The 72,089-nt window shown below is 38.2% G+C and overlaps 1 pseudogene across 1 annotated transcript; it reads left to right on the top strand.

Annotated features, from left to right (window-relative positions):
* Positions 1 to 47,175: 47,175 nt before the first annotated feature.
* Positions 47,176 to 70,151, top strand: LOC309656081 (large ribosomal subunit protein uL15m pseudogene; annotated as a pseudogene). The gene has a single exon. The product of its transcript is annotated as a large ribosomal subunit protein uL15m pseudogene (transcript).
* The last annotated feature ends 1,938 nt before the right edge of the window (positions 70,152 to 72,089 follow it).

Genomic DNA, 72,089 nt, shown 5'->3' with positions numbered 1-72,089 from the left:
GTTTTCCAAAAATTCTTTAGGTTTAAAGTACTTCCTAAAAACCCTGCCAATCTTACTGTACAGATAGTACATTTGATTTGCTAAGCATTGTTTCTTACGTAAGTGGTCTCTCCATGTTTTCTGAAATACGCAGTCCTGCCCCACTACCTTTGCAGTGTATGTCAGTGTACGGTAGTGGGTTGGTGTGTCTTGGACTCAAATATCTGGCCTGATTCTGGCTTTTGTGAAACCCGCTTTGGAACATTATTGCTATTCTGACTATTGACAGTTCTTTATTATTTTAATAGTAGAAGTATAGAAATGAGCTTTTGAAATTATTATTATTGTACTTTGAAATAAGTGCTTGTACTTATATGGTTATACCTAATATTTTCTTCAAGCCATTCTGAAAGACCTGCCTTAGGAGACTCTGAAAATTCTCTCTTGCATTTTTTTCACACTGCTTGCTTCTTTCTAACTTCTTGCTGCCTCCATCCTGAAGAAGTGGCTCTGTGCTCTTCGAAACCTTCTTTGAAGCAAGGATAACTTTCCTGTTTTCAAAATTTTCTTTAAGGGTCATAGAAGACAAATAGTGTCTAAATCTTCAACAAAATAAGTAATTGGGTATAAAACATATGTAAAGAAAATGAGACTTGCCTTGAACCTGTCTCTACAGGGGGCAAACTGGGTTCTTAAAAAGTTGCTGAAGACCTATCTATCATGGTAGACTTCAAATAAAATTTTAAGTCGGTCTCCTACAAAAAAACTGAATATCATGCATGTGTGCATGTGTGTAAGGGTTTGATCTATTTATAGGATTTAGTCACTTCACTAAGAGTGGTTCAGTTTCTCAGGGACAGAGTCATGTTAACCAAACTCTTGAAAGTTGTATAGATAGAATATTTTATTAATCTGCACTAAGCAATATAAGGGATGGGGCACTATCCCTGTAGAACTACCTCAAAAGGTTTAGAGTCAGAAGGTGACCTGATGAGCTTGGAATCAGGTCAAGGGGGGTTAATTATAAACTCCATATGTTTAAGGCATCAGGATGTTAGCTTATGAGAGGCTGAAGAAACTATGGCCATAATAAGGACATTCCTCTCCTAGGACTGATCAGGTCCCTAAGTGAGGCCATACTTTTCCTTGGACAAATGTGTGGATAAACATTCATTTCCCTAAATTCCATCCCAACCGATCTTCCTCTAACCAACAAATTCTCTCTTTAAGGATGTTATACCATTGATTAGCCTAAAGTCAGGTTCTAACTTTTTTCTATTTCTGGTTCAGGAAATGTTTCATCTCGATGAAATATATTAGGTATATCTGATTCTTAGGTACTGATTTTTAGCTAATTTTCAAGAATCTTAATTATCACCTAAAGTATAGCGTACAGTGTAAGAAGATTATTACACTATGCTTTGCAATAATATATAAAACAACATACCTTATTTTATTTGATCCAAAATGCTAGATGGAAAATTATGTAAAAACTCATATATATACATACATATTTCTTTGCCCATTGAGATAAGTGCTTTTAAACTTCCCTGATTTGGGATGTTTTACAGTCTGTTTTTGACAAGTTTAGTTGAGGAAAAGACCCCACAAGCCACTTGTTGTTGAGAGCATTAACAGGTAATTATACACTGGGCTAATGTTCAAATAAGACTTGATGTATAAGTTGTAACACTCTGCAGTATGATAAAGGCTCTAGCACATTATGACATCATTTCATGACCTCCACTGATTATTTCATCACTTAAAATGGCAAGGTAATTCACAAATAATTGATTGGATGTTTTCTAATTATATAATAAGAAAAAAGTACCATTTGTATTTTAGAAGTTGAAGGTAAGGGGGTTTAAGATTATAAAAATAGTATTAAATTACAACTATGATACAACTCCACTAACAGAGACTCATTTCACATGACAAAGGATACTGGGGCTCTCCCCGTAGAGTGTTGTTCTCACACCCCCGCAATGCAAACATTATCTGCAACTGAATTGCCGTCAGCTCTAATGGTATAGTATCTGAAAATGTAAAAACCCTTCTAGCTACGGTGATTTTAATTAATGCAAAAATTATTGTAGAGCTTAGTTCAAAACCTGTACATCTGAGATGGTCAATGAAAATTTGTTGATGGATTAGACAGATCATTGCATTTCATCTGTGCAGTGTCAAACGGCCCAGGTAGTTTGAAAATACAATCTTAAATTATAAGAACAACTAGTTCCATAGGAGGCAAAAAATGTATATCTGAACATTCCATGTCTCTGTGGGAAAACCATTAGGAAGAAAGATTAACTTTTAGATATTATGTTCCTTTGGTGAAGGAAATATCTTGCCCCATGCTATTTTTCTATTGTATTTCATTAATATGTAATCAAAGTCATCGAGTGTTCACTCATTGAAATGTGTGGTCACTGCCAGCACTTTTATTTTTTATTGTATAAAAGATTTTTTAAATAATTTAAAAAATAACCATTATATTTATGAAAATTTAAGAAGTGCTAAATTACACACTTTAATCAAACTTTTAATTTGGGGGTATGTTCATCTCACCTCCCCTTTTTGGCTTGTTTTATAATTAAAATTTAACATTTGCACTCTTCATCATTAATGGTCTGCCTCTAGATTAGAGTAGTGGATTGGGCCTTGAAAAAGGAAGGCCTCAGTGGGTGCCCAAGGTTTGGAAACCTCCTTGCTTTTATTGTGTCCATTGTTGACCACCAAGTACGTGCCACTACTTGTCACTAGCCCTTCTAGCTTGAAAAGCATTGGCTATTTTCTTGGTTCCTAAACTTTGGTTGTTGCTATGGGGGTGTGATCTATGACCTCAAAATTAGGGGTCACACCTGTCTGGCACACACCAGGAGCTCCCACACCTGTGTAACTCTCCTCACTAGCAGCTCCTGCTGGTCATTTCCTATTCCTTCCAGTAAGTGATGGGTGGCTATATTATAAGCATTTTCTGTATCACTGAATAATGATGATAAGTCATGGAGCCAAACCTAGGTCTCTTTTTTCAAAAGGGCAGTCCAGAAAGGAATTTCAGATTGATTTACATCTCTCTCAGACAGGGTGAATGTCCTTAGAGACCAGCAAATCCTGCTAAATAAAGCCTGGTGTTTGCTCCTCTTTCTAAAAAAAGTTTTCCCTTGTGATGAGAACTGTTAGAATTTACTCTCTTGACAGCTTTCATTTATATTCTACAGCAGTGTTCGTTATCTCTTTCACATGGTACATTGCATCCCTAGTATTTATTTATCTTATAACTGGAAGTTTGTACCTTTTGACCCCCTTCATCTAATTACCCGCCCCGCTAGCCACAAATCTGATCTACAACACTGTGCTAGTTCCTGGTACACAACATAGTGATTTGACATTTCTACACATTTTAAAACGATCGCCATGTTAAGTCTAGTTGTCTCAGATGAGTAATTTTTATCTTATTTCTTATCACATCTACTCAGGCTTCAAAATGGTTGCCGCTGTTGTTTTTAAACAGATGCGTACTATGTCAGAAGAGCATTCTTTTCTTAATGTTTTCTCCTGTGGTTGGCATTTGAAATGCTTTTACTTTTGTAGAAAGTGCTGTAGTGAGTATATTTGTGCTTATGGGTTTTTTTCTTTTGTTGAATCAAACAAAATAATATATGTAAAGTATCAGGCACAGTAAATAGTTTTATTTTATTTCCTAGAATAAATTTCTTATTTATTATTAAAATGTATAAACAATTTACTGGCTCTTTATTTGTGGGGTCATACTGCTTTCCAAAAGGTCTAAACAACCGTTTTGGCCACATTTAAAAACATTTTGCCAATCTAAACAGCGTCAGTGCCTCAGGTTTGTTATGAATACCAGCAAGAGTGAGCTTTGCTCCTTTATATGTATTTACCCTCTTTCTATCAATTGTCTGTTTATACCCTTGGCCTTGATATTTTTCTTGAAAATAGCAATGCTACTGTCACTTATATTATTTTCTTTTTTATTAGACAAAATAAAACAATTTTTCATATTTGAATGTCAGTTTTACCTTTGTGACTTCTATACTTCAAGGATAAGAAAGTTAACATTTCTCCATTGGGCTAATTTTTCAAGAATTTGATTTCCTATGTTAATCTCTCTAATTTATCTGGAGTTAATTTTCTTAAATGATGTATAGTGCAGATCCATGTTTTTAACTTATTCTTGACTTAATCATCCCTAAACTATTTGTTAGATAATCCTTCTTACTCTCTATTTAATAATGTTATTTTATGATATACTCATGTTTAAGCTGTATAGTTGGTATAGTTTTGATCTCTTCATTCTGTTATACTGATCTGAATGTGCACATTTACTCTTGTTTTAAATCTTTTTGCTTTCTAATTAGCTACTACAGAGGTTGGTTATGTGCCTTTCTTATTCTGTTGTCCATTCAAACAAAGGCTGGACAAATTGTTCATGGTTAGTGCCATAATGCACTACTGTGTTGAATTGTGATAATAATAAAGTTGTTTGGATTTTTGTTTGTAACCAGACCTAGTGATAAATGTAACTATTATATTTAATTTCAAGAATCTCACATGGCAGTTTTTTGAGGTGTTCTTAAATACCAAACTATCTCTAATCTTAAAAAGTCTCAATTTCACTAGAGCTTATGGTTTGAACTATACAAAATTTCAGACGCAACTGTGGCTTTCTGGTATTTGCAATCTAATGGCCCTTTTGTACTTTTAAAGAATTCCAGATTGTCACTCCACCCTTATATGGATATTTTAGAGAGAACCATGTGTGTGTGTTTAAAAATTTCGCTCAGAAAAAAGGTTTATGTATTTTGTTCCCAGTTTTAGATATTTAGATATTTAGTGATGTCTTTAGTAAAAGGTAGAGAACTGAGCACATACTTTACCTCTGCTCTTTTCCAAGATGCCACTAAAATTACAGAACAAAGAATAAATTCATAATTGTACTGGGAGACACAAAAAGTAACATAGTGTCCAGTGTGGATGAATGTAGGGAAGTGTTTGCTTTCATACACAGTGAGAGTTTAATTGCCTTAGTCAGTTTTTGGAAGGAAAATTTGGCTGAAGATACCAAAATAAAAATGTACATATCCTTTGAGCTAGCAATGACATTCCTAGGAATATATGCTCCAAAAATATTTAAACGTATGCCCAAAGATGTATCTGTTGGGATATTCAACAACCTGGATGTCAAAAGAAAAATCAGTAAATTAATGCATACATGTGTACATCCATTTAGATATTATTTGTGTGATTATATTTATAAACGTTACATATACATAGCAGTGTGTATGGTATTAGAATGTTTTGAAACCTTTACATCTTATTTCTGAGCAGTGGCTACCATGAGAGCATAGTGAGATTTAGTTGAAGGGTTGTGAGGGAATAAGATAAACTTTTACTTTTTTACTGTATACTTCTGCATTGTTTGAAAAATTATCAAATGAGTATCAAAGATTGAATGATGTGCGTGAGGTTTCCTAGCTAGTGTTTCACCTAGATTTTGTTTTTCCATGAATTCACTTTCCCTGAATGATCTCTCACATTTCTCTTTGCTTCTTCTGATTATAGATGATTCTATCTCATGATTTTTCTGTCAATGTAAAAAATTAGTATAACTACAATTTTACAAGTAAATGGTTTGGATGACATTTCTCTCTTGATATTATGGTTTCTGAAAGAGTGTAGACTGTTAAACACATAGTATGATTTATTTGTTCTGTATTGTCTTGTGAGAAAATGTTGAGCTTGAAACTAGGTTCAGTTTTTAAATAGCACAGTTGTTGTTTTCATATTTAAGTGTCTGCAATACCCTTGCTGCATTATCATATGTAGAATAGGCATGTTGTGCCTTCATTATTTCTACAGTACAAACTGAAAAAACACACAGAATGGAGAACCAAAGGACGAGCAGGCATATTTTATTTATTATGATAATCCTCCTCAAGTCCCTTCTTCCTGCTTTTGATCTAGGTGAAAGCAAGCTGGGAACCTAATTAAACCAGTGCTGAGTGAGACCACGAGATATGATGCCAAAAAAAAAAAAAAAGAAAAGATTCTGACCAACCAGATTTTGAAGCTGAAGTTAATTGAGAGCAATATACAAATAATCCCTGCAAATGGTGACATTTAAAAATGCATTTTGATATTCTGAAGCAGTTATGTAAATCACCAAGAGTGAGACTCCAGGGGAAATGGAAAACGTGCAGCCTCACGTTTTAATACCTTTTGGTGATGGTGTTATTTGACTTAATGTTTGCCAGGGGACTGGGTATTTGGAGGTAATCTGATGACAGAAATGTTATAGCCCCATGAGATATGGAGCCATAGAGGAGGGAGCTGCCAAGAGGGAGACCTGTAGGTAAAGGTCAATGATAACAATACCAATAAGGACACCAGGGACATTCTCTGGTTCTGTGAAGGTTCTGACCCTGCCTACAATGTAAGAAGCAGAAACTAACAAGATGCTAAGGAATCAGGTTTAAAAAAGGACATGGCCTCAGTGCTCATGAAGGTTCACACCTGGGATGGGCTCTGGGAACAAGGATAACAAAAACTAGAACCATGAAGCTACATCATTTATGTAACAAGTTACATATGACTTTCAAGGAATTTTAGTTCATGGATTTCAATAGGACTAGTAAATGGCATGTGATAATTGCTGTTATTATATAGCTGGCAAAACAAAGGCAGAAGATATTTCTAAGATCACACAGTTGGCCAGTGGTGGAATTAGGGAACTGACTTCAGGCATTCTCATTCTTAGTTCTGTAAAATATCTGCCGATCTGGGGGGGCAACAACTTCTGGCACAGCTGCTCTAGAAGCAGTTCTGATTACACATGATACAATTCCCTCATGAATATCTCTGAGCTCCCTTCCCCAAATATGCTGGTCTCCCCATCCTTCCCTCTTCCTTCCATCTTTTTCCTCTTTCTTTTTTGTCATTGGCATCGGCTGACTCCTCATTAAGACCTTATAACTTTTTTCTCCTTCCTGATGTTTTTAAAACATCTATTTAAAAAAGTAGTTTTTGTGTATATATCCAGAGACCACTCTAGAAATCATTAACTCTCTTGTATGCTGTCAGTTCTATCCTTGTTCAGTATTGCTTTTTTGAGTGGGGGGAGGGGGAACTGTGATGAGCTATTTTATGTAGTTCAGAATTGGATTTCTAGAGTCACCGAGACTTAGGAAACTGAAAATGTGCTCCACATTCTGCCTATCAACAAAGCCTAATCAAGAATGCATTCTTTGCCAGCAACATTCTAAAGAGACATGATTCCAAGCTGTGGCTTGGAAATAAACTCCTTTTATTGCATTTCAATTTATAGTGTTCTTTGCTTCCGTTTTGCACAAATATTCAGGGAATTTTCCCATTTAGAAGAACCTGATGCACAAATTAAGATATTTTAAGTAATGCTATTCATGATATGCCTGGAGATTATTATGAATTGATATATGATACTATTCTGAATTTCTGACAACAGTCTACTGAGAATATGCTCCTACATACACATCTCACAGGAATATTAATTGTTTTTGGATTACAACATTGATTTAATGGGACTGGTTTATTATTCAGACCTCAATTTGCAAACTTGCGTTTGTTTGTTTTAGGCTTTTCTTGATTTTTCTCCTCACAAGCTCTCTTACAGGATATGGGTAGTAGAATTGCTCAAAGTTAATTTTAGACCCTAAGATAACTGTAGGTTATCTGACTAATTTGTAATAGCAGAATTCAGTAATGTTTAAGAGCAGGATAAATAATTTAAAAAATACTTATGGGGATGGAACTCTTACTCAATTTAAACAGTTCAAAAGTTTGGAAACTAGTATTTGCAAATTTATCCTGTGGATCTGCTTGCTGGAATAATGTTTCTAACTGAACAGAGGAAAAAAAATAAGTGGAGGAAATGTTTAAATTCACAGAGCCAGGAGAAATAAAATAAATCTCAAATACTCACATTAAATTAACCTTGGATTTATCTTGCTAACATGGCAAGTCATTATATACTTAACACAATTGAGATATACGGTTTTGATGAGCAGACCATTTCTTGAGACAGTATTTTCACAGTACATGAAATGTAAGAGCTTAGGGTAACACCAAATTAACCCTGAGGGAGACAGTCATTGAAATGCTCATGATTTTATCTGGGAAGCTCAGCAGAGTAAAGCTGAAGAATCTAATATATAGACAAACAAGCTCCCAAGCTGTGAACAGATGTGTTCTCAAAGTCTATTTAAAAGTCAGTAGTTTCTAATTCAGAAGATTTTCCCACAATACTAATAGTGAATTCTCAATAATGTTAGCTATGCGCTAGGCTCTAAGTGCTTTATGTGAATGATCTCATTTCATTCTTTCAAAAATCCTCTGACTTAGGTTAAAATTAACCTAATTTTGTAGAATCTGAGGCACAGAGAGATTAAATTGTCTGAGGTCACACAGCTGGATCCAGGAGTTTGATCCAGAACCTGTACTCCTAATCATGTCACACAGGGAGGTGATGGTATTAATGGTGATTAAGTTCTGTTCTGATAGTGTATTACTACGTAGCCATGAACCCCTACCAAAACCCGATTTTACCTGGCTCACAATCTCGTGGGTCAGGAATTCAGGAAGGGCTCCTCTGGGCAGCTCACATTTGCTCCACGTGGTGGCAGCTGAGGTACCCAGAGTGAGGCCAGGGGATTCACTTTCAACATGGCTCACTTAGGTGGCTGGCAACTTGGTATTTGTGTCAGCTGGGAGCGTGACTGGGGCTTTTGGTCAGGGTTCTTGGTTCTTCTCCACGAGGGGTTTCCTTGGTTTCCTTCCAGGATAGTGGCTGTGCTGCAGGAATGAGTGTTCTAAGAGACTGCCAGTTCCTTTTGGTCTAGGCCTGGAAAACTAGCACAGCATCATTTCTGCTCTATTCTATTGGTCAAAAATTGTGACTGCCCAGATTCAAGGAGGAGGGGTCTACCTCTTGATAGAAAAAGTGGCAAAGAATTTGCAGCCATCTTTAATCTACCATAGGCATCAAGAATAGACCATGGAAGCCTATTTATTTAACATGCAACCTAGATTAATGTTTCTCAGACTTAGCTTTAACCTCTCTTCCTCTAACAGGTTAGTTTAAGTCTTACTTTTTAAAAATATAAATTTTCTTTCAGCTCTTAAGGTTTATGATTCTTTGAGAGAAGGGTGCATTATTTTTAAATGTAAAATACTTGGAGCATAGTTGGGATTCTATATATGCTTATCATTTATTAATTTTCTTTTTAATACTTGAAGGCAACTATAAGATTTAACAAACAATTAAGAGTTAACAACTCAGAGGAACAAAATGGATTGTTTGAAAGTGCAATATTCTACTTTATCTTTTACAGCATAAATACTTCATTTCCCAAGATGCGTAGTTATATTTTTCTGGTCTGTCACCAAACTCATTGCCTGTGAGTGCTTTTGGAGCAGGGGCTATGTCTAATTCATCTCTTATACGGTATCCCCAGAATAAATACAATATCCTGGGAAATAGTAGGTACTCAGTAAATATTTGGGGAATGAAACTTAACAGACAACAAAACAATTTGAATGTATCTAAGATAAAACATCAAAAACTCTAATTTCTCTTATTGAGAATCTAATGTGTTGACTCCTAATGAGGTAAAAATGCATCTGGTGATATGACAGTTTAGTAAATGTGTTTGTCATTTTAAATGTTTGCATACATTTGCAAACCAGGGACACATATCATTCTATTTCTGATAAAGAAATTCAACCTGTGTAAAGAAGTTAATATTAATGAACAATTGTGTATCTACCAAGTTAATATTAATGCACAATTGTGTATCTACCTCTTTATCTCTACCTCAAAAGGTAAGACCTCTTTGTATTTCTAGTGAAAATATATTTTAATATAATTGCATGCCATTAGGCATTTTCTATTTAGTTAAAATTAATACTAATATCAGGCACTTAGACTGAAGCATCACCTACTCATTTTGATTTTGAGTTTCCCTCTTCATTTGGTCTTCCTTTTTTTTTTTTTTTTTTTCTTTTCAGAAATGATAAAGGATAAACAAGACTGTACCACTTACTTTGAACATTGGCTTTCTCAGTGCCAGGCATAAGTTTGGGTTTCTTTCTGCAACCCAGGGCCAGTGGAACCGCTACTGTTAAGCCACCCCATAACACAGTCAGGATCTCCGGAATTCTGGTTTGAGAGTTCTGAGATTATTCACTCTTGCTCTAAGTTCAGAATGCAGCTTATGCACCTATAGAGAAGAAGGATTATAGAAGCTGTTTTCTTTGGGGGTAGATTCAAATATTTGGTAAAACAAATAGCTCCATGAAGATAATTCAAGAAAAAGATGGGTAGGCCATACTAATAATCCACTAAGAAAAGATGTGTTCTTAATCTTTGTATTAATCAGGGTTCTCCTGAGAAACAGAACCAATAGGATATATTTGTATATAGATAAATAGAAAGAGATTTATTATGAGGAATTGGCTTACATGATTATGGAGGCTGAGAGTTCCCATGATCTACCCTTTATAATCTGGAGGCCCAGGAAATCTGGTGGTGTAGTTTCAGTCCAAACCCAAAGGCCTGAGAACCAGGGGAGCCAATGGTGTAAGTCCCAGTCTGAGTCTGAAGGCCTGAGCACTGGGGCCTGAGGGTGTACAGTCGTGGTCCAAGTTCGAAGGTCTGAGAAGCAGGAGTGTTGATGTTGGCAGGCAGGAGAAAATGGCTGTTGCAACTCAAGCAGAGAGCAAATTCATGCTTCCTTTGTCTTTTTGTTCTATTCAGGCCCTCAATGGATTGGATGATGTCCACCTGCAGTGGTGTGGGCAGTCTTCTTTACTCAGTCAAACGATTCAAATGCTAATCTCTTCCAGAAACATCCTCACAGATGCTTCCAGAAATTATGTTTTACCAGCTATCTGGGCATCCCTTAGCCCAGTCAAGTTGACACATAAAATTAACCATCATAATTTTCAATTAAAACATTCTTATCTGAATAGCTAATCTTCAGGACAGTGGCTCTCACATTTCTTGATTGTGAATCATCCAAATTCATTATTTCTCTTCCTTTTAAAAATTTTTCCATGTAAATTATGTGCTCCAATACCTGTCTTGCCCTGGGTAGCAATTATGATTTAGCAAAGCAGTGTGTATAAAGGGAGTGCAAAAGGAGACTCTCACATAAACTCATTTGGCTACTTATTTTGTGTTCTAGTAACAGCTCCATGGACTATAAAATTAGCATTACTGGGTAAAATTAAGCATGGATATTTATTGCCTGCAGATTATATTAATGATTGTGGTCTTTTCAATGACTATCTGAGCAGTAAAGAATTAACTGTTTATAAGTATGAAGACCTATGTGTAAGAGGTGCTAACAATGAGAGACATGGGATGATGAGATAGAAAAGATTTTTAAAAAGTAGGAATTATTAAATCTCATAAAAATTTATGGAAGGTAGTCCAAAAATCAGTAAAGATCAGGTACTTGATGATGATGATTACACATAAAGGTAATAATAATAAAAACCAAAACCCACATTCTGGAGCACACTTTTGGAAGTGAGAATAAAATCAGGTGGAGGAATTCAGAAGGGTGACTAGTTCAAGTAAACTTCTCTTTTACATACTTTTCCAATTCCAGTCAAAACCCTCTAGTACTGAAATGCGAACTGATGAACTAGGGCATTAAAAAAAAATCTCACTTCCAACTTCATCAAGGCCAATGGCAAATGACTTATCTCAGAGAAATGAAGAGGACCTTCATCCCAGCAGTTTCAATGGGGGTGGGTTGTGTTTCATAAGCACACACACAGAATTATGAAAATGAGCATGTGTGAGGTTTAATAGCTAATTTTCCAAGTTGATTATCTTGGCCAGTTTGTTGGGATGCTCTTCTTAGCTAATTTAATTTGTTTCATCCTTTTTATTGTCTCGCTTAAATAGCAATTAGGGGAGATAGTGCTCCATTTCACCTTCTACTTGCCCCTTTGCTAAATCATGATTTCACCCTGTGCCGGATAGTTATGGGTGTGTGAAGAGAAGGCACCAGTGAAAGGCAGAGTGGGTGAACATACTTGACTCAAGCCTGAGTAATCCAGGGAAGAGTTGCCAATGGTCAAAGAGTGTGTGTGTGTGTGTGTATGTGTGTGTGTGTGTGTGTGTGTGTGTATAGTGAATACCATAGAGCAACTCCTTTATTCATATATTCAGAAATGTGACACATTCCTACTTGGAAATTCAGATTCATCCATATGATACCAATGAGCATGCTGCAGCTATTTAAAAGTCACTTTTCAACCTGGGTAAAATATCAGAACCCTTGTATTTTGTACTTCCTGTTTTTTAATTGTTTTTTTTAAATATTAATTAATTAATTTATTTTGTCTGTGTTGGGTCTTCGTTTCTATGCGAGGGCTTTCTCTAGTTGCGGCAAGTGGGGGCCACTCTTCATCGCGGTGCACGGGCCTCTCACTATCGCGACCTCTCTTGTTGCAGAGCACAGGCTCCAGACGCGCAGGGTCAGTAATTGTGGCTCATGGGCCCAGCCGCTCCGCGGCATGTGGGATCTTCCCAGACCAGGGCTCGAACCCGTGTCCCCTGCATTGGCAGGCAGATTCTCAACCACTGCGCCACCAGGGAAGCCCTGTACTTCCTGTTTTAAAACTATGTATTGTATATGCAACAAACAGCTGTTAAATGCTGTAATATTTTTTAGTATATTGTCATTAAAAAGAGTTTATGAAGTGCTTGTTTATGTACCCCTATCTTAGGCAAGTCCAAAGGGGGCTTCCTGGATATTAGTTAGTTGTTAGTTCCTCCACTAACAGATTTTGTACTCTGCTTTTGAAATGCTATATATTCTGATGAAAACAGTATGCAGGGCCTCACTCAACATGTGTTGATTTTGTGCCTTTTTTCTCAGACAGCTTTACTTGGGTGTGAAAAGGCAAACAAATATGAAATTGAATGTGATAAACAAATTGCTTAGCTGTACTGGAGACTTTTTAGTGTAGATTGGTCAGTGAGGTTAGGTTAGAAGATTCCTTCAAGTGGCAAAATATTGGTGAGAGAGAGCAACTGACATGGCCTGGGTGTGAACCAGTGGGGTTCTCAACAGACAGGTGACTCTTGCCGCTTTGCAGAATCCACAAAGAGCCACAGTAATAGTTGCGCATATTTCCATCCTGTCCATTAGTCCTTAGGTTCATACAGTCCAAAGAAATGAGGGAAAATGTGTAAACACCAGCTTCACTGGGACTTAGATTATTAAAGAGAAAGCAGAAATTTATACATCTGCAAAATAGTATTTGCTCTCAGGTATCTACTTCTAAATCATGATAGAATTCTACAAGCCTTTAGCATTACTAATTTTCTTTGTTTACCTTTCATTTTCTTGAATTCGTGAAAGTAGAATGTTTCCCTCCAAATTGTGATATGACAATGAAACAGAAAAAGTCTCACTCCCCTGGGAAGGCAAATGAAACGCAGAAATACAACTGAAAAATCTGTCTTCAACTCAGCAGTTTTTGCCTTATTGTAACAGTTGTCCAGAAAGAACAAATTGTCTTAATAGCAGAGGGACTGTCGCATGATTCTCTAGTTATTCCTGTAACTAGATTTTATTAACCTTTTAAGGTGTTTGTATACTGGGTAAAGGGCCTTAGTGTGTGTCTGAAACATTGGAGGTGCTCAGTATTTATTGAATGAATAAGTGAACAAATGCATAAGTGAGGAATCTGAAAGGCCATTGGAAGCATCAAGATGGCAAGCCTTCCTTCCCTGGCTTTGTGGTGTGTTGACATTGGGAAAATGAGCAGCCTTCACTTTAATCGGGGAGGTAGCGTCTTCAGTGGAAATTCTAGCATACAGGCGGAGAGAGCATTCTGGGAAAAGGTTGAGGGTTTAGGGGAGTTTATTTACTTTGAAGTTGGAATGAAGGCACTGGAGAAGGAATTATCCAGGAGTGCAGCCATCAGAAGATGATTTGCTCAGGAAGAAATATAGAACTAAATCAGGAAAGGAGTGTGGGAGAGAGGCAGTGACTTGACAGAGGGGGTTTATACTTTGGCAGTTTAGGAAGACCTGGATGAAATATAAGTGGGATAAAATGGCCTCAAGCTTCCATTGTGAAATTGTTTCCATCCTGCAGTGTATCAGGATGTGTGTGATCTTGTCATATGCCTTCTGTCCTATAAACTCCCAGAAATGCATGTCCTCCATGGAGCCTGGCACATAGTAGGTGTTTAGCACAAGTTTATTGATAGCACGAGTTGATTAAGACGTATAGTGGCAGGAAATGCAGGATATAGGCTTGAAATGTAAAGATTGTCTTTGCTTCTAACTACTAGGCCTGACTTGTGTTGCAAAATTACTTTTGGCAAATTCGTTCTGATAACTTGCAGCACTTCCCTATGGAAGATGGATTTGAACTGTTCTAAAGAACCTCAAAGTGCAGAACTAAGGACACGAGGTAGAAGTGAGAGGGAAGCAGATTTCAGCAGAGAATTTTCTAATGACTGAGGTTATTCGGAATTTAAGAAGTGCTGCCTTAAAAGTGTAGAGAGCTTCTTAACTCAGAAAGTATGCAGATAAAAACTGAATGACTGTGTCTCAGGGATGTTTTAGAGAGGGTCCATGCATTGGGAAAGAGCTTGGTTCTTTCTACTACTAAAGGTTTAGAATTATTTTTGTGTGTGGTATTGTGTGATAGTCCAGTACGATAAAATAAAAGCAATATATTTAGGAAAGGATACTTAGATACTATTTCTGAAAAGGGAAATAGAGAAAAAAATTGCATCCATATTATCATTATATCATTTGCCAGTATATGTAGTGCAGAAAACTATTTAAACTTAAGAAACTATTTAAGATGTGCTATGCAGAATGTAGGAACCAACCTGAATTAAGCAGGAAGAGATTGAAGAGGATTCGAGTCATTGGGAAAGCCTTCATGAAACGGTTGGTTGTTTAACTGGGCCTCAGGAAAAGGTTGGAATGAGGACCTGTGAAGGGGGACGTCCCTCTGGTGAGGGCTGAGGCTTGAGGACCAGCCGGAGGAGGTTGCCAGAGCCTGGCCTGTGGTGGGTACGGGGAGGAAGCTGAGTGATTGGGCTCACCATTTCCTCTGTGTGCGCTACATAATGATCAAGGGATCAATCCAAGAAGAGATATAAAAATTATAAATATATATGCACCCAACATAGGAGCACCTCAATACATAAGGCAACTGCTAACAGCTATAAAAGAGGAAATTGACAGTAACACAATAATAACGGGGGACTTTAACACCTCACTTACACCAACGGACAGATCATCCAAACAGAAAATTAATAAGGAAACACAAGCTTTAAATGACACAATAGACCAGATAGATTTAATTGATATTTATAGGACATTCCATCCAAAAACAGCTGATTACACTTTCTTCTCAAGTGCACGCAGAACATTCTCCAGGATTAGATCACATCTTGGGTCACAAATCAAGCCTCAGTAAATTTAAGAAAACTGAAATCTTGTCAAGCATCTTTTCTGACCACAACGCTATGAGATTAGAAATCAGTTGCAGGGAAAAGAAACGTAAAAAACTCAAACGCATGGAGATGAAACAATACATTACTAAATAACCAAGAGATCACTGAAGAAATCAAAGAGGAAATCAAAAAATACCTGGAAACAAATGACAATGAAAACACGACAATCCGAAACCTATGGGATGCAGCATAAGCAGTTCTAAGAGGGAAGTTTATTCCAATACAATCCTACCTCAAGAAACAACAAACATCTCAAATAAACAGTCGAACCTTACACCTAAAAGAACTAGAGAAAGAAGAACAAACAAAACCCAAAGTTAGTAGAAGGAAAGAAATCATAAAGATCAGAGCAGAAATAAATGAAATAGAAACAAAGAAAACAATAGCAAAGATCAATAAAACTAAAAGCTGGTTCTTTGAGAAGATAAAAAAAATTGATAAATCATTAGCCAGATTCATCAAGAAAAAGAGGGAGAGGACTCAAATCATTAAAATTAGAAATGAAAAAGGAGAAGTTACAACAGAAACCGCAGAAATGCAAAGCATCCTAAGAGACTACTACAAGCAACTCTATGCCAATAAAATGGGCAACCTGGAAGAAATGGACAAATTCTTAGAGAGGTATAACCTTCCAAGACTGAACCAGGAAGAAAGAGAAAATATGAACAGACCAATCACAAGTAATGAAATTGAAACTGTGATTAAAAATCTTCCAACAGACAAAAGCCAGGGACCAGATGTATTTACAGGTGAATTCTATCAAACATTTAGAGACGAGCTAACACCCATCCTTCTCAAACTCTTCCAAAAAATTGCAGAGGAAGGAGCACTCCCAAAGTCATTTTATGAGGCCACCATCACCCTGATATCAAAACCAGAAAAAAAAGAAAATTACAGACCAATATCACTGATGAACATAGATGCAAAAATCCTCAACAAAATACTAGCAAACAGAATCCAACAACACATTAAAAGGATCATACACCATGATCAAGTGGGATTTATCCCAGGGATGCAAGGATTCTTCCATATACGCAAATCAATCAATGTGATACACCACATTAACAAACTGAAGAAGGAAAACCATATGATCATCTCAATAGATGCAGAAAAAACTTTTGACAAAACTCAACACCCATTTCTGATAAAAACTCTCCAGAAAGTGGGCATAGAGGGAACCTACCTCAACGTAATAAAGGCCATATATGACAAACCAACAGCAAACATCGTTCTCAATGGTGAAAAACTGAAAGCATTTCCTCTAAGATCAGGAACAAGACAAGGATGTCCACTCTCACCACTATTATTCAACAGTTTTGGAAGTCCTAGCCACAGCAATCAGAGAAGAAAGAAATAAAAGGAATACAAATTGGAGAAGAAGAAGTAAAACTGTCACTGTTTGCAGATGACATGATACTATACATAGAGAATCCTAAAGATGCCACCAGAAAACTACTGGAGCTAATCAGTGAATTTGGTAAAGTTACAGGATACAAAATTAATGCACAGAAATCTCTTGCATTCCTATACACTAATGAAAAATCTGAAAGAGAAATTAAGGAAACACTCCCATTTACCACTGCAACATAAAGAATAAAATACCTAGGAATAAACCTACCTAGGGAGACAAAAGACCTGTATGCAGAAAACTATAAGACACTGATGAAAGAAATTAAAGATGATACAGAGAGATGGAGAGATATACCATGTTCTTGGATTGGAAGAATTAATATTGTGAAAATGACTCTACTACCCAAAGCAATCTACAGATTCAATGCAATCCCTATCAAATTACCAATGGCATTTTTTACAGAACTAGGACAAAAAATCTTAAAATTTGTATGGAGACACAAAAGACCCCAAACAGCCAAAGCAGTCTTGAGGGAAAAAAATGGAGCTGGAGGCATCAGGCTCCCAGACTTCAGACTATACTACAAAGCTACAGTAATCAAGACAATATGGTACTGGCACAAAAACAGAAATATAGATCAATGGAACAGGATAGAAAGCCCAGAGATAAACAAACACACCTATGGTCAACTAATCTATGACAAAGGAGGCAAGGATATACAATGGAGAAAAGTCTCTTCAATAAGTGGTGCTGGGAAAACTGGACAGCTACATGTAAAAGAATGAAATTAGAACACTGCCTAACACCATACACAAAAATAAACTCAAAATGGATTAGAGACCTAAATGTAAGACAGGACACTATAAAACTCTTATAAGAAAACATAGGAAGAGCACTCTTTGACATAAATCACAGCAAGATCTTTTTTGATCCACCTCCTAGAGTAATGGAAATAAAAACAAAAATAAACAAATGGGACCTAATGAAACTTAAAAGTTTTTGCACAACAAAGGAAACTACAAACAAGACGAAAAGACAGCCCTCAGAATGGGAGAAAATATTTGCAAATGAATCAACGGACAAATCTCCAAAATATATAAACAGCTCATGAAGCTCAATATTAAAAAAACAAACAACCCATTCCAAAAATGGGCAGAAAACCTAAATAGACATTTCCCCAGATAAGACATACAGATGGCCAAGAAGCACATGAAAAGCTGCTCAACATCACTAATTATTAGAGAAATGCAAATCAAAACTACAATGAGGTATCACCTCACACCAGTTAGAATGGGCATCATCAGAAAATCTACAAACAACAAATGCTGGAGAGGGTGTGGAGGAAAGGGAACCCTCTTGCACTGTTGGTGGGAATGTAAATCGATAGAGCCATTATGGAGAACAGTATGGAGGTTCCTTAAAAAACTAAGAATAGAACTACCATACGACCCAGCAATCCCACTACTGGGCATATACCCAGAGAAATCCATAATTCAAAAAGACACATGCACCCCAATATTCATTGCAGCACTATTTACAATGGCCAGGACATGGAAGCAACCTAAATGCCCAATGACAGATGAATGGATAAAGAAGATGTGGTACATATATACAATGGAATATTACTCAGCCATAAAAAGGAACGAAATTGGGTCATTTGTAGAGACGTGGATGGATCTAGAGACTGTCATACAGAGTGAAGTAAGTCAAAGAGAAAAACAAATATCATATATTAACGCATATATGAGGAACCTAGAAAAATGGTACAGGTGAACTGGTTTGCAGGGCAGAAATTGAGACACAGATGCAGAGAACAAACATATGGCACCAAGGGGGGAAAGTGGCGGGGGGTGGGTGTGGTGGTGGTGGTGGGATGAATTGGGAGATTGGGATTGATGTGTATACACTAATATGTATAAAATGGATAACTAATAAGAACCTGCTGTGTACAAAAATAAATAAAACAAAGTTCAAAAAATGAATAAATAAATACAAATAAAGAACAATTGCATATTTCAAAAAAAAGACTCCTGCTTCTTTGAGGATAAAAGATAATTATGGGCTGCTTAAATACCTTGTTGTTGTGTTGCTTTAGGGAAAAACAATTAGATAGTCTTGCCGTGTGCAGAGTAGATGGAATGGAGGTTTTTCATTCCATTAACACTCATTCCATGAGTCATTCTAAATTCTTGAAAGTATGCCAATGAACCCCAGTTAATGTACCACAACTGCCACTGGTAGCATTTTGCCTCTGCAAGTAATCAACAATACTGTAATCACTTATTTCACAAAGAAATTGAGGTTGCATTGTTTATTTTATTTTATTTTTTTTACTATTCTGTTTTAATATTGTTATCATTCCTTTTTATGATAAGGCATATTGGTCTCTGTCCTAAAGAATTGAGGGCCTTCCTTGGTGGCAAAGTGGTTAAGAATCTGCCTGCCAATGCCAGGGACACAGGTTCAAGCCCTGGTCTGGGAAGATCCCACATGCCACAGAGCCAACTAACCCCGTGCGCCACAACCACTGAGCCTGTGCTCTAGAGCCCGCGTGCCGCAACTACTGAAGCTTGCGCGCCTAGAGCCCATGCTCCATAACAAGAGAAGCCACTGCAATGAGAAGCCCACGCACCACAACAAAGAGTGGCCCCACTCATCACAACTAGAGAAAGCCCCCGCACAGCAACGAAGACCCAATGCAGCCAAAAATAAATAAATAATAAATAAATTTTAAAAATTAAAAAAAAAAAAGATTTGAGAAAGAGGAGACTTTAGAGTTCCCAAACTGAATGTGCGAATATTGATATTGAAAATAGTATTGTTGCTTTTTTGAATTGACAGTGGTAATCTAGAAGTGTTCTAAAGAGGTTGTATTAATTGCATATATACATATTTGAGTATTCGAGATTTTTATCAGACTTAAGAGGGCTTCCAACAAAAGGTCTATAAAAATAATCCTTCCAGTCCTATGACCCCATGAAATCTAAGAGTAATTTACATCCAGAATAATTTACACTGGGAAAATGAGGTTGACCAGAGGATTCCTGAGGTTTACTGCTTGCCGCCTAATATAAGGCAAAGCTGATGAAAAAGAAGGGGAAATATCAAATACAAACGTCTTTCAATCAAAATAATCTAATAGCCCAGTGATTAAAATCTATCACACAAATTTGGTATGAAACGTCTGCCTATTAGAGAAATCCATTACAGCAGTTGATCTAATAGAATATCAATGGAATGCTGAATTTGTTCTGTAAAGAAATAGGCTGGCTGTACCAAGCCATATTTAAGGATTACTCCATAATTTATTTGGGATGGGAAAAACTTATTTGAGTCAATGGACTTTAGTCAGCTGTCTGAGATCCATATTTAACTAGTTTACAAAAAAGTGGTATTTAATGGAAAGATCTCAGGGTAGCTGACATAACTGAAAAAAGAGTAGGACAACCACATCACAAGGAGGGCAGGGAGGAATGCAGGGAGGCCAGGAATCCCTGAAAAAGAAACTCCAACTTTCCAGGACTTCATCTATCTCTTTTGGTTTCTACTTTGGTTTCTACTTCTCTTGGTACTGGTTATTTATCTGTTTATTTATTTGGTTGTGCTAGGTCTTAGTTGTGGCAGGCAGGCTCCTTAGTTGTGGCTCACTGGCTCCTTAGTTGCAGTTTGCCAGCTCCTTAGTTGTGGCAGGTGGGCTTCTTAGTTGCGACAGGTGGGCTCTTTAGTTGTGGCTTGCCAGCTCCTTAGTTGCAGCATGTGGGCTCCTTAGTTGTGGCTCCTGGGCACCTTAGTTGTGGCTTTCCAGATCCTTGGTTGTGGCACCTGGGCTCCTTAGTTGTGGCATGTGAACTCTTAATTGTGGCATGCATGTGGGATCTAGTTTCCTGACCAGGGATCGAACCCAGGCCCCCTGCATTGGGAGCATGGAGTCTTAACCACTGCGCCACCAGGGAAGTCCCTCTTGGTGCTGGTTTTATTTTCTTCCACTACATACCAGCTTTCTCCACTTGGCAGTTAATGGAGCTGTTGACACCTTGCTTAGGAGGTTCCCATTTTACAGCTTCTTTCATCAGGGAGACAAAACTGACTCTTTTTCCCAGATCCATTTCAAAAAATACTGGGGAAGACGGTGATTGACTGTTTCAGGTGGTTGCTCAGCCTTGGTCCAATCAGCTGTGACAAGGAGGGTGGGATGATGTAAGAACAGGTCAGCTCCCATCATAACCACATGGTTAGATCTGGGAGGAGAGCAGTAATTTCCAGAATAAGGGAGGGAATGCATTTGCCAGAAGATGGAGGTAAATGGCTGGGTGAGGGCTCCTAATATGATGGTCATCTTATCCTTGTTTGTTTAATACTCTTTGTGCCCACTTCTGGTTTTAAATCCAAGGTAGGGAATTCTGTGCTAGATGTTCTATAGTCATCATCACATAAGCTGCAGGGACCTTGCATTCTCTACATCTTAGAAAGTAAAATTGCCTGAGTGTTTCCTGGGTCCCACACTTGGCTAGATGGTGGGGCTATTTTGCTTCTGTCATTGATTAGCTTGAATTGCAAAAGGAAAGGGAAAAGATAGGCTGACAGGTGGTATTTGCAATAGGTGCAGAAGAGGATTTGAGAGTCTCCTAGTACAAGTCTTCTTCCTACTCCTCCTCCCTCCACTCTGCTCCTACCAGCCAAGGAACCTGTGTGGTCCTCACAAGTAGACTGCAAACCTCCCAGCAGGCAGGAACAATAGCATGTGTGTCTTTAAATCCTGGGAAGCTCTACATACAGTCCTTACACAGGGCAAAAGTGTAACAAATATCTGTGGATTTGATGTTTGAACCAAGTTTAATCTGTATAAAAAAGTCAGAGGTGTAGTTGGAGCTATATGGTGATTTGTAAATATCCTCAAATGTGAGCAGTTTACATCTAATATGCATATTGCTATTGTGTCCAAATGAAAAGAACAGGGCAGAATCCTATCTGTAATTCTGTTTGTCAACTACATAATGTATTTTAAAGAAGAATATTATATATCTATAGCAATTTTAATTATTCACCAGTAACGAATAAATCTGAGTCCCTGCTTAAGATCTTAAGTCCCATGCAAGATTTGTATGATTCAAGCATATTATCTCTTACAGGCAGACACTAATGAGTCCTATGAAGGTAAAAGACTCCAGAAATAGAAGCAGAATCCAAACAAATGTGTTTATTAGTCTCACTTGTCTTCTGAGGATAGATAAGTTGAATCTTGAGCTGGACACATGTCCCGATTTGAAGTTTTTTAAAACATAGAGATTATATTTTAACAGAAATCTTGACAATAAATAGATTGTTACCATTTGTTGTAGAAAAGAATGTGTTCCTGATGCTTACTGTGAAGATTCTCAAAGATACATTGCAGTTTTTCCTAAATGGAAATTTTAAAATTATTTTCTCATGATTTTACAAGTAACATTCTCATTGTAGAAAATTTAAACAATTCAGAAATGAATATTAATATAAACAATTTAAATTCAGCATAATTCTATTTCCTAGAAATAATAGCTATTAACAATTTGATATATATTTATTCATTTTGCTTAGCAAAACTGTGTAGCAATTAGTATATGACAAGCACTTACCTAAGCACTTTGTAATTGTTCCTCATTTAATCCTCATGACAACCCTATAAGATAGGTATTATTTCCCTATTTACAGAGGAGGGAAAGGAGTCTCAGAGGCATTAGTAACTTGCAAAAAGATACATAGCTATAAGTGGCAGAGTCCAGATTCAAACACAGTCTGACTCCAGAGTCCATGCTCATAATTATATATCAGGCCTTTCTATACCCTTCCGGATAGCTGTTTATGCATATAATAAAAATATATGCAATGTGTTTCCAAGGTCATTCATCTCCTGCAGTCAACCTTTTCTTTAATACCTACTTAAAATGGCTCAAGATTCCATTCCACATGAAGCGGGAAGTCCAGTGTGCGCCGTTTCTGGGACTGCCCGGAGGTATTCATGCTCCAGGACGTGGTCTTCTGAATCCTACTCCTTTGCAGCATCCTGTCTATGCATTTGCTTTCCTCTGTCTTCGTCTCTGGTCACCGCCCTCTTTCTCCTTTTCCCCAAAGTACCGCTAACATAAACAAGACAGTTATGTGTAGAGAACTTTTCCTGAAAACTTGGGGGTAAAAGAGAGAATTATGAATTAGAAAAAAAATTAACACAAGGCTTACAATGATTGTTCTCAAAGCCCGAGGGAAAATAGAAATGTGAAAAATTTCAAAGTAACCCCTCTTTGGGCGCACTCCAGCTCCTGATAGTACTGTCTGGTCTTGTGAACTACATACTTTCTTTCAGATGCTTTTGCTTGATTACTTTCTTCTCTCTCTGAAATCCTTGCCCCCTTATTATCCAGGCTGTCACCCCCAAACACCAGATCGTTCTTCCCTTATAATGCAGAGCGATTTAGTTCTACTTCTAAATTTATCTTTCCTTTTCATGCCCAGCAAGCTCTATTTTGCACAGCAAAAATATTTTATGGTGGAAGCCTGTTGTTTTCCCAGCAGTTCTCAGTGGTGCTGGTGACTGGGGTGGGGGGAATTTCATCCTCCAGAATACTTCCTTGTGTGACAACAAAGAATTACCCAGCTCCAAATGTCAATAGTGCTGAGGCTGAGAAACCCTGGTGTACAAAAGTGTCTACCTTCCTTTTGGGGATTGTTTTCCTTCACTTGGATGATGCAGTTTTGGTGGCACCGTGGTACCTATTCTCTGACTAATGTCGAGTCCCTTGCCAGGCTGAATCTCATTTTGGAGCCCTAACTCCATGGCCATATGACCAGGAATGGGCATTTGGATCAATCTGGACCAATCCTTGCCTAGGAATGTATCCTACAGCTGCACTCCTGCATGTGTGCACGGGGATTGACCAGGATGTTCATGCAGCATTGTTTATAATAACAAAGGTCTGTAAACATCCAAGTGTTCAGCAGTAGGTGACTGATTAAAGTATGGTCAAGTCATACAAAAAAAGTGCCATATGGTAGTTTGTACTGGGTTAACCAAGTAAAGTTAGATCTATATTTCCCAGAATCCCCTTTCCTTAAGATTCTGAGTTAGAAATGGCCACAAGAGGCGTTGGTAGGAGACTTGGAGGTGGCAATGAACAGCACCATTAGTCTCTTACGGTCCTGGGGGCAAGATGTGGTGACAGACAGGCTCAGCGGTGCCTGTGGCTTCCAACCAGCCCTCATTCTTTGCTCCATGTTCAGCTTTTCCTCCTGACTGGTGCTTTGCTGCAGACCCTCAGAGGGACTAGCTTACCATGTCCTTTTCCCCCACTTCCCTTTGTGGTCCTGCTTTGGCAGTGGGACCTGCCTAGCTTCTTAGATTGACTGGTTGGTGACCCCTCTGCATTGTGAAGTCCCTCTTTCAGATCTTTACTTCCCCAGCTCCTCCCACACTTGTATAAGGTCTGATTCCTCTAATACATCTCTAATACCGTAACTCTAAATGGTTTTGCTTCCTTGATTGAACACTGACTGACACACTATATAACCTTTAAAAGCAACGAGGCAGCACTATATACTGACATGAATTGATCTCCCAGATATATTAAGTGAAAAGGACAAGGTGCTAAACTGATGAAAAATATTACAGATAAAGCTAGAGTCCTCTTTGACCAATAACTCTAATTCTGGTTCTCATTTCTTTTCCCTAGAGGTAAATACTGTTATTAGCTCCAAATCAATTCTTTATGGTCTGGGGAAAAGTTCTCAGCAAATTATAACTCATATAGGATTATTTTGTTGACATGTAAGTAACATACAATAAAACACAGATTTTCAGTGCTCACACTGATGAATTTTGATAACTGTATACATCCAAACAAGGTATAGAACATTTATAACCCCCTTCCCTTGTGCTCTTTTCTAGTCAGTTATTCTACCCACTTTGCAACCACTATCTCATTTCTGTCTCTATAGATTGGTTTTACCTGTATTTGGCTTTCATATAATTTGAATTACATAGTATGTATTCGTTTGAGTCTGGCTTCTTTTAATTAGCATAATGTTTTTGAGATTTGTCCATGTTGTTTTGTGTATCAGTAGTTCATTCTTTTTATTTTATTTTATTTTTTAAATTTTGGCTGTGTTGGGTCTTCGTTTCTGTGCGAGGGCTTTCTCTAGTTGCGGCAAGCGGGGGCCACTCTTCATCGCGGTGCGTGCGCCTTTCACTATCGCGGCCTCTCTTGTTGCGGAGCACAGGCTCCAGATGCGCAGGCTCAGTAGTTGTGGCTCACGGGCCTAGTTGCTCCGTGGCATGTGGGATCTTCCCAGACCAGGATTCGAACCCGTGTCCCCTGCATTGGCAGGCAGATTCTCAACTACTGCGCCACCAGGGAAGCCCAGTAGTTCATTCTTTAATGGTTGAGTACTATTTCATTGTATGTATATGCTACAGTTTGTTTATCTACTTTCCTGTTCATGGACGTTTGGGTCATTTCCAGTTTGGGCCTGTATAACTTCTTATAGGGTTTTAAATGTAACTGAAAAAAGATTGCTGAGGCCATTATTAGTGGTATTTTTAAAATTATGCAAAATTCAACCTTAATTTTTCCAGAGAACTTTACTTCCTTCTACAAAGAATCATAAATGAGGTAAGAAGTTATGACTTCTATATTTTCCCAGAGCCTTACATAATTCTGGGCAAGAAGATAGATGAATTTATTTTTACTTTATAAATGAAAGAATCATGTTAAGTTTTTTTTTTAACATCTTTATTGGAGTATAATTGCTTTACAATGGTGTGTTAATTTCTGCTTTATAACAAAGTGAATCAGCTCTACATATACATATATCCCCATATCTCCTCCCTCTTGTGTCTCCCTCCCACACTCCCTCTCATGTTAAGTTTTTAAATGACTTCCAGAGTCATAGAGGGGGTCACTCAGTGAATCCATGAGCAGAAGCCAGGCGTGGTGACTCCAGAGTGCCAGCTAGAAGACCATAATATATTTATCCAGACCCATGGTCCTCTGAAAAGCGTAGAATGCTGGATCCCAGGCAGCAGATCATAAAGACAAGTCTTGAATGCAGTTTTTAAAAGTATGGAAAGAACAATAAGACAGTTCTAAGCTTGCACCAGAACATAATTTTTCTGTGACATGGTGATGAAAATCTTTCCTAGAATTATGACAGCTGAACTAAAAGTTTCTAGATAATCAAAGCATAGTAATAAACCTAGAGCCAAAGTTGGCAACCCCCTGCCCCCGTTTTCTTTCCTGTGGTTGGATTTAAATGGAATTTTTACTTTTAACTAAAACTAGATCATTAAGACCATTGGAACTCTGTGACTTAGAGTGTTTGGTGTTTGTTGGGAATTTGAAATAAAAAGGTTTTTGCTATTCCGTAAACTTTAAAGATAAATGGATTGTTTTCCTTATAACATCTAGTGTTAATTAAGTGGCGCTGATGCAATTAATAGCATCAAGAACATAATTATGTTTCTTATAATGATGTAATTACATAATTGTTTTAATAGGTTAAGTGATCTGCCTAATCTTTTATCTGTTTTTTTGCATCGGCTTTATCTTGATTTCTTCTTTGTGAGATACTTTTAGTGCTTTAAAAATTTGATATATACTTTTGTTAAGTTCATTTGCTAATGAAAAAGTATACTTTTCAATAACTGGAGATTTTCATAAAGATCATAAAAGACATAATATTAAAAGATGTGCTCTTATGATAGCTGTTGTTAAATCAAATGTGTTGATGAATTTTGAATTTGACTGTTAAATGTCCATGCTAATGAGGGGCTTAGAAAACAATAAGCATTTGCTGAATCTATTTTTAAGGAAGTCTCAATTAATATAACTGATTCTTTTAAATCTCCTGAAAGAAGGCATTTCATTGCAATATGATCTGGGCTCAAAGTTTAAGATCTGCAATAATTTATTATGCTTTTAGAGTCTAGTCTTGAACAATTTAATATCATTGTGACAGGTATTTATTTACCATTGAAGTAGGAATCATTATTTGCTGACACTTTATGATTTTTCTTCAAGTAGTCCTATTAGATATGATAGGAATAAATCAACTTAATTTCATAATGATGCTCATACTTTATTCTCCCCACAGAGGCAGCAAAGCAGCGTTGTTCCTTGTTACATATCTTAGCTTTTTTCCCCCCAATGCTGTTTTTTAGTTTGTGACTCATTGGTAAAAATATGAATGGATCCTAATTTAAAACACACTCAGAATATTCTTTAAAGGAGCTACATTTGAGTAGGTCAGTGCTCTTGAAGGATTGCTTTCACCCAAATGCAGTATCTGCTTGGTGTTTTTGTGCCACAGAATAATAGATTTAATGCATTTTCAGTGTTGTTATTCACCTGTAAGGCCTTTGCCTTTATTTTCTGTTCTTTCTGCAAATTAACTGACCAGCACAAGGTCAGAACCAGATTTGGAGCTTTGAATCTGACAGCCATGAGGGTAATTTATTCCCTGAGCCAAGCCAGGCTTCTTTTTTAGTGAAGGAGTCAGTTGAGGGCTCAGCTTTCCCTCTTCGAGATAACTGTTCTCTGAGGCAGTAAGTCACATCCCTTGGAAGGGGGTGGAGGAGGGCAAAATGGATAAAGGGGGGTCAACTGTAGGGTGACAGATGGAAACAAAACTTTCAGTGCTGAGCACACTGTAGTGTATACAGAAGTCGAAATATACTATTGTACCCATGAAATTGTGTAATGTTATAAACCAATGTTACCTCAAAAAATGTTCATCTTTATTATCGTTTCATGTATCCTAACAGTGCAGACTGATAGCATCTTTGTGAGGGAGGTCTACCGAAATCAGGCTGCTCTATAAAGCCAGGCATCTGATTTTATAGAGCCAGGCTCCCTCCGTATTAATCATGTAGTTATAGAGGGACTGAAAGTCACAGATGACAATGCATGTGTGAAAAGAACACACAAGTTCTGAGATTTGGCTGAATGAGAAAGTGCTCTGTCCAGTGTCATGATGTCTTCTCTGACCCCACCTGGATTCCTCCAGCACTCACAGTCTAAATCAGCACATATTTCAGGACTTATACAGAGTACCATCTGGTAACATCACTTACTACTAGGCTATTCATCTTGTCTCCTTCAGTAAATATTGACCTGTTTGTAAGTGGGGAGCAAGTCATGTCGTTAGTATCCCTCAATGGCTGCTTTAACACTGGCTGCAGAAACTTTTCCTAAGGATTTGGTGTGTAATCATAGACATATCCTTTCTTGCCCAGCGGTACCTACTGTGTGATTTATGCAGCATCACAGCATGGCTATTAAGAGCTTGGGTTCTAGAATCAGACTGCATTGGTTCTTCTGATTGTGACCTGTGGGATCTGAGACAAATTCCTTAACCTCCTTGGGCCTCATCTGTAAATGAGAGATGAGTTTCCTCATCTGTAAATGAGAATAATAATGGCTACTACCTTGTAGGGTTGATAAGAGCTTTAGATGAGTTAACATGTGTGAACCACAGAAAACAGTGCCTGGAGAAGAAAAAGGGTTCACTATTGCTATTTCCAAGAAATACCTAAGCCTCTAGGGTCTTGACCTTTACGTTGGTCATAATTTATGAGTTTGGGAAACCTGAAGATTCTATTCACAGCTGGCCTGGGACCTCTGTGAGCAATTTTGGGTCATAATGGAGTGATATGGTTCTGGAAAGTTCCCAATTGGTCAGATGAATATAAATGATGAATGGAGTTGAGCTATGACTACAACCCTTTGTTTGGAAGAATTTTGGCTCAAGATTAAGGTGAAGTAAATTTGACTCAGCAGTCATTGCAACAGGTTGGCACTATGTACTCAAAGTTCTGTTATCTCAGCAAGAAATAATTAAGGAAAATCCATCAGAGGATCCCAAAGATCAATAAAATCTTGGATTTAAAATCTCCTTTAGCCAAGTTCTTTTAAAGTTGTTGTAGGTTCCTTAGTTGAAATCCAGTCACCTCCAGTTTTGGTTAAATAATCACGTGGTTCTGAACTACAAATGGTAATGGAGAATGTGGTGGCTTGTCTCCAAAGATGGCCCCCATGAAGTCTGCTTTCCAGTACTCACACTTGTTCAGTCTTCTCCCCAGGCCTCTAGAATGGCTGTGAGACTTGCTTTTGACCCATAGAATGGAGTGGATGGGACACTCCGAGTCTAGGTCATAAGAAGGCTCAGAGTTTTCACCTGTCCTCCTGGAATGCCATCTCTAAAGGAAGCCAGACAAGAACTCCAGCTGTCCAGAGACAGCCATGTTGGAAAGCAGTGGTGTACCGAGACAATGGGAGTGGTCCACCTAGAGTATAGAAAAAAGAGGGCGCATTGTCTGTTGAGAATTTAGAAACAATATTAAAACCAACAAAAAGTCAGTCTGCTTTTTATTATTACCATGCATGGGCAATTCTGAAAAACTGTCAGTGATAAAATATTCCTTCCCATGAGTGGCTCACTCCCACTTTCTCTCTCACCCATCCTATCGCTACAAGCCAGTGCCGTGAAGCCAAGCTAGCTGTGTGGAAAGAGAGAAGTTGGGTCAGCCTCCAGCTCTCCAGCCATCCCAGCCCAAGCACCAGGCACATGAGAAAAGAAGCCATTGTGGATGTCCAGCCCAGTCTGGCTTTCAGAAGACTCCAGCCCCTTGCTGTCATCTGACTGAAATTGCATGAAAGATCAAAAGCCACAACCATCAGGTTGAACCTAGTCAAACCATGGAACTCTAAGAGAGTTGTTTTTGGCTACTAAATTTTGGATTGGTTTGTTATGCAGCAATTGATAATACAGAACAGAGAAGATACATGTAAGAAGGAAAAATCTTCTCAGAGAGGCTCTTTTTTTTTTCTTTCTCCTTCTAAGGATAAAATAGAGCCCAAGTATCCTTTGCTGTGTAGCATATTGAGAGATCAACATATCTTGATATTAACAGAGGCCAAAAATATTGATTTCACCACTAGATGGAAATTATATCTATGTAAATGTTGCTAAGCAACAACAGATCAAAACCCCATAAAGGAGTGACCATAAAATACAAAACATTTGGTCAGCCTAATAAGCTCCTGCTGCACTTCTTTTTTGAAAACCTGGTTAAAGGAAGAAGGGATGTCCACAGTGTGTGTGGGGAGAAAGGTCTCTAGGGACTTGAAAAGGACATCATTACCATTTGCCTGAAATGATGAGCAAAATCATGAGTGAAATGAAGTGCCAACACATGACCTTAAAAAACGGTCATTGTTAGTGATTTAAAAGCATGATAATCTTTAGGAATAAATAGTAGCAGTACTGGGAACTTTGTAAGGGTTAAAATCTTTTCCCTTGAAATACCTCAAAGCTTTAAAAATCTATTAAAACACCCAAACTAATATGCAATAATGCCTTTCTGAGCTTTACAAGCACATTCTTAGATGATGAGCAAATTCAGTATATTTTTTGGGAGGGACAATCAAAAGGTCAGTGGAGGCTATAAACTTTTCTTTTGGTTGATCAGAGAGGCAGGCTGAGAAAGTGAATCTTACTGAGGGCTTTGGGAATAGCCTAGTAACAGGTGCACAGGGAAACATTCATAGTCAGAATAAAGTCTCTGCCCCTTAACCGTTCTTTACCAGCAGTTATTTTCATTATTTCCTCTGGGTGACCTTTCATCCCTCCATGTTTTCTGATAATTAGGTTTTCAAAATTAAAAACATAGGAAAAAGAAAGGAAAGCTCAATAGAAGACAAATAGGAATTGAATGTATGTATTTTCAATATATTTTAGCAAAACCTGCGTGTACCCCCAAACACATAAGTACATTATTAAGGAACCCACAAATATCCAGAGTCTTTGCTGAGACATGGGCAGTGGGTAGGTAACCCTGCCCAGTGAGTAAGAAACGTGCTCTCTGCCTGCCAGCGTTGCCGTAGGGAGTGCGCTCTCAGTCGCGCACGGCTAGAGCAGACCCACCAAATCCCACGTAAGTGGTCAGAGCACAAATGAGGCTGTCGGTGGGTAGTCCTACCCTATTCATGAGCTTTTTCAGAACAATTTTCATTACTTTTTTTAAATACTGTTTTTGGCAAACACTTGATACTTGAAATAAAAAATGCATGAGTCACCTACTGGGATAGGCACAGTGTGTGGTTCATTGAATTTAGCTAAATTGTGAGTCATCCATCAATAGTCCTCTTGGTGAACATACTTGTAATAATTTCACACGTTACAAACAAAAATAGGTATGATTTTCAAGATTCTTGAAGCTATTCCCCTTGGGGATTTTTTGGATTGTGTTTAGCGTTTTTTGTTTTGCTAGGTGGCGAGAAAATCGTCAGCCTTGTTTACAGATGGATACAAGTCTCGTCTGTGTCATGTTGTAAAAGAACTTTGATTTGGGAGGCTTGGGGCAGAATATGGAACTGGAGTCATGAGCTGGGGGAAATAAGAAAACTTAATGATTAATATTTGTCCTTGTCAGATCATTGGCTTTTAAGATTAATTTCGGCATCTGATAAATGATTGGCTCCACTCTCAGAAGAAAAATCTCAGAGCTGCAAGAATATATACACGTGCCCCTTTTTCTCCCTGAATAGGGAGAGCAGAGCAGGGTGGTTACGAGTATCTGTGCACTACTGCCCTCTATCGGATGGCACTAGCGTTTCTCCGTACCTGTGCCCAAATTGGGTGTGTGCTCCTGGTCGGGTGGCAGGTGACCCAGGCAAATAAGTAGTGTTGAACTAAGGCTGATTTTTTAAAAATAGTTGGCCTGTATAAGCTAAAAGAGATCTCCCTCTGGCCAGATCAGTAAGAGTTTAGTGTTTCTGTCCTGAATGTCCTTGCTTCCGTTCTGGTGTCTGCCCAGTGAGAGACTGGCATCTGCTGTTGAATGGCATGACAGATGTTGTCATTAAACTTCTTTGCCTTTTCAAGAAGTGAAAATAATCATAAAAAAAGTGTTCTTTTTTTCTGTTTTTGATAAGTGCAATAAAGCCATTAAAAGGGCTTTTGCTTTTGGCTACAACCAGAGGTGAAAGTTTTTTTATAAAAAGTGAAAAGTGGATATAAGATGAGAAGTTATGGTTCTTTGCAAAGGATGCTTAAAGTGCCCATGTCAGTAAGATGTGTGCAGGAGTCTCAGGAAACTGGTTGGGAAGTTTGCTCTGTTTTGGCCCTCCTTCACTTTCCGCAGGGTAGCAGGACTAAGTGTCCAGGCCCGAGCCTTGGGGTCATGTCCTGCTGCTACTGGCTAGGTACCTTGGGAAAGTTGTGTGGCTTCTGAAACCTCATTTTTCTCATGTGTAAAATGAGACCTTTGGAATAGATGAGTTCTTAGGGCCATTTCATTTCTGAGATGCAGTAAATGATCTTTTTCTCCCTAGATGATAATGTAAGCACAAAGAATAACTATTTTAATATCATACACACACACTTAAACAAATCACTTTCCTTTCAAAAAGCAAACACAGTGTGTTCACTGTGATAATTTAACACCAGGTTATGTGGTGGTGGAAACAGCTTTGGCCTCTGCGATTCTCTAGTTGGCTCATGGACCAGCTGCGCTGGACAAACATCCTTGCCCCTCGGCCAAGTTGGAGTCTCTAGGGCCAGCAGATGGCGCAGTTGCACAGGCCACACATTTTCCAGGCTCCCAAGGTAAATGGTACTGATTAGCATCTGGAAATAATAGCTACTGTTTGAACAAATTGCGGTAGTTCCCAGGTTACTAAAACCATGGCACTGTGTGAGCTGGCACATTTGCTATTATTTAAAATGGTTAGGAAGGTTGTTAATCTGTAGAACACTTTCCAGTCTACAGCATCTTTCACATGAGCATCAAAAAGCCTTTAATAAATTGGCTTTTTTTTTTTCTGGTAGAGAAATTAGGTCAGAGCATAAGTTGGCTAAGATCACAGCAGAGCTAGTCCAAATAATTCAGACCATACACCTTAGTGATCTTTTAAAATTGTTCTTATCCTTCCTTTAACACCCACTTCTCTTGGTTGTGGAGGGGAGTGTGTGTGTGGGTGTGTGTGTGTGGTAGGTTGGTTGTATTGGCTAGGGATGTGGGAGGAGGAATTGCACCTTGGGGTGTTGTTGCCTGCCACAGTCATTGTAACTCCGTACCTCCTCAACTTATATGTGGAAGACTCTTGTGGTGATAATAGCTGGCATTTATTGATTACTTGCTTTAAGCCAGGGATTATCTGAGCAGTTCTCATATATTAATCATTTAATCCTTCCAACAGCCTCATAAGGGAAGCAGAGTGGGTAACCTTCCTACAGGAACAAATCTGTACTTTCTAGGCTCTGAATTAAAGTGATAAGGACAACAAACTATTTTTTGGTGATAACAACTTTTGACCACAAATATTTTCTAGCTAATAGATCACGGACTGATTTTTAGTTTTTAAGTTACGGGAACTTTATAGGAGCTTTGGTTATATCATGTCAGCCTTGGTGATACCAGCTTGTGGGGCTATTGTTGGTTTAGAAGAGTTCCTTCCCCAACCTCATGCTTAGAAGGAATGGTTCACCAGAAATGGGAAGGAAGATGTGAATGAAATGAGGAAGTTTGTCTGGCAATTTAATCACTCAAGTGATAAATATTTTCCAAGTGCTCACTTTATACATTAGCCACCAAGCAGCACTAGGGATGTGTAATAAATAAACAACATTTATTTGTTACAAAAGCATACAGCGTGCTACTGTATGCCGGGTACAAGCATTACTTCATGTAATCCTCGCCACAACTATGCTGAGCCCCATTTTACAGATGAGGAAACCAAGGCTAAGAGAGTTTAAGTGACACAGCTAGTAAGTGGCAGAGTTAGAATTCAAACCAGCTCCTGGCTTCTGGTCCATGCTGATAACCGCTAGGCTACCTCTAGTGGGAGGAAGCAGATATGTAGGTGGGAAGTAGAACAGTTTAACCAGAGTCAGTGACAGAAACAAACACTTATAAAGTTGACTTCCTCTCACCTAACAAAAATCCTGATATAGCAAATAACTTCTAAAATAAAAGCAAGAGTAAAAATAGTTAAATTATCTATTAGCCTTGATAAAGGAGAATAAGAACTATAAAGAACAGGAAACTTCAGGGAAACCTACAAATATTTTTTAAATGAGTATTAAAGTTCGTGATATTTAGAGCAAAGGCTAGTCCTTCGTTCTCCCTGAAGACTAAACAGAGAAACTGCGGTCCATCTCACTTGTGTTTGAGTGAACGTCTCGTTGTTCTCCCCGCTCCTGTAATGAAGTCATTCCCCCACGGCACCCTTCCTAGGAGAAAAGCCTCTCCAATATTTATGTGCATGTGAATCACCTGAGGATCTTGATAAAAAATCCAGATTCTGATTCGGTAGGTCTGGAGTGGGGCTTGAGAGCCTCGGTTTCTAACCAGCTGCTGGTGCTGCGGGACTGCACAGAGCTGAGCGGCACTACTCCTCCCCTCCCCGTGTGGTCTGGGAGGGGGGCTGCCACCCCGAGCAGCTGGCACATCACGCTCCCTCCACTCTGCACTCTGCACGAGGCATGAAGTCCAGACTGGGCCAGATAAAGTTCCTACCTGGAATTGTGTTCTCCTGTCCCCAACTCACATGCCTCAGAGAAGCCTGGCCTCAGGTGGAGGCAATGAGGCCCATTAATTGAGAGATTCTGAGAGGAAGAGAAAAGCAGAGGGGAGAGAGAACAGGAGAGAGGCCAGATGACATGCCTTGAGTCCTGGATGCCCTATCCCGGAACATCTCAGTCACACAGCCAATGAATTCCCTTTTTTGCTTAAGCTAATTTGAGTAATTTCTGTTATTTGCAATTAAAAGGGTTCTGCACAATACAGGAGCGATTTAGACTTGATATAAAGGAGAATTCTTTACCGTGGCAGGAGGGTGGCTGCAACTCTTACTGAAGATCCTTAGGAAGGACTGGCCTCATCAGAGGCTGCTGTTAGTTCACGGGAGAATGAGCCAGAGATCCGTGCTGAGAAAAGGTGACGTGTTGTTGCAGGAAGATGACCTAACAGCCGGCCAGATCATGAGGTCACCCTGCTAATGCGCTGAAGGCCCAGAAAGCAGGTGTAGGTCATGACCTGCAGGCTGGGTCCCTGTATCAAGCATCTCTACCTGGACCTGTGACAGTGCCCTGAATCCACCATGATTGCATCTTTCCTTTGGACCACTAAGACTTTCGTGATTGCACCTAGTGTTGACTAGGAGGGTTAGGGAATGGAGCCTGAGGCAGAGAGTGGAGGTTATTTTGGAGGGACTTGCAGGAGTAATGTTGAAGTACTTGTATGGCATGGACCAGTGAAAACAAATACCAGTCACGGTGACATTCCAGGGAGCGTTAGTTGAACACCAGCCATGGTCTCCTGGATGCCCTTTGTAGTAGGTACAGGATCTGCAGTATTTTTGTATTAGTACTGGATTCTCTAGGCATATAGTTTTTCGAAAGAGATTTTTAATAATGTTTATAAATACAATGTTCTTTTACTGTTTGTAAATTAAAAACATCTATTTCCCTCAATATTTTTATACAGGGTGTATTCACTGTCATGCCAGGTGATCACCTTTAGGTTTTCTAGAATAATCTTCAGACTTTTCTCCTATAAAACTAATGGGTCATTGATTAAAGGTTTCCAGTTTTATAATATTGTTAATCTTTTGGATTTTTAGAATGTTAGATAAGTCAAGAGTGATATTATAATTTGGTTTTATTAAACATGATAAAAATCTACCAAAAGAAGCCCAAGGAGAGTCAGTTTTCAGGAGTTACAACCATGGTGGACTCTTATCTTTAGATGTGCTGTTAATTTCACCAGGAATAGAAGAAATTCGTGTCCATTAGTGATGGTGATGGGAAAATTGTGGAGACTTTTTAACTTACTCAAGGCTAGTCACTTTTTTTTTTTTTTAAACATCTTTATTGAAGTATAATTGCTTTACAATGGTGTGTTAGTTTCTGCTTTATAACAAAGTGAATCAGTTATACATATACATATGTTCCCATATCTCTTCCCTCTTGCGTCTCCCTCCCTCCCACCCTCCCCATCCCACCCCTCTAGGTGGTCACAAAGCACCAAGCTGATCTCCCTGTGCTATGCGGCTGCTTCCTACTAGTTATCTGTTTTACATTTGGTAGTGTATATATGTCCATGACACTCTCTTACCCTGTCACATCTCACCCCACCCCCTCCCCATATCCTCAAGTCCATTCTCTAGTAGGTCTGTGTCTTTATTCCCGTCTTGCCACTAGGTTCTTCATGGCCTTTTTTTTTTTTTTCCCTTAGAGTCCGTATATATGTGTTACATACTGTATTTGTTTTTCTCTTTCTGACTTACTTCACTCTGTATGACAGACTCTAACTCCATCCACCTCATTACAAATACCTCCATTTCATTTCTTTTTATGGCTGAGTAATATTCCATTGTATATATGTGCCACATCTTCTTTATCCATTCATCTGTCGATGGACATTTAGGTTGCTTCCATGTCCTGGCTATTGTAAATAGAGCTGCAATGAACATTTTGGTACATGACTCTTTTTGACCTATGGTTTTCTCAGGGTATATGCCCAGTATTGGGATTGCTGGGTCGTATGGTAGTTCTATTTGTAGTTTTTTAAGGAACCTCCATACTGTTCTCCATAGTGGCTGTGTCAATTTACATTCCCACCAACAGTGCAAGAGTGTTCCCTTTCCTCTACACCCTCTCCAGCATTTATTGTTTCTAGATTTTTTGATGATGGCCATCCTGACCGGTGTGAGATGATATCTCATTGTAGTTTTGATTTGCATTTCTCTAATGATTAATGATGTTGAGCATTCTTTCATGTGTCTGTAGGCCATCTGTATATCTTCTTTGGAGAAATGTCTATTTAGGTCTTCTGCCCATTTTTGGATTGGGTTGTTCGTTTTTTTGTTATTGAGCTGCATGAGCTGCTTGTAAATTTTGGAGATTAATCCTCTGTCAGTTGCTTCATTTGCAAATATTTTCTCCCATTCTGAGGGTTGTCTTTTGGTCTTATTTATGGTTTCCTTTGCTGTGCAAAAGCTTTTAAGTTTCATTAGGTCCCATTTGTTTATTTGTGTTCTTATTTCCATTTCTCTGGGAGCTGGGTCAAAAAGAATCTTGCTGTGATGTATGTCATAGAGTGTTCTGCCTATGTTTTCCTCTAAGAGTTTGATAGTGTCTGGCCTTACACTTAGGTCTTTAATCCATTTTGAGTTTATTTTTGTGCATGGTGTCAGGGAGTGTTCTAATTTCATATTTTTACATGTATCTGTCCAGTTTTCCCAGCACCACTTATTGAAGAGGCTGTCTTTTCTCCACTGTATATGCTTGCCTCCTTTATCGAAGATAAGGTGCCCATATGTGTGTGGGTTTATCTCTGGGCTTTCTATCCTGTTCCATTGATCTATATTTCTGTTTTTGTGCCAGTACCAAAGTGTCTTGATTACTGAAGCTTTGTAATATAGTCTGAAGCCAGGGAGCCTGATTCCCCCAGCTCCATTTTTCGTTCTCAAGATTGCTTTGGCTATTCGGGGTCTTTTGTGTTTCCATACAAATTGTGAAATTTTTTGTTCTAGTTCTGTGAAAAATGCCAGTGGTAGTTTGATAGGGATTGCATTGAATCTGTAGATTGCTTTGGGTAGTAGAGTCATTTTCACAATGTTGATTCTTCCAATCCAGGAACATGGTATATCTCTCCATCTATTTGTATCATCTTTAATTTCTTTCATCAGTGTCTTATAGTTTTCTGCATACAGGTCTTTTGTCTCCTTAGGTAGGTTTATTCCTAGATATTTTATTCTTTTTGTTGCAATGGTAAATGGGAGTGTTTTCTTAATTTCACTTTCAGATTTTTCGTCATTAGTGTATATAAATGCAAGAGATTTCTGTGCATTAATTTTGTATCCTGCTACTTTACCAAATTCATTGATTAGCTCTAGGAGTTTTCTGGTAGCATCTTTAGGATTCTCTATGTATAGTATCATGTCATCTGCAAATAGTGACAGCTTTACTTCTTCTTTTCCGATTTGGATTCCTTTTATTTCTTTGTCTTCTCTGATTGCTGTGGCTAACACTTCCAAAACTATGTTGAATAATAGTGGTGAGAGTGGGCAACCTTGTCTTGTTCCTGATCTTAGTAGAAATGGTTTCAGTTTTTCACCATTGAGGACAATGTTGGCTGTGGGTTTGTCATATATGGCCTTTATTATGTTGAGGAAAGTTCCCTCTATGCCTACTTTCTGCAGGGCTTTTATCATAAATGGGTGTTGAATTTTGTCGAAAGCTTTCTCTGCATCTATTGAGATGATCGTATGGTTTTTCTCCTTCAATTTGTTAATATGGTGTATCACATTGATTGATTTGCGTATATTGAAGAATCCTTGCATTTCTGGGATAAACCCCACTTGATCATGGTGTATGATCCTTTTAATGTGCTGTTGGATTCTGTTTGCTAGTATTTTGTTGAGGATTTTTGCATCTATGTTCATCAGTGATATTGGCCTGTAGTTTTCTTTCTTTGTGACATCTTTGTCTGGTTTTGGTATCAGGGTGATGGTGGCCTCGTAGAATGAGTTTGGGAGTGTTCCTCCCTCTGCAATATTTTGGAAGAGTTTGAGAAGGATAGGTGTTAGCTCTTCTCTAAATGTTTGATAGAATTCACCTGTGAAGCCATCTGGTCCTGGGCTTTTGTTTGTTGGAAGGTTTTTAATCACAGTTTCAATTTCAGTGCTTGTGATTGGTCTGTTCATAGTTTCTATTTCTTCCTGGTTCAGTCTCGGCAGTTTGTGCATTTCTAAGAATCTGTCCATTTCTTCCAGGTTGTCCATTTTATTGGCATAGAGTTGCTTGTAGTAATCTCTCATGATCTTTTGTATTTCTGCAGTGTCAGTGGTTACTTCTCCTTTTTCATTTCTAATTCTATTGATCTGAGTCTTCTCCCTTTTTCTCTTGATGAGTCTGGCTAATGGTTTATCAATTTTGTTTATCTTCTCAAAGAACCAGCTTTTAGTTTCATTGATTTTTGCTATTGTTTCCTTCATTTCTTTTTCATTTATTTCTGATCTGATCTTTATAATTTCTTTCCTTCTGCTGGCTTTGGGGTTTTTTTGTTCTTCTTTCTCTAATTGCTTTAGGTGCAAGGTTAGGTTGTTTATTCGAGATGTTTCCTGTTTCTTGAGGTAGGCTTGTATTGCTATAAACTTCCCTCTTAGCACTGCTTTTGCTGCGTCCCATAGGTTTTGGGTCGTCGTGTCTCCATTGTCATTTGTTTCTAGGTATTTTTTGATTTCCCCTTTGATTTCTTCAGTGATCACTTCGTTATTAAGTAATGTATTGTGTAGCCTCCATGTGTTTGTATTTTTTACAGATCTTTTCCTGTAATTGATATCTAGTCTCATAGCGTTGTGGTCGGAAAAGATACTTGATACGATGTCAATTTTCTTAAATTTACCAAGGCTTGATTTGTGACCCAAGATATGATCTATCCTGGAGAATGTTCCATGAGCACTTGAGAAAAATGTGTATTCTGTTGTTTTTGGGTGGAATGTCCTATAAATATCAATTAAGTACGTATTGTTTAATGTATCATTTAAAGCTTGTGTTTCCTTATTTATTTTCATTTTGGATGATCTGTCCATTTGTGAAAGTGGGGTGTTAAAGTCCCCTACTATGATTGTGTTGCTGTCGATTTCCCCTTTTATGGCTGTTAGTATTTGCCTTATGTATTGAGGTGCTCCTATGTTGGGTGCATAAATATTTACAATTGTTATACCTTCCTCTTGGATCGATCCCTTGATCATTATATAGTGTCCTTCTTTGTCTTTTGTAATAGTCTTTATTTTAAAGTCTATTTTGTCTGATATGAGAATTGCTACTCCAGCTTTCTTTTGATTTCCATTTGCATGGAATATCTTTTTCCATCCCCTCACTTTCAGTCTGTATGTGTCTCTAGGTCTGAAGTGGGTCTCTTGTAGACAGCATATATATGGGTCTTGTTTTTGTATCCATTCAGCCAGCCTGTGTCTTTTGGTGGGAGCATTTAATCCATTTACATTCAAGGTAATTATCGATATGTATGTTCCTATTTCCATTTTCTTAAATGTTTTGGGTTTGTTATTGTAGGTGTTTTCCTTCTCTTGTGTTTCTTGCCTAGAGAAGTTCCTTTAGCATTTGTTGTAAAGCTGGTTTGGTGGTGCTGAACTCTCTCAGCTTTTGCTTGTCTGTAAAGGTTTTAATTTCTCCATCGAATCTGAATGAGATCCTTGCTGGGTAGAGTAATCTTGGTTGTAGGTTTTTCTCCTTCATGACTTTAAGTATATCCTGCCACTCCCTTCTGGCTTGCAGAGTTTCTGCTGAAAGATCAGATGTTAACCTTATGGGGATTCCCTTGTGTGTTATTTGTCGTTTTTCCCTTGCTGCCTTTAATATGTTTTCCTTATATTTAATTTTTGATAGTTTGATTAATATGTGTCTTGGCGTGTTTCTCCTTGGGTTTATCCTGTATGGGACTCTCTGTGCTTCCAGGACTTGATTAACTATTTCCTTTCCCATATTAGGGAAGTTTTCAACTATAATCTCTTCAAATATTTTCTCAGTCCCTTTCTTTTTCTCTTCTTCTTCTGGGACCCCTATAATTCGAATGTTGGTGCGTTTAATGTTGTCCCAGAGGTCTCTGAGACTGTCCTGAGTTCTTTTCATTCTTTTTTCTTTAGCCTGCTCTGTAGTAGTTATTTCCACCATTTTATCTTCCAGGTCACTTATCCTTTCTTCTGCCTCAGTTATTCTGCTATTGATCCCATCTAGAGTATTTTTAATTTCATTTATTGTGTTTTTCATCATTGCTTGGTTCCTCTTTAGTTCTTCTACGTCCTTGTTAAATGTTTCTTGCATTTTGTCTATTCTATTTCCAAGATTTTGGATCATCCTTACTATCATTATTCTGAATTCTTTTTCAGGTAGACTACCTATTTCCTCTTCATTTGTTAAGTCTGGTGTGTTCTGACCCTGCTCCTTCATCTGCTGTGTGTTTTTCTGTCGTCTCATTTTGCTTATCTTACTGTGTTTGGGGTCTCCTTTTCACAGGCTGCAGGTTTGTAGTTCCCATTGTTTTTGGTATCTGTTCCCAGTGGCTAAGGTTGGTTCAGTGGGTTGTGTAGGCTTCCAGGTGGAGGGAACTAGTGCCTGAGTTCTGGTGGATGAGGCTGGATCTTGTCTTTCTGGTGGGCACGTCCACGTCTGGTGGTGTATTTTGGGGTGTCTGTGGCCTTATTATGATTTTAGGCAGCCTCTCTGCTAATGTATGGGGTTGTGTTCCTGTCTTGCTAGTTGTTTGGCATAGGGTGTCCAGCACTGTAGCTTGCTGGTCGTTGAGTGAAGCTGGGTCTTGATGTTGAGATGGAGATCTCTGAGAGATTTTTGCTGTTTGGTATTACGTGGAGCTGGGAAGTCTCTTGTGGACCAGTGTCCTGAAGTTGGCTCTCCCACCTCAGAGGCACGGCCCTGATGCCTGGCTGGAGCACCAAGAGCCTTTCGTCCACATGGCTCAGAGTAAAAGGGAGAAAAAATAGAAAGAAAGAAAGAGGCTATAATATAGTGAAGTAAAATAAAGCTATTGTAAAGCAAAGCTATACAGACAAAATCTCACCCAGAAGCATATACATATACACTCACAAAAAAAAGGAAAAGGGGAAAAATTACTATATCCTGCTCCCAAAGTCCACCTCCTGAATTTGGGATGATTCGTTGTCTATTCAGGTATTCAACAGATGCAGGCACATCAAGTTGTTTGTGGAGTTTTAATCCGCTGCTTCTGAGGCTGCTGGGAGAGATTTCCCCTTCTCTTCCCTGTTCGCACAGCTCCTGGGGTTTAGCTTTGGATTTGGACCCGCCTCTGCATGTAGGTCGCCTGAGGGCGTCTATTCCCCGCCCAGACAGGATGGGGTTAAAGGAGCAGCTGCTTCGGGGGCTCTGGCTCACTCAGGCGGGGGGAGGGAGGTGTACGGAGGAGGCGGGGTGAGCCTGCGGCGGCCGAGGCCGGCGTGACGTTGCACCAGCCTGAGGTGCACTGTGTGTTCTCCCGGGGAAGTTGTCCCCGGATCACGGGACCCTGGCAGTGGCGGGCTGCACAGGCTCCCGGGAGGGGCGGTGTGGAGAGTGACCTGTGCTCACACACAGGCTTTTTGGAGGCGGCAGCAGCAGCCCCAGCGTCTCACGCCCGTCTCTGTGGCCCGCGCTGATCGCCGCGGCTCGCGCCCTTCTCTGGAGTTCTTTTAGGCGGCGCTCTGAATCCCCTCTCCTTGTGCGCCGCGAAACAAAGAGGCAAGAAAAAGTCTCTTGCCTCTTCGGCAGCTGCAGACCTTTTCCCGGTCTCCCTCCCAGCCGGCTGTGGTGCGCTAACCCCTTCAGGCTGTGTTCACGCCGCCAGCCCCAGTCCTCTCCCTGCGATCCCACCGAAGCCGAGCCTCAGCTCCCAGCCCCGCCCGCCCCGGCTGGGGAGCAGACAAGCCTCTCGGGTTGCTGAGTGCTGCTCAGCGCCGAGCCTCTGTGCGGGAGTCTCTCCGTTTTTCCCTCTGCGCCCCTGTTGCTGTGGGATCCCCGCTGATCGCCGCGGCTCGCGCCTGTCTCTGGAGTTCGTTTAGGCGGCGCTCTTACTCCCCTCTCCTCGCGCACCAGGAAACAAAGAGGGAAGAAAAAGTCTCTTGCCTCTTCAGCAGCTCCAGACTTTTTCCCGGACTCCCTCCCGGCTAGCTGTGGTGCACTAACCCCTTCAGGTTGTGTTCACGCCGCCAACCCCAGTCCTCTCCCTGCGATCCGACCGAAGCCCAAGCCTCAGTTCCCAGCCCCGCCCGCCCCGGCGGGGGAGCAGACAAGCCTCTCGGGCTGGTGAGTGCTGGTCGGCACCGCTCCTCCGTGCGGGAACCTCTCCGCTTTGCCCTCCGCACCCCTGTGGCTGCGCTCTCCTCCGTGGGTCCGAAGCTTCCCCCGGTCACACCCCATCTCCGCCCGGGAAGGGGCCTCCTACTGTGTGGAAACCTTTCCTCCTTCACAGCTCCCTCCCACTGGTGCAGGTGCCGTCCCTATTCTTTTGTCTCTGTTATTTCTTTTTTCTTTTGCCCTACCCGAGTACGGGGGGAGTTTCTTGCCTTTTTGGAGGTCGGACGTTTTCTGCCAGCGTTCAGTGGGTGTTCTGTAGGAGCAGTTCCACGTGTAGATGTATTTCTACTGTATCTGTGGGAAGGAAGGTGATCTCCGCGTCTTACTCTTCCGCCATCTTCTCTCCTCCTCTAGTCACTTTTTTAATGCTTTCTTTGTTTACTTATTTGAAAGGCAAGAGCATTGCATTAGACGTCCAGAGATCTGGGTTTTAGTTTAACACCTTTTTGGCATTTCTACTCTATACCGCCACCTCCCCTTTCTCAGTTCCCACCCCTGAGCCCCAGTTTTCTGTAGACAGCATTTTGTAGAGCACAGCAGAGGGAAGAAGCTCTTCCTTGGAATGAGGTGCTATACACGGTTTTTACAGTGAACAATAAGCAAACTTATGAGTGGAGACTAAGATTCGCCAAGAAAGTAAAAAGGCCTTGACTTAAGACAGAGCAGCCTGGGTTTGTTCTTGTCCAGAGTATGGGTGGTTCCCACGTTGGGGACAGTGGAAATATTACCAGGGGTCTGTGAATCCTGAACAAACATCCAGCCTTGTGAATATACTGAATAAGTACCTCACACGTATTGCACTACTGTTTTCCAATATATGGAGGTGATGTTTTAATTACCAAGTAATTCCCACAAAGTTATGTGGAAATGAATTCACTGTTGCTTTCTGCTGTATTTTTCTTAATATAAATATAAGGTCTAAAATATAAGATACTAAGTCTCGATCCTTTGGCATTTGACTCCTTTAAAATTTTAAACATGTTATACTAAGTGAAGTAAGACAGACAAAGACAAATATCATATGATATCATTTATATGTGGGATCTAAAAAAATGATACAAGTGAACTTATTTATAAAACAGAAATAGACTCACAGACATAGAAAACAAACTTACGGTTACCAAAGTGGATAGCAGGGGGTGGGAGGGGTAAATTAGGATTTTGGGATTAGCAGATACACACTACTATATATAAAATAGATGAAGGACAAGAACCTACTGTATAGCACGGGGAACTATATTCAATATCTTGTAACAACCTATAATGGAAAAGAATCTGAAAAAGAATATAGATTTATATATATGTATAACTGAATCACTTAGCTGTGCACCTGAAGCTAACACAACGTTGTAAATCAACTATACTTCAATTAAAAAAAAAAAATTGAAGTTCTGATGCATGCTATGACATGGATGAAACTTGAAAACATTATGCCAGTTGAAATAAGCCAGTCACAAAAGGACAAATGTTGTACGATTCCACTTATATAGGGACCTGGAATAGGCAAATTCACAGAGACAGAAAGTAGAATAGAGGCTGGGGGGAGGGAAGAATGGGGGGATGTTGTCTAAGGGGTACATTCTGTTTGGGATGATAAAAAGTTCTGGAAGTGGGTTGGTGGCTGTGCAATATTGTGAATGTAATGTCACTTAAAATGATAAATTTTATGTTGTGTATATTTTACCACAATAAAAAAGTTATGTAATATTTCTGAATTACAAAAAAATTTTAAGCATTTTAAAAATAGGTCCATAGAATTTTATAGGTAACTTGGATTTCAAAAAAATGAAAACTGAAATTCTCTCAGCAGCAACTTTGTAAAAAATTCCCTGGACTGATCAGAGGGTGTTCTCTAATATCCTTAGTTCTGTGAAGAATTACCTAGAGGCATGATGAGAGCATTAATTAAATATTTCTGTACTGGACACTCATCCTGCCTGACAGTTCTCTCATTATGTGCCCCTGAGAGGGATACTAGTTGTCAGCAGCTGATGTAAAATAATTTTCTCGCTGCTGTAACTGGAGGAGAAAAGGCTTGATAGCAGTTCTTCATGTCTATTAGGTAAATTATTCGAGGAAAAATGGTTTTGCACCGAAGGGAAAGCCAAAACATCTCATGCAACATCTTAATTTGTTTTTTATGACAAGAAAAAAATGAACTTTCTCCAAATGTAAACATCTTTTGCTAATGCCCCAGGGACCCCTCCACCTTTGCATTGCTGCCTCTTTCCTCAGGTATATTTCTTTTTTTATTATATAAAGAATATTCTACATGCCTTGATGCACTGTAATACAAGTGCTGAGTGTGAGGAATTCAGTTGTTTTTAGTGAATATTATAAACAGAAATTCAGCAATTCTTTGTGACCTTTTTGGTGGGCAAGATCTCTGGGTACTCTCTCAATATTATTTTTCTTGACAGAAATGAACACAGTTAAAAATCCATATCTATGTCAATGATCTACATCTATATCTATATCTAAATGGAGTGGAAATTTTTGCTTTGTGAGTTCTTTTTTACATGAATTGTAAAAGTAGAGATCCGGTCATTTGGACAATTATGCTGGTTCCCATAAGTAGACCAATCACATCCTATTTTCATAGCTGGTTCAAATGAAGCAAAGAAAGGCACATCTTGAAATGCAAAAAATGGCCATCTGAGACTTTGCTCTGGAAAAGCACTGGATCCAGATAGTTTTACAAGCAGTTGTTGAAAACTTTCATGAAAGAGACATGATTTTAAATATTTCAAAGCTTCGCAATTCATTTTATCATAACTCTAATGCTCAAAGTAAACCACATATAAAACTAACTTGAATACAAAAGTATCAGATTAAAAAAAATAAATGAGCTGGACTAAGGCAGGTTTATTCTGTAACACAGGTGTTGCATTTGCCTTGGTGCTCCACTCACATCCCTTGGCCTGCCTCTGCCTCCCACCACAGCTGGTCTTTCAGCTCATCTGCGTCGGGACTTCTCCAAGCCTTGGGTGCTTGCTCAGTCTACATGCAGAGGTGCAGCCAGAGGTGTGGCCCAGAGGTGCAGAGGAATTTATGTCCCCAGAGACAACCTTCTATCATTGGGATTAAAAGTCAATGAGGAGGGCTTCCCTGGTGGCGCAGTGGTTGAGAATCTGCCTGCCAGTGCAGGGGACACGGGTTCGAGCCCTGGTCTGGGAAGATCCCACATGCCGCGGAGCAACTGGGCCCGTGAGCCACAACTACTGAGCCTGTGCGTCTGGAGCCTGTGCTCCGCAACAAGAGAGGCCGTGACAGTGAGAGGCCTGCACACTGCGATGAAGAGTGGCCCCCGCTCGCCGCAACTAGAAAAAGCCCTCGCACAGAAACGAAGACGGAACACAGCCAAAAATAAATAAATTAATTAATTAATTAAAAATAAAAAGTCAATGAGGAGGCATTCCAAGGTGCATCATACCCAATTCCTCTGAGGGTCCCCAAAAGAAATTAAACCCCAGTTGCCCTCAGTAGTCATCAGCTCATCCATGCACCTTTTCTTTTCTTTTCCTCCTTCCCTGTCTCACTCTCCCCACTCCCTCACTCCAGTTTCCTGGGATCATGTCTCAAGTAGACACCCTGTACCTAGGTACCTATATTGGGCTCTGCTTTTGGGGGAACCTAAACCTAAGGTGTGAAAATGATTCCATGTTAGGAAATCTTTTAATGTAATTAATTTCATTAATATCAATAGAGAAAAGCAATACAATCCTCTTAACCGATTCAAAAAGAGCACTTGACATAATTCAACATCCATTCTGATGAGAACTGTTCGCATTTGAATGGAAAAATTCCTTACTCTGTCTATCAGTTAGGGCTCACTCAAGGAAACAGAAACCACTCTGTATATGTAAAACAGAAGTTTAATATGGGAATTGATTACAAGCGTAATGGAAGGACTGGAGGAAGGTGAGGTTACTAAAACCAGTAATTGCAGTAAACGACAGTACCCTCGGGGCTTGAGGGACAACGCTTCCCGGCAGTCAAGGGCACTAAGCCACAAGGGCTCAAGGTTTTTGAAGGCAGCTGCTGTGCAGGACCCAGGATCCTGCACTTACCACCACTGCTGCTGCTTTGGGCCATTGCCGCTGCTGCAAGCTGACATCGTCCTCGCTGCTTCTTCTACTGCCAGAAATGTCATCAGAAACCAGAAGGAGGAAGAGTGTTGTTTCTTCTGTCCTCCAGTCTTCCAGTAGTGCCTTCCATTGGCAGAATCTGCCAGAAGTCAGCTGGCAAGAGTGTCTAGGAAATGCAGTTTTTGAATTCCAGCCTCTTCACTATATATCAAAGCACAGAAGGTTGGGAATGAGACCTTGGAGCAAAATGATTTGCTATATAAAACTGTAAGCAAAATTATTTGCTATATAAAACGGTAAGCAAAATTATATAGAACTGAAATACCAGCTTGGAATTTTTTCTTTTAAAGTCAGGACAAGACAAAGAAGCAAGTTGTCAAACTCTTTTTTTTTTAAGCTTTTTTTGAGATCTAATACACATGCCATACAATTCATCCTTTTAAAGTGTACAATGCAGTGGTTTTCAGCATATTCACATATATGTGCAACCAGCACCACAGTTAATTTGAGACTCACCTCAAGAAGAAATTCTGTACCCTTTAGCTATTACCCCTGTATCCCCACATTCCTTCCCCACCTCCAACCCTAAGCAACAATTAATGTGTTTTCTCTCTCTATAAATTTCCCTATTCTGGACTTTCATATAAATGTAATGGTATAATATTTGGTCTTTTATGACAGACTTCTTACACTTAGCATGTTTTCAGGTTCATCCATGTCATAGTGTGGATCAGTAGTTCATTACATTTTATGAATATGCCATATTTCATAACTCTTAATATTTTCTTTTAAGTTATAACTAATTTAGTGTGAAAATTGGCATAAGTTTTGGGAAGTAAAAGACAAAATTATCCCTATTTTCTGGTTATATGATTGTCCAGCTTGAAAGCCAAAAGGATTAAGGAAAAGTGATTATAACTAATTAGAGAACTCTGCATGGATTTTTCTGTATAACGCCAGTTAACAAATACTGTGGAAAAGTATTTCATTTATAGTATCAACAAAAGCTTCTATACCTATGAACAAAAGTAAGATGCAATGTACAAGATATATACTCACACTCACATCTTCTCAGAGACATGCAACTTCCATAACTGAGAAGCCATAATATTGCTGGAGTAAAGACAATATTGTAAATATAATATAAATTAATTTACAAATATGTTGTTTTTAAATCAAAACCCTAATGACACTTATGTGGGAACTTTATAAAACAATTCTTAAGATTACCCAGAAGAATAAATGGAAGGGAATATATCAGTAAAATTTGGAAAAAGTAGTGAAGTGAGAGGGACCTGCATTATGAGATATTTAATGTAAGAGAGAGAAAAAATAAGGAACTTGTTTCTTTACTGAGAATAGACGGAGTAGTCAGTAAAATATGATACATAATCTAGAAGCAATGTTAAGTATGAATAAGAAATTAGAGTATGATAAAGGTATAATTAAAATTCATCATTATTATTCAACAGGACACCTGACTAGTGATTTGCAACCCTGTAGTCATCAAGGTTCATAGTTGCAGACATCAAAACCCACTTTAATAAGCTCACTTGTGCTTAAATTAGCTAATGCTATTAGGTAACATTCAGAATTTCCAGATCTGAAAGAAAATATCTGCCAACATAGAATTCTATATCCAGTAAAATATCCTTTAAACAGAAGATGAAATGAAAATATTTCCAGACAAAAAATGAGAAGATTATTCAATAAACAGACTTGCACTAAAAAAAGTACCAAAGATAGGTACTTAGGCAAAAGCAAAATCATCTCAGATGGAAACACAAAAATACAGGAATAACTGAAGAGCCACAGAAGAGGTAAATAGGTGGGAAAATATAATGGAATATATGCTATACATAATAATAATAATGGCTTATAGATTTAAAAATATATGTATAACTAAAAGGCATGAAAATAAAAATAATTTAAAAGGTGATAGTGAAGTAAATGGAGTTAAACTATTCTAAGGACCTAACATTGTCTGGGAATTGATAAAATAATTTATATTCTAAGAAATCAAGAATGCATTCTGTAAATGAGGGTGACAACTAAAAGATTAGTAGAATAATAATTAACAAGTTAATAGAGGGGAAATGGAACAAAAATATACTTTATTGATTAAAGACAAGAAGGAGAGAAATAGTAACATAAAACAGGTTGAAGAAATGGTAAAGAGGGACTTCCTTGGCTGTCCAGTGGTTAAGACTCTGTGCTCCCACTGCAGGGGGTGCAGGTTCGATCCCTGGCTGGGGAAATAAGATCCCGCATGCTGCGTGGCCATGGCCAAAAAAAAAAAAAAAAAGGGGGTAAGTAAAACAGGAAAAATAATAGTTGATAAATACGAACCCAAATTAAACTGTAAGTATATTCAATGTCAATGGAATAAATTCTACAGTCAAAAGACAAAAGTTACCAAACCATATTTAAAAATAACTATACCCAACTATATAAAGCTTAGAAGAGACACACCTTGAATATGAAGACAAAGAAAAACTGAAAGTTAAGAGAATAGACAAAGATATACTATACAAACCCTAAACAAAAGAAAGCTATACTGCTGTCAGTCAGAGTAAACTTGAAGACAAGAAACATTTCTAGAAATGAAAAAAGACATTTCAAAATGATAGAAGAGGCTAAGGACCTTAAAGATAACACAATTATAAATTTGTGCGCACCTAATAAGCTAGGCTTAAAATATACAAAGCAAAATTTGGTATTACTAAGATTAGAAATGTAGAACTCTATGATCATAGTGGGAGACTCCAAAACACATCATTCAGTAATTGATAGAACTAAAAGACACACAGACACACAAATAACTATAAGTGAAGATCTTAATGATATGGTTAATGAAACTAAAAAAATTGGTGCCATCAACAGATATAGAATACTGCAATCAACAGAGTATGCTTTTTTTTCAAGCAACATGGAATATTACCAAAATTTAACAGATGCCGAGCCATAAAACATTTCTCAACAAATTTTAAAAGACAGACTTGTACAGATTATGTTCTCAGGCCTCAATGCAATTAAGCTAGACAAGAACAGAAAGATAACAAGAAAAGGCCGAGATTTTTGGAAATAAAGTACTTAACTATGCAAGGGTCAAAGAAGACAGTACAATGGAAACTAGAAAATATTTTGAACTGAAAGATAATGAAAATATGACATAGCACAACTTATTGTAGGATATAGCTAAAGCCATGTAAAAAGGAACATTAATAGCCTTAAAAAAGCTTATATTGCTGAAAAAGCAATGACCAGTATCTACTTTAATAAACTGAAATACTATTTAAAATTGAGGCCAAAGAAAGTAGAAGGAAGGAAACTATGATGATAAGAACAGAAATTAAAGAAGTAAAAAGCAAACATACAATGGAGAGAATAAAGATGCCAAATTTGGTTCTTAGAGAAGATAAGTCAAATTGATAAACTTCTAGGAAGACTGATAAGGAAATAGAAGAGTGAAAGCACAAAATTAATATCCAGAATTAAAAAGAGGACAGCACTACACATCCTACAAAATTTATAAAAAAGTAGGAGGGTATTATAAAGAACTTAATGTGAATAATTTTGAAACTGTAGATAAAATGGACACCAAATCCTGAAAAATAACAACAATTTATCAATTTACCAAAAATGATAAATCAAGAAATGGAGTATCTGAGTAGTTTTACAGTTATTAAAGGAAACATCTTCCCATGTAGATATCGACAAGCCTAGATTGCTCAACTTCCCCTAATCTTTTTTTTTTCTAAATTTTTATTTAATATTGGAGTATAGTTGATTAACAATGTTGTGTTAGTTTCAGGTGTACAGCAAAGTGATTCAGTTATACATATACATGTATCTATTCTTTTTCAAATTCTTTTCCCATTTAGGTTAGAATATTGAGCAGCATTCCCTGTGTTGTACAGTAGGTCCTTGTTGGTTATCTATCTATCTATTTATTTACTTATTTCTCTTTTTTTAAAAAAAATTTTATTGGAGTATAGTTGCTTTACAATGTTGTATTAGTTTCTACTGTACAACAAAGTGAATCAGCTATATGTATACATATAACCCCTCTTTTTTTGATTTCCTTCCCATTTAGGTCACCACAGAGCACTGAATAGAGTTCCCTGAGCTATACAGTAGGTAATCTATTTTATACATAGTATCAGTAGTGTATATATGTCAACCCGCATCTCCCAATTCATCCCACGCCCCCCCCACCCTTGGTGTCCATACGTTTGTTCTCTACATCTGTTGTCTCTATTTCTGCTTTGCCAATAAGATCATCTATACCATTTTTTCTAGATTCCTCATATATGCATTAATATATGATATTTGTTTTTCTCTTTCTGACTTACTTCACTCTGTATGACAGACTCTAGGTCCATCCATGTCTCTACAGATGACCTAATTTCATTCCTTTTTATGGCTGAGTAATATTCCATTGTATATATATACCACATCTTCTTTATCCATTCCTCTGTTGATGGGCATTTAGGTAGCTTCCATGTCCTGGATATTGTAAATAGTGCTGCAATGAACATTGGAGTGCATGTGTATTTTTGAATTATGTTTTTTTTCTGGGTATATGCCCAGTAGTAGGATTGCTGGATCATATGGTAGCTCTAATTTTAGTTTTTTAAGGAACCTCCATACTGTTCTCCATCGTGGCTGTATCAATTTACATTCCCACCAACAGTGCAGGAGGGTTCCCTTTTCTCCACACCCTCTCCAGCACTTACTGTTTGTAGATTTTTTGATGATAGCCATTCTGAGTGGCGTGAGAGGATACCTCATTGTAGTTTTGATTTGCATTTCTCTAATGATTAGTGATGTTGAGCATCCTTTCATGTGTTTGTTGGCAATCTGTATATCTTCTTTGGAGAAATGTGTATTTAGGTCTTCTGCCCATTTTTGGATTGGGTTGTTTGTTTTTTTGATATTGAGCTGCATGAGCTGCTTGTATATTTTGGAGATTAATCCTTTGTCAGTTGCTTCATTTGCAAATATTTTCTCCCATTCTGAGGGTTGTCTTTTCGTCTTGTTTATGGTTTCCTTTGCTGTGCAAAAGCTTTTAAGTTTCATTAGGTCCCGTCTGTTTATTTTTGTTTTTATCCTCATTACTCTAGAAGGTGAGTCAAAAAATATCTTGCTGCGATTTATGTCAAAGAGTATTCTGCCTATGTTTTCCCCTAAGAGTTTTATAGTGTCTGGCCTTACATTTAGGTCTTTAATCCATTTTGAGTTTATTTTTGTGTATGGCATTAGGGAGTGTTCTAATTTCATTCTTTTACATGTAGCTGTCCAGTTTTCCCAGCACCACTTACTGAAGAGGCTTTCTTTTCTCCATTGTATATTCTTGCCTCCTTTGTCATAGATTAGGTGCCCATAGGTGAGTGGGTTTATCTCTGGGCTTTCTAAGAAATAACATCCTTCTTATATTCTTCCAGAGAATAGAAAAAAAAAAGTAACTTTTCTCAATATATTTTATGCGGTTAACATGACCTTGATATGCAAACATGATAAAGACATTGTAAGAAAGAAAACCCAGTCTTTCTGTGAACACAGATGGAAAAGTTCTAAACAAGATAGTTGCAAATGGAATCTAGCAATTTATAAAAAAGATACTATGTCACAATCAGCTTACTTTTATTCTACAAATACAAGGTTGCTTTCAATATTAAAAATATCAGTCAATGTAACTCACATTAATAGTATGATGGAGAAAAATAAAATGATTTTCTCATAAGCTGAGGAACACATAGTTGGTAAAATTTAATACTTAAAATTATTATTTTAAAAACTTAGGAATAGAGGAAAACTTTAATCTGAAAATATGTATTGTCAAAAACCATACAGTGAAATGATATTTAATGGTGAAATATTGAAAGCTTTCCCTTTGATACCAGGAAAGAGACAGATGCCTCTGTCATCACTTTTATTCAACATTTCCTGGAAATCCTAGAGAGAGAAAAATGCAAATAAAAGAAATACTATGTGTAAAGATAGGAAACAAACAGATAAATTATTATTTGCATGTAACATGATTATGTGTCTAGAAAATCCAAATGAATCTGAAGAAACACTGTTTGATGAGTGAATTTAGGAAGATCACTAGGTATAAGATCAATATACAAAATCTTATATATATATATATATATATATATATATATATATATATGGCAGCAATTAGAAAATGAAATTTAAAAATAATATCACATCACCAAAACCATTAAATAACTAGGAGAAAAACCTAACAAAAGATATGCAAGACTTTTATATAGAAAATTATAGGACTTTATAAAAACTGTAAGACTAAACAAGTAAAGAAATATATCATTTCCATGAATGAGACAACTCAGTATTTTAAAGTTGTAAATTCTCCTGAATTCATCTGCAGAGTCAGTGCAATTCCAAATAAAATTGCAGCAGAAAATATTTACAACAAAACCAAGTGACAATGTATGGGACACAGAGATACGCTCTCCAAGGAAAGACTTCCTGCCGAGCTATGGGGAGCTCTCAGCTGCTTCAGAATATGCCTCAGCTGCAGAGAGTTGCTTTGCCTGTAATCACACATTTTCAGGGTAGCCCACATCCAATGAGCAGATGAGATGAGGTGTAAACTTTTGGCCATTTTGACCTGGCTTGGGACGATTCTGACAAGCAGTATTTGCTCCAGACACCCCCTGCTGGGCTGTTGGCAGCATTGTCAGACTTGCCTTGCAGTTCTCCATCTCCTTCTGCCCAGTCCCACTTCCTCTCATTCCTTTTATCTGTGTTGTTTCCTAGTAAACGTTTTGCCCTCTAAACTCCATCTCAGCAGATGCTTCTGGCAATCTCAACCTGAGATATAACATATCCCTATGAATTTCAAAATACAAGCAAGTAGGAAGAATACCAACTGTCATAGTATCTACATAGGACCTGCATCTTCAGGGGGGAATGCAGTGGGAAGCAAAGCATTGTTTGACTGACTTGAGAAGAGGAGATCTTCAAAGTCACTATAGGTATTTACTGAAAAGCCTGATGGGCCAAGTTGCAATCCATGAAAATGACATATCCCATCTGGGAGGGGTTTTGCTCACTCTAATAATGGGTTAGGCCAAGGGGACAATGGTAAGGTCTGAAGAGGATGGAAAATCTAGCCCTTGTGAATTCTCAAAACTGATCATCCAGGATTCTCTTCCTGGACTGCGACCCAGATGAGCAGGACAGGGATAACATAACAGATGAAGGAAACAACAGGTCAGGATAGAAGTGGGAGATGGGGACAGACTCTGGAAGTCTCAGAAAGTAAGCTGCTGTGTTTTTGAATACTACAAGAAAGCAACAGAAGAGGGAGCTCTATGAAGTTAGAAAAGCTGCCCTGAATTATGCCTCCATACAAAAGTGGATGGACCTAGACACTGTCATACAGAGTGAAGTAAGTCAGAAAGAGAAAAACAAATATCGTATATTAACGAACATATGTGGAATCTAGAGAAAATGGTATAGATGATCTTATTTGCAAAGCATAAATAGAGACACAGACATAGGAGAACAAATGTATGGATACCAAGGGGGAAAGGGGGGGTGGGATGAACAGGGAGATTGGGATTGACATATATACACTATTGGTACTATGTATAAAATAGATAACTAATGAGAACCTACTGTATAGCTCAGGGAACTCTACTCAGTGCTCTGTGATGACCTAAATGGGAAGGAAATCAAAAAAAAGGGGATATATGTATACGTATAGCTGATTCACTTTGCTATACAGTAGAAACTAACACAACATTGTAAAGCAACTATACTCCAATAAAAATTAATTAAAATGAACAAAATAAAACAAAGTTTAGGAAAACTAAGTTCACATGAGGAATAAGCCACAGAAATGATTAAGGTAAAATCCCACGCAAAATGATAAGAAAAAAATCATCCTTACAGACAATTAAACCAGACCAGAAAGACATGTGAACAGAATAGATGAAATCTGTAAACTCCTATTTCAGTGCGAGCTAAAAGACATGGAGAAAATATAAGACATGAAGAAAGAAAACAACTTCACAAATCAGAATTAGAAAAACATAGAAATGAGGTGACAGGACTCAGAAAGAATTAGAACTACCATATGATCCAGCAATCCCGCATCTGGATTTACATCAAAGGAACTGAAATCAGAATCTCAAAGAGATATCTGCACTCTCATATTCTTTGCAGCACTATTCACACTAGTCAAGACATGGAAGCAACCTAAATGTCCATTGACAAATGAATAAAGCAAATGTGATATTTAATAAAATAAAATATTATTTAGCCTTAAAAAAGAAGGAAATCTTGCTGTTTGTGACAACATGGATGAACCTGGAGGACATTAGGGTAAGTGAAATAAGCCAGACACAGAAGGACAAATACCACATGATACTACTGATATGAAGAATCCAAAATAGCTAAACTTACAGAAGCAGAGAGTAGACTGGTGGTGCCAGGGGCTGGAGGGAGGGGGAAATGGGGTGGTATTAGTCAAAGGGTACAAAGTTTTAGTTACACAAGAAATTTACTGTAAAGCAAACTGCCTATAATTAATAATACTGTATTGTATACTTAAAAATTTGTTGACAGGGTAGATCTTAAGTGTTCTTATCACAGAATAATAATAATGATGGTAATAAAGAACAAGAGGAAACTTTTGGAAGTGCTGGATATGTTGATGTCATAGAATGTGGCAATTGTTTCATGAATGTATACTATCTCCAAACTCATCAAGTTGTACAAATTAAATATATACAGCTTTTTTCTATGTCAGTCATACCTCAGTAGTTAAAAAAGAAAGAATTAGAAATAAAAGAAAAAATAATTTCAGACAAACACTAAGCTAGAAGGAACACATGATAAATAAGTCTAACAGACAATGCTTTAAGAGAAATAGGTGAGATGAAGGAAAATTTTTTTAAATAAAAAAGAAATGAAAAACAGAAAGAGAGAGATGAGAAGCACTCAATAGTCAGGATCTGAGAGAGGTTTTAGACCTGGAAGGGGGACATGGAGGGGCTCCAGGTGTGGTAGGTAAAGTTCTATTTCATGACCTGGGTGGTCTTTGACTCAATAATTGACTAAGCTTTACATTTGTTTGTGTGATTTTTCTGCATCTGTGTTTTATTTTACAATAAATACCTCACATCATTCACAGATGTCAGTTCCAGATTGATCGTAGTTGTAGGTGTGAAAAACCTTCTACAGGACATAAAAAATAAAACTTCTAGAAGAAAACAGAGAAGAATATCTTCATGAGGAAGCAAGGATTTTTAAGCAGGACACAAAAAGCACTAACTCTAAATAAAAAGATGGATAAAAATGCTTAAGTTAAAATTAAGGACTTTTGTTCAGCAAAAGATAACAATAAGAGAGTGAAAAGAAAGCCAGAGAGTGGGAGAGTATACTTGCAATATATAAAGAACTCATCCAAATATGTAAAGAACTCATCCAAATTAATTTAAAAATACTGTTAACCCAAATAGAAAAATGGGCCAAAAAGACTTGAACAGGCACTTTATAAAAAGAATATCTAAATGTCCAATAAACATATGAAAAGGTATTAACTCAATTAACCTCAGGTAAAGGGAAATTAATATCACACTGAAATACTACTTTGATAAAATGTTTCTACTTCTAGATGTTTACCATAAGGACATGATGAGCTATACACGTGAGAATGTTCATTATAAGATTATTGTAATTTCAAAAAATTGAAAGCTATCAAGATGTCCTATTTAAGAAGATATGTTTTTGGTTAGTCTCCCTCCCTCCCCCCACCTCAAAAAAGGAATTTAAATACCTCTGTCCATGACTATTGGTTAAAACATATAATGAAACATGCTAGAATAGTAATTAAATCTTACTTTTATTTATCATGCACATGTGGTTACATGCTTATTCATGAATATGTGGAATTCTATTCCTAAGGAAGATATACACACATAAAGAATCAGTTAGTGAAAAATTAGATTATAACATCATGAGTTAGAAAAAGGATGTTTCCTCACTCTAGGGGAAGAACTTTTTTTTTAAAAATTGAAGTACAGTTGATTTACAATATTGTGTTAGTTTCAGGTGTACCACAAAGTGATTCAGTTATACATATATACACATATCTGTGTGTATATATATATATAGATTATTTTCCATAGTAGCTTATTACAAGATATTGAATATAATTCCCTGTGCTATACAGTAAATCCTTGTTGCTTATCTATTTTATGTACAGTAGTTCATATCTGTTAATCCCATACTCCTAATTTATCCCTTCCCACTTCCCTTTCCCCTTTGGTAACCAGAAGTTTGTTTTCTATGTCTGAGTCTGTTTCTGTTTTGTATATAGATTCATTTGTATTATATTTTAGATTCCACATATAAGTGGTAATATATAGTATTTGTCTTTCTCTGATTTACCTTACTTAGTATGATAATCTCTAGGTCCATCCATGTTGCTGCAAATGGCAATATTTCATTCTTTTTTATGGCTGAGTAATATTCCATTTTATATATAGACCACATCTTAAGCCAGTCATCTGTTGATGGGCACTTGGGTGGTTTCTGTGTCTTGGCTATTCTAAATAGTGCTGCTATGAACATAGGGGATGCATGTATCTTTTTGAATTAGAGTTTTCTCCGGATATACGCCCAGGAGTGGGATTTCTAGATCATATGGTAGCTCTATTTTTAGTTTTTTAAGGAACCTCCGTACAGTTTTCCATAGTGGCTGCACCAATTTACATTCTAGGGGAAGAAATTTTAATGTTACCAAGCCAGGCTTTCCCCCACTACCCTCCTTGTGCACCTGGAATACTATATTGCCTAGCTTTCCAAGGACTTTGTTGCCACACTTCTCTGGGTTAGAATACTCGCTGAGTGATCTTGGACAAATTATTCAAACTCTCTGGGCTTCATCTTCTTCACCTGTAAAAGCAGATATTATATATAATCTACCAAAGGTTTAATGTGAGTATTAACTAATTTCTGCCGAGGATCTGGCATCTAATAGTGCTCAGTAAATGTTAGCACTCTTATCACCTATGATTTGACCCTTCAGTGTATTGTATTTAATATAGATTGACTTATATTGTTCTCTGATTGTTTCACGTATGCAATGGCTAATCTTATGTGTTCACTTGGCTAGGCCACAGTACCAGATATTTGGTCAAACAGTATTCTAGATGGTTCTGTGAAGATATTTTTTAGATAAGATTAACATTTAAATCAGTAGGCTTCGATTAAGCAGATTACCCTCCATAATGTGGTGAGCCTCATCCAATCTGTTGAAGGCTTTAATTTTAAAAAGGCTGACCTGTCCAGGAGAAAAGGGAATTCTGCCAGCAGACGGCCTTTGGACTCAAATTGCAGCTCCTTCCTGGGTCTCTCGCCTGCTGGCTCACCCTGTAGAATCTCGGACTTTTGCAGCCTCCACAATTCCGTGAGCCAATTCCTTAAAATAAATCTCTCTATATATACACATTTTATTGATTCTGTTTCTCTGGAGAACCCTGATTAATACAACATATGATGTGTAATTTTTTAGTACTTCGTTAAGAATACAGGACTTTAAAGGTGGAAACTGCATACTTTTAAGCGTTTCCTGTACATGTCAGCCACCTCCCCAGCTCTTTCCTATATCCAGCGTCTAGCACATGACAGATTTTTACTAACTGCTTATGAAATGAATGATTGAATGCACAAAAGAATGCTGTAGAGGGAATCTGAAAGGAAAAGGAGTTCATTTAATTTAGGAAGTGTTATATATATATAATTGGCTCAAACCTTGGGGGTAGTTTTTATCTAATTTTTCTTTTGATTTGTTACTAAATATGAGGAGAAAGTCTATGGCTCTATAGAGAGTATACTAATTAGAAGAGGGGGAGACTTTGTTTATTAATTGGTATGTGGGCAGAGAACAGGTGCTTCATAGACTTGCATTGGATATAGAATGCATAGCAAGTATTGGAGTAGTTCTGTGTGGTCACCAGCCGTGGGCCCCTTGAAAGATGCTCCCAAACCACAAGGACACAAATATAATATGGATAATATTCTACCTATCTATTTATCTATCTATCTATCCATCCACCCACTCATCCATCCGTCATAATTTTTTAAGTGACCAGAAGCAAAATATTTGAAAACTAGAAGGAGAAGAGAAAAAGAAAACCACTTCTTATACTGAATTTCCAATTTGAATTAAAAAACTGAGTCTAAAGTCTGTTATAAAGGATAAAAGTGATCAGATTACAAACTAGAAGGAATACAAATGAGGTTTAGAAGTGGCAGATGGGAATATGACAGAGAAAGCAAGCTGAAGCTTTTTGCCACTGAAGAGGCTCAGAGAAAAGGATAAAAACACAGCGAAAGCTGAAAGCTTTGAGCCACGGTGAGGAAGAGAGAATGCTCCAGAAACTTGAGGCTATCCAAAAAGAGACTGGTTGTTTATAAAAGAATATCTGAAATGTCCCTTTTCCCTCTCTGGTCAAAAGCTACCCCCCCAAAGCTACCTCGTTTCTCTTACCAACCTCATGTCACAAATCAAACCACCCTGGGTTGTGACTAGGGGGCCTGGAAGGTGGTGATGCCTTCAGATTGAATCCATATGGTGCATTCTCCAACGATGGCCCTCCATGGCTCTGGCAAAGGCCACTCTGATTCTAGAGGCTGAGGACTTTTGAAGGGACAAACAGCTGAGGGGGAAGAGAAATAGCCTTTGTGCCAAGCCCTGAGCTAAGCACTTTGCATATAGAGTAAGAGTCTGGATGTGAGGGGCCTTATCTTCTGCTTTTCTGAAAACCTGCTTTCTTTTCCTCTCTTCTCAACCCCTGTCTCCCTTCCAGAAAACAGTTACTGAGCTGGTGCTATGCTCCTGGCATTGTTTATAGGTCACAGAGATGCATCAATGACCAAGATAAAGTTCTGTACTCTTGAAGTATGAATTCTAGTGGGTGCGAAACAGGCAATAAACATGCATAAAATATAAAATAATTTCAGATAGTGACGATTGCTAGATAGAGAAGGACTGAGGGGTGCTATTTATCAGGATTAGGCAGGGAAGTCTTGACATTAAAATTAAGACTTGAATGATTAGAAGAAGGCAGCACACTGAGCTCTATGCAAACATAATTCCAAGCAGAGGGGACAGAGGCAAGAACAAATATGGCGTGTTTGAGGGACAGAAAGAAGAGTGAAGTGTCTGGAGCACAGTGAGTGAGGGAAAAGCGGCAAGAGGTGAGGTTGGAGAGGGACGCAGAGGTCATATCACATGAGGCTTTGGGGGCCAAAGTAAAGAGTTTGGATTTTACTCTAATTGGAATAAAATGGCCAAGGGAAGCCATTTGCAGATTTTAAACAGGAGAGTGATATGATCTGATTTACGCGTTCCATGTGTTGTTGACCCTTTCACTTGAACCCTGGCTAATAATTTTGAGCCTAGCAGTGCCATTAGGGAGCTTCAAATTACTCGCTCTAAATCAAATTGACCAGAAGTGCTGTCATCCTTAGTAGAAAGTTGAAGTCAACGTAGCAGGAATCATCACAACTTAAAAATGATCAAAAGATTTGAACAGACATTTCATAAAAGAAGATATATGAATGGCCAATAAACACATAAAAAATGATTAACATTATTCAGGGAAATACAAATTAAAGCCATAGCGAGGTATCACTGCACACAGACTAGAATGGCTAAGGTTAAAGATTGACAATATTGAGCACTGGTAAAGATGTGTAGTAACTGGAACTCTCATATGTTGCTGGTGGGACTACAAAATGGTACAGGCTCTTTGGAAATTTCTTGTAAAGTTAAACATTCACTTTGCTATATGATTCAGGAATGTGTTCTTAGATATTTACCCAAAAGAAATGGAAGCATATGTCCACACAAAGACTTGTACATGAATGTTCATAGCAGCTTTATTCATAATAGCCAAAACTTGGAGACAACTCAACTATCCATCAACAGGTGAGTGGATAAAGAAATTGTGGTGTTATCCATTCAGTGAAATGCTACTTGGCAGTACATAGGAATGAGCTACCACTACAAATGGCATGGATGAATACAAAAGACATTGGCTTAACCAAATAAGCCAGACAAAAAGAGCATATATAATGTAAGACCCCACTTACATGAAATTCAAGAACAGACAATAATTCACTGTGACAGAAATGAGATCAGTGCTTGCTTGCGGCTTAGGGTGAGACGATAAAGGAAACTTTTTTGAGGAAACTTTTTGGGATAATGGAGATATTCTATATCTTGTCTGGGGTGATGATTACATGGGTATATACATTTGTCTAAGCTCATCAAATTGCATATTTAAAATGGGTGCATTTTATGTATGTGTTAGTATATTCCCACTAAGGAGCCCTCACCTCTCACAAAAGCCTGTAACCAGGTTCTGTCAGGCTTTGACTCAGTGAGCACGTGGGGACCCAGAGTAGTCAATTCAGAGACTCATCTTCGAACTCCTCTCCTCCCCTTTCCCACTTCCAGCTCATTCCCTAGAGCTCACTCTGTTCTCTAACCTGACTCTTGACTCTTGAGCCACAGAATTTCCTGCCTTGCTTGTACAGTTTACATCATTAGGCTCCATTAGGGTGACCCAGAGATCTCATCTTCTGGGAGCTACGGATTAAGCTGGTATAATCAGCATTTCTTTGGGGGCATATTGGCTAATTCACCCTCTTATACCCTATTGATAGGTTGTTTCTATCAGATTATTCTGAAAGACTTCCAGTAGTAATCTTTTCTTACTCTTAGTCTAGTTCCTATATTTTTCTGGAACTATCCAGATTATTATAGTTTCCTGTATTCAACAGTTATTGCTACACTGGTAGAAATACATGTGTATACTTTACAGACAGATATATCCTTATTAGAGGAAACAGAACGCCCATAGATGCTAAAAGTTAAATGTGCTACTGCAGAAAACGAAGAGAAGACTTTTCTCTATTGGTGCCCTAACTGTGGGGTGCCTAAAATTGGGTCTACCACTTGAGTAAGTGGCTGAGTTAAATATTTTGACTCGAATTTCATAACTTGTCACAGCGATCCCATTGGCAGTAGAGTGGTGGGTTGCCCAGAAGGCAATTCATTATCTCTCTGTCTCCCTGTGTGTTTAAATTTTGTTCCCTCTCCCTAAAGAGAGGTGATGCTATGGCTTACAACGAATATGCTCTTGCAGAGCTCTCCACACCAATTAGAAAAGTTCTGTGTTATGACACTCTTTGATAGGATGTTATGACACTCTTTGATAGAAAGCCATTGTCCCATTGAAGCGGAAACTTCATCAGAAGCACGGAGAATCAAGGGTATGCTTTAGACATGCCGAGTGGGAGGGGACTATCTGTGCTCACTGGGTCCATCAAACAAAGTACCTCCTACATAGGTCTTTCAATGCAATCTAGCTAGTTCCGTGCATTTACCTAGCCCCACCCTTATTTAGTACACAGTTGGAGGGAAGCCAGTAATACAGCATTTCTTAACTCACTATTTAGAACTCTTACTTGTTTATTTAAAACTCTGAAAGCCCTCTTTTGTGAAAGGCAAAGTTGCCTGCAGTGTATCAGTGGGTAAAGAGGATGGGGTCACCTCTTGACTGATATCATGCTTTTCTTTGGGAATGGGTGAGAGTCATTGCCATAAACTATGTCACAACACTTTTTTAGAATCATGAATTTTAATATCTCCATCTCCAACTGTAATTTCCTCTTAAAAAGGCTTGCCTATGGTCTCACACCGGACTTCTCTGTCTGGAAAGTGGGAAGTTTAATTTCAGAGATGTGAAACCAAGTTTATATTTACTTGGCACCCAAGATTCCTAGATACTCTTATGTTCCCTTTATGAGGACTAAGAATTGCATAGTTAACTCATTTCATCTTCTGTCTTTAGCTTTAATTAGAGCCAACTAAATTACAAATAATAATGAACAAACAAAACAACATCAAAGTGGAAATTCAAAACACTGCTTTTTCCTATTCTTGGACCTCTTCTGATCAAAACGTCTACGACTGAGCATATGGGATATCTCATTAAGTAAATGTAAAGTTTTATGGGAAAAAGATGTACAATTCAACCACCTAGAGTCTTGTATAGCTAGACAATTCCTGACCTTGATATATTCACTCTCATCAGCATCTTTGAATCCAGGCAGATTCCAATTAGACATATGGTGAAGAATTATGTTGAATTAGATGATAACTTTCAAAAGTGAATAAAAATGTTTGTGTTAATAGTGATGTCTTCTTGGAAAGTTTCCCAGTTTTTATTCAGGGAAGAATTGCTCTGATATGTTTACCCATGGTCCTTCCTGATCTTTATATTCTGGGTAGGATTACCTTTTAATTTTCCTATCCATCAATACCTGGCCATTATTATGCCCCCACTTTTTTGGGGGTCCAAAGTTTGAAATGTAAAAATGTATCAGAAATTGATGAGGCAATTGAGTAGAACTCTCAGAAAGAAGACTGTCCGGTGAGTCAGGAAGACTGTATTCTAGTCTAAGCTCTATTATTTACCAGCCATGTGATCTTGGGCAGATCACTTAATCTATGTCTTAGTTTTTTCGTCTTTTAAGTGGAGATGATGATGTCTGCTTTAAATGGGTAATGTTGTATGGAAGTAATTAACACAGAAACAGGCATAGATGAGATGCTGAATAAATTCTACATCCAAAAAAGTTAATGTCTGCAGGTCTAAATTTTCACAGGCTCTACAATAAGTCTAATAAAAATATGGTTGCATTTCTCAGAACCAGCAAATGGCAGAACTTGAGGGTCATTGGGATAAAGATAATAGCAATAAATTCTGTAGTAGGCATTTGTTTTTAATCCTTAGATGGTTCCAAGATATTGGTGCTTATCTACATATTAGAGTTAAGGTACAAAGAAGGAAGAGGATAAAAAATGAATAAGGCAGGCTGTGGCGGCCCAGCGCCCTTGTGGCTTGTTGGGCGCGTGGGTCATGGCTGGCCCAGTGTGGGGCAAGGGGGCCCCAGGCCCTGGACCTGCTGCGGGCCCTGCCCTGTGTGAGCCTGGCTAACCTGAGGCCAAACCCGGGCTCCAGGAAACCGGAAAGATGACCAAGAGGTCAGAGAAGAGGTAGAAAATGTGGCAGGGGCCACAAGGGAGAACGACAGAGAAGAACCTGGCCCCGGCTGGGCTTTGAGAGAGGCCAGACTCCATTTTACCTTCAAATCCCAAAAGACGGGTTTAATGAAGGACATAGCTTCAGACACCAGTATCAGCCTTTGACTCTCAACAGGCTGCAGTATCTTTTTGATTTGGGTCGAGTTTATCCTACATAACCTATTGACTTAACCCAACTTGTCAATGGGAGAGGCGTGACCTTCCAGCCATCTAAAAGGGATTATGGTGTCCAGCTGGTAGAGGAGGGTGCTGACACCTTTAAGGTGAAAGTTAATGTTGAAGTACAGCTGGCTTCAGAGCTGGCCATCGCTGCAATCGAGAAGAATGGGGGTGTCGTCATGACGGCCTTCTACGACCCACAAAGCCTGGAAATTCTGTGCAAACCTATTGCATTCTTTCTCCGTGGACAACCCATTCCCAAGCGAATGCTCACCTCCAAGACACTGGTACCCTACTACACTGATGCAAGGAATTGCGGTTACTTGGAGGATCCTGCTGAATTTCCTGAAGCAAGACTGGAGCTCGCCAAGAAGTACGGTTATATTTTACCTGATATCACAAAAGACGAACTCTTCAAAATGCCCAGTACTTGAAAAGATCCAAGGCAGATTTTCTTTGGTCTTGCTCCCAGGTGGGTAGAGAATATGGCAGATAAGGAAATCCTCAAACCTACAGATGAGAATCTCCGCAAGTACTACAGCTCCTGAGTTCCTTCCAAGAGAGCAGATGGTAAAAGAGCTCCAGAAAGGGACTGAAACTCATGTGTTTCCCATGGCATTTGCTTAATTTGTAATTCTGCAGATGTTGATGTTTTCTGTATAATCATAACTCTCTTTTTTATCTAAATTAAAAACACAGTAAGCAAAGACTGTGTAGAGGATCTGGCGGATCTGTGTGCTTCTGTTTCAGAGATCTAAGCTCCCTGGTTCTCTGCCCAAGGAAGAGTGTAACTCTTAGACAATTTCCAGTTGAGTTTTCCATCATCTTTCCATCCAGGTCTTGTCTTATTGTTGCAAATCAGAATGAACGCGCAGGTGGGATGGGATTGCTTTGTCAGCTGCTTGGTCAAGGTCAGAGGGCTGCTAATGAGCTGGTGAGCTTCTTACTTGGTAGCCGTGAGGAAGCGCTGCTACCCAGCGTCAAGACAGTAAGCCTTCAGCTTGGGATGATTAAAATGTGGGATGTGAGTTGAAGGTTTAAGATTGGTGAGTAGCTTCTAAGTAGTTCAATATTTGCTAGTAAAATTGAGACAAAAATTCCAAGGGAATTCATTTTCTCAACTCAGAGTAGATAAAAATGTTCAAGCCAGTAACATTTTTTTCCTTGAGGAAGGTAAATGTTCTAATTCTAATTGATAAGATTTTACTTATTTCATAGACTTTGGAAACCTTGTTTTTCAGTCATTTTAAATGCTTTTGAAACAATGGTCAATGGTTATATAAGCCATAAAAACAATTGGTCATGTGAAAATTAAACTCAGTTAATTTAAAAGGTTCAGCAGTCAGTAAGCTCATTTAGCTTGGCAAAGATCTGTTGTATTGAAACCAGAGTGAAAGCTTAATTTATCCTGATGCAATTAAATCTTGAATAATTCATGATAATTCTTTGACAGTAGAAATAAAATGATTCCTGCTTGTTTATTTTACGAAATAAAAAAAAAAATGAATAAGGCATATCCCTGCCTTCTGAGAACTTACAGTCTCAGGTCCACCTTAGCACAATAAGAAATCTTTTGTATTGATGGATCAGTTGTATGCTATTTGAGTTTCTCAGCTTCAGTAAGAATTGTTAACTTATTTGAAATTGTTTGAAATTTATTTAGAATTTGTGGTAGTTTAAATATATACTGAAAATTATGAGATATTAGTTTAAAAATTGAAGAACACACAAACAAATGGAAAGATATTGTGCTCATGGATTGGAAAAATTAATTTTGCTACAATGTCCATACTACCCAAAGCAATCTACAGATTCAGCGTGATTCAGCGTGAAAATACCCATGCCCATGGCATTGTCACAGAGATAGGATAGACAATCCTAAAGTTTGTATGGAACCACCAAAGTTCCCAAATAGCCAAAGCAATCTTGAAAAATAAGAATAAAGCTGGAGGCATCATTGCCTGATATTGTTAATGTTGAACTATATTACGAAGCTATGGTAATAAAAACAGTATGGTATTGGCGTAAAGACAGACACATAAATCAAAGGGACAGAACAGAGAGCTTCCAAATAAACCTATGTATATATATGGTCAACTAATTTACAGCAAAGGAGTCAAGAATGTACACTTGGGAAAGGACAGTCTCTTCAATAAATGGTATTGGGAAAACTGGACAGCCACATGCAAAAGAATGAAACTGGACCCCTATCTTTACACCATACACAAAAATTAACTCAAAATTGATTAAAGAATTGATGTAGGAAATGAAACCATAAATCTCCTAGAAGAAAACATAGGTGGTAAGCTCCTTGATATTCATCTTGGTGATGATTTTTTTGAATCTGACTCCAAAAGCAAAGGCAACAAAAGCAAAAATAAACAAGTGGGACTATACCAAACTAAAAAGTTTTGCCACAGTAAAGGAAACTATCAACAAAATGAAAAGACAACCTACTGAATGGAAGAAAATATTTTCAAATCATATATCTGATAAGGGGTTAATATCCAAAATATATAAAGAACTCACACAACTCAATGACAAAAACCCCAAACAATTCAATTAAAAAATGGGCAGAATATCTGAATAGACATTTTCCCAAAGAAGACATACAGATGGCCAACAGATACATGCAAAGATCTCAACATCACTAATAATCAGGGAAATACAAGTCAAAACCACAATGAGATATTGCCTCATACCTGTTAGCATAGCTATTGTCAACAAGACAAGAGATAAGAAGTGTTGGCAAGAATTTGGAGAAAAGGGATCCCTTGTACACCATTGGTGGGAATGTAAATTGGTGCAGCACTATGGAAAAGAGCATAGAGGTTCCTCAGAAAATTAACAATAGAACTACCATATGATCCAGAATTTCCACTTTTGAGTATTTACCTGAAGGAATGAAAACACTAACTTGAAAAGATTTGTGCAACCCCCATGTTCATTGCAGCATTGCTTACAGTAGCCAAGATATGGAAACAACCTAAGTGTCCACTAATGAATGAATGGATAAAGAAAATATGGAATATGTATACAGTGGAATATTATTCAGCCACAAAAAGGAATGAAATCTTACCATTTGCAACTATGTGGGTGAACTTTGAGGATATTAAGCTAAGTGAATTAAGTCAGACAGAAAAGGACAAATACCACATGATCTTACTTATGTGTGGAATCAAAAGAAAAAACTGAGCTAATAGATACAGAGAACAGATTGGTAGTTAGCAGAGGCAGGGTGTGGGGAGTGGGAGAAATGAGTGAAGGCAGTCAAAAGGTACAAACTTCCAGTTACAAAATAAGTAAGTCATGGGGATGCAATATACAGCATGGTGACTATAGTTAATAATACTGCTTTGCATATTTGATAGTTGCTAAGAGATTTGATCTAAAAAGTTCTCATGACAAGAAAAAAGTTTGTGATTATGTATGGTGACAGATGTTAACCAGCCTCATTGTGGTCCATGGCAAGCAGCTTTATGATTAAGGAGATGACTCAGAAGCTGCACATATTCTTCTCACATCTCATTGGCCTGAACTTATTTATGTTGCTACTTCTAGCTGTAAGGGAGGCTGGGAAATGTACTGTCTAGATGAGTGGCTGGAGATTCTATTACATAAAGAAAGAGAGACTGGACACTGGCTAATAATTAGCAGTCTCTGCCATATTCACTTACTCTTTCAACAATTTTAGTTCATATGCGACCACTGGTCTCTCTTTTATTCATGCTGTCATTGGCAACATAGGGACATGACTGATAATCCCAAGCTGCAGTTGAACCAAGACAAGAATACAAGAATGTTACTGATCCTTGGAATTATTTTCTTATATGTCACTGTATCTATCTATCTATCTACCTATCTACCTATCTACCTATCATCCATCTATCCATCTATCATCTGTCTGTCTGCCTCATTTGTCCTGTGGATACATGTTTGTCTGAAATTCTGATATAAGAACCTCTTGGTTTTGGTTAGATTCAGTTTTGTCAAGGAATGTATATATTTTATTGAGAAAGTAACTGCATGCTAATGAATGAGTAGGAGTTAACCAAGAGTAGAAATAATTATAAAGCACCTGTCAAAAGTGAAGTGCTATAGAAATGCTAAATAATGACACTAATAAAAAACTGATAGTCGTGACTTCAAAGGAAGTGTTAAGTTGGAGTGTTTTGTCGTGTATGGCATTTGAATGATCTAAATAGGTGTTTAGATACTCACATGAGAGACTGTTCTAGCCACTCACGGGAAATAAGAGTCTGTTCTACCCACTCAATATTTTGATGCTTCCATGAGAATTTTCTCATCTCTATATATTATTATTTTAAAAGTAAGGATTGTGTTGTCTTAATTAAACTCACATAAAGAAAGGACATTGCCTATCAAAAATGTGACATTCTTCTTAGACTGCCTTGCTTTGTATCTTAAGTTCCTGGAGCACCTTAAGTTCATAAATGCCTCTGATATGCTCCAGTGCCCCTGAATCTATGGCGTAACCAGACACGCAAGTCAGGACTGCAAATAGGTGGTGAATTCTTGTTAGAGTTAGCGCTTTGGGTTAGGTAACTTCCTTGTTTTAAAGATGTGTCTTCAAATATTTATTAGATACAGGAGCCTTCTCCAAAGGCAATAATCTGGTGATTAGAATGTTAAGTGAAAGAGAAATGGATGGGTTATATTGCCTGTGTCAGTATTTCTTTTTTTTTTAAGTTCTTAGTTTATTAATCTTCTCATGAAAAATCTGCACAATCACCACAGAAGTATCAGTAGTTTTAAAACAAGAAAAGATAAGTACTTTACACTGTAAACTCCTAAGTGTTTGAGATATCCTCAAGCTCTACCCCACCCTACTCATGCATGATTTTGTTTAAAATATTAATTCCAAAGTGAAACCTCTAGCTCTGGACTCAGAGTTGAGTTCAAATTTATCCTGTGGTCTTGGGTCACAGTGTGATCTTCTTTCATACCTCCATTTCTTCACTGGTTAAATGGGTGTCGGAATAATAATAGCAACCTTCTTAATAGGATTGTGAGAATTAAATGAGAAAATGCACATGAAGTGCTTGCCATAGTGCCTAGAATATGGCAAATGCTGAGTAAGTGTTAGGGATGGTTGTCTGCTTTTCTCATTTGCTCAGATATTATATGAGAGTAGCCTTCACAATCTTTTCTGTGGGTGATTTCAAATCTCAAATTTTCTGAGGTTTCATAGAAATATTCTTTCATGATATGGCAGTATGGCTTAGTGGTTGAGCTAAAAAAAATTCTAGCTCCACAAATCAATCTCTAACTGTGTACTTGGGTGAGTTAGTTAACCTTTCCATTCTTGAGTTTTTTCATTTGTAAAACGGAGATAATAATAGTACCTACCTCAGAGGGTTCTTGTGAAAACTAAAGGGTATGTAAAGTACTTAACCCAATGTCTGGCACATAATAAATGTTCAACAAATATTACATCTCACTCATTTTAAAGCTTAAAATGGTTATTTATTTATTTATTTATTTGGTAAAACGAATAGGTGTTTTGGGTGCCTGGTTTTACCATTTTGAACGCTGTAGATTTCCCCACTCTAAGAATGTTTTTTTCAGTGCCTTGTGGTCTTCAAAGTGGGTTCTCAATTGCACATGTTAGGACAGGGTGTGCTGTCATGAACAGATGAAAGGAAAACAACCCCAAACTGAGAATCTAACTTTGTAACTTAACAGTTACGTGCTTAGTTCTAACACCCACACTCAGATTTCTTACAATAGATGCCAGTGAATACATCTGGGAGTTTTATTATCTTCTCTCCTTTTTAAACTTCCTAATAAAGTGAACAGATGGTAGACAACTGGAGTCAGAGGTGAAGAGAACTGGTACTACAATGATTAATTTCCTCTCCCAGAGGACTTCTGGGCATTTTCCTAGCGTCCCAACTGGTTACTTGTGGTTTCGATGGGGAGGCCTGAGGGCTGAAGAAGAGGGTGCAGGAAAGGGAGTCGTTGTGTTTGGCTGCTCCCTCAAAACCACCTGGAGCAGATACAATACGGGTGAGGTTGTGAACAGAAGCTCTGCCCTGAGAACCTACACCTAGTGGGCTGCAGTGCTGGACGTCTTTGTGGCCCTGTGGGAGCTTCAAAGGCAGAACGTGTATCTTACTAGATTTGGTTTATCTTGCGTTTAACACTGGCATGATAGCTGCTTAATCATTGTTTATTAGCCTAATACCTGAAAGTAAAAAATACCTCTCGATAATCTGTGTTAAATTTGATTTAGTTTAGGTGTTGCTAGTGATGGGCGATTAAACTCTTTGTCCACTTTATACTCAATAATTTTGTAAACTAAAACAAAATTAATATGTAGTAAAGAAACTTAAAGAAACCCGTGAAAAATCCTTTTGTGAAAATTGATTAATCCTTGCCTACTGTGTACTTTGTAAATTTCTCTCTTCCTAAAGTAATAGAGAAGCACAAATCTAAAATAAAATGCCACAGAACAAGCATAACACCCTGGGGAATCTGAAGTCACCACTTCTTCAATTTTAAAATGTAGATCTGTCTACTTACTACTTTCTTCTTTGAGGATTTCCTGCCACCAAATGTTAAATTAAAACATCCCTATGGGTAATTGAAAAAGCAGATATGAAAGCACTATAGACTCTTCAGAATGGAAGTGTTATAGTTCACTCTTCTGTTATTATTTAAAAGTGTTTGCTTAATTCCTTGTGGAGCCAAATCTCTGAGGTAGAAATTTTAAGGTTTTCCCCTTGGGGAAGACGTGTAGGGGGTGAGGGAAGGGGGTAAGATTTTGGAGTTTCTTTCAGAAGTTGTGCAGAGAGGGTTCTCAGATGAACTGTCCCCTGGCTCTGCTCTCATTGGCTGTGAATATTGGGATGGGGGTTAGCCTTTTCCTGCAGTTACCGCTGAACCAGGGCATGGACATGGAAAAGAACCAGGCACGACATATTGGATGTGGCTCCAAGAGAGCCCTGGGGCTCACCCCTTGACCCACCTTTATCTTTCAGCAGAAGGAGGAAAGTGAGTCCTTTCCAGAGCTTGTTCAGGGCTCCATGGTGCTGGGCTCAGGCAGGATGCAGCCACTGAAGTGTAGTGCATTTTAAAATACTCTTGCTGGGAAATGAAAACATGATTTTGAAGTAGTCTGTAGTATTGAAATGCAGCACTCTGCTTCTGTTCAAAGCAAGACTAGCTTTAGACTCACTGGTGCAGAAGGGTTCTCAAGGCGAAGAGGCTCAGAAACAGCAGGAATGGGATCTTCAGAAAGGTATCGCTCATCCTACAAAACAAATTGCCCTAATTAAAAAAAAATGCATCACATTAGCAAGAGTAGCTCAGTTGGTAATGTGGTGGTAGAAGCAAGTTGTAAAAAGCCTCCATAGAAATATCTGCTATATATTGAATATATAAATATCCAGTTTATACAATAATATGCTGTTTTGAGTTATGATGAAAAGGATTGGAAATTGATGGTCAGTGGCCTCCAACACTTCTGTCCATTCCCTACTCCTTTCATTCTCCTCTCCCAGGAATAGAAATCTTGGAAAAATTTCTCTTCCGTTCTCCTTTTCATCTTCCTGTCTGAGTACTTGGCTGCAATAAGGAGAGCTGCTTCAAGACGTTGATTTTTGAAAATCAACTTTTGTCTGTTTCAGCCATCACTTACAAATTCCTATGAAATTTAGAATACTTAAGATTTATTAATTTGTGCATTTGTGGGAAATTCTGTCCTTAGTAATGAAAGAAGACCACCAAAAAGAAAAAATTACACTTAATGACATATACACAATATTTGAGGTCATAAACCTTTGTGTCTACCTGGAAGTGCTCTCCCGCATTTTCATTAATGTTTATCTTCTTGTTTTTGTTT

The sequence above is a fragment of the Balaenoptera physalus genome (assembly GCF_965194825.1).
Source record: "Balaenoptera physalus genome assembly, chromosome: 2".
Lineage (NCBI taxonomy): Eukaryota > Metazoa > Chordata > Mammalia > Artiodactyla > Balaenopteridae > Balaenoptera > Balaenoptera physalus.
The sequence above is the reverse complement of the archived record's forward strand: the minus strand, read 5'-3'. Positions and strand labels throughout refer to the sequence as shown.